Raw genomic sequence first — 72089 nt, 5'->3', positions numbered from 1 at the left:
TCAAACGACGGAAGTCTACCACTGGACGCCATTCTCCATTTGCCTTTGGAACTATGTGCAGTGGATTGAGGTAAGGGGACGACATTTCCTTTATAATGCCCCAGTTCTTCCACTTATTCAATTCACTCTCCAAAGCTGTTCTTTTAGCAAAAGGAACCGGATAAATTGGAGCACGAATTGGTAAATCAGTATCCAACATTATCTTGTATGGTTCAACATTAGCGGGTCTAGGCTTATTCGAAAACTGCGTTCTATATTTTAATAGCAACTCACGTAAGAGCGCTTGCTGACGTGAGGAGAGTTTACTACAATTTTGTACTGTTGATACAATTTTCTCTTCAGTTACTATGTAGATTTCTTCGGAATTTGTGTTCATCAGCAAATTTTCTGCCGAAATGCACTCAACCCTTTTATCAACATGCTGATCGTTAGGCTTCAGTCGATACAAAGACTGTGTCACCTCTTGTTTTGCAGGAGATACCAATGTAACGTCTTCCTGTCTAAAATTCAGTATAGCTTTATATTGCCTAAGGAATGGTATACCTAAGATTATATCTGCATGTAATTGTTTTAACACAAACATTTCCAACGGAAAAGTCTCCGACTGTATTAAAAGGTGAAGGATTTTCCTACCAACAACTCGAAATTTTTGTTGTCCAGCAAATGGTAATAATTTTACCTGATCTATGGATTCCAATCTCGCACTTTGTACAATGGACTTGATACTGCACCATAATTCGTAACTCATTAGATTACATTGACTTCCACTGTCAATAATACATCGAATTGTTAAATTACAAATGGACCCAAAAATAACAGGTTGATCGGTAATAGGAAATGGTACACCACTATCATCCATGGTCCAAGTGGGTTCCTCTTCGTACCATTCCAATTGGAAAAACACTGCTAGCTGGTCATTGTCTTTTAAATTATCATATACAGGAAAAATATTTGTAATTTGTGACTGAACATTTTGTGAACCATATTCTGCGTTAAAACTTGCAACACAGCCCTCTGTATTTTCACTGCGAGTAAATCGGGCTACATTTACCCACGGCGTTCGTTTGACTGTGACTCCATCGCTGGTTGTATTAATTCTTTAACTTGTGTTTCTCTGGGATCAAATGAAACAGCGTTTTCATTCAATCGGCTACCTGAAATAGCATTACTGTTTAGAGAAGCGAATGATTGTTCACAGGGTTGACGACAATTACAACATAAATTTACTTCACTGATTAAACCTTGACTATTGTTCTGGGAATAAGGCAAACAAGCCACATTAGGATCTGAATTGGACCTAGTTTGTAGATAACCTTGCCTTGTATTAGAACGTCTATCATTTTGTGGTCTCGCACTGTCTCGTCGAAATTGGGTATTGTTGTAACTTCTGTTATTTGCATTTAAGTTTCTTCTAAAGAACTGTTGATTGCCATAATTATTTTGATTCCTTCTTCTGAATGTAAAGTCCTGACGCCGATCAGAATTGTCATTTACATTTTGCCCTCTATTATACGAGTTACCACCGGATGTAGAACCAGAATTAGAATCTCTAATGTTGCGAGAGAACTGTCCATTATTCCTTTGATTAGGATTTTGCTCGCTGTTTCTTGGTTGCGTGTTAACTGTCTGAACTTTGTACCTTTGTTTATCTCTGAAATCTGACGTATTTGAATCCTTAGTAAACCTGGATGTTCTCACTTCAAAATCACTAGGCAAATCACACTTCTTACCAGATCTGGTCTTTATCAAATCCAGTCTCTTCAGTAAATTAATAACGTCGTCAACCTTCGTTAAGCCAGCACCTAATATCGTCTGTGCCGTAATCGATGGAAACTGATTAATCAAAATGTCTATGACTTCTGCATCTTTAGGACGCTCTACTAAATTATAATATGTTGAATATGTACGAGTGGCAAACGCCTCCATGCTCATGCCGCTATTTTGATCATACTTTCTGTTCCTCAGTTCTGACAACTGAGCCTGCGTCAATGAGTATGAAGTGTACTGGTTGAGAAACTCATGTACAAAATGTTTATATGTCATAAAGGAATCTACGTGCGTATTGTACCATCCCTCGGCTGGCCCTTGAAAACAATTCCGAATACATTCCAATCTCTGAACGTTTGGAATCTGAAGCAAATCCAAATGTGAAGTTAAGGTTTTAATAAACTTCCTTGGGCTAGATTTCTCTGGATTTCCAGAAAATTTAGGCAACATATTCAAGTCATTCAACCGTAGATACTTTCGTGGTTGTTCCTTAGAAGTAGATGGTTTATTTGTATCAGAATCAATGATAGTAGCGTGCTTATGATGCTTCGTGTTGTAATTAGGTTTAAATCGTTTGCCAGAAGTTCCTTGCGAATTATATCTAGTTTTGTTTACTTCAGACATATCAGAGTCTATATTGCTAGATTCTGAAGCATTATTTTCTGGATCAACATAACTAACATGTGAAGTTTTATGAGGCTTCTTTAATCGAGAATTTCGCACATTAACTGGTGAAGTAGGAGCTGACAAATTAGATTTAGGATTTCCTGTAGATTTGCGTTTTCCTGACATATGTAATGGAAAAGATTCATCCTCTGAAGCACTGGAAGATGATAAGGATAAAGATACAGGATGCTCTGGATTACGTGAAATTTCAGTAATGTTGCCATTGTTCCCTGCAGCTTTATGGATTGTTGAAGTATTAGTCATCAGCAGTTTAGCTGTTACATCACTTAATCGTGCTTCACAGATCTCCTCAACACGTTGAATTAAACCTTCATTATTACTTTCCCTAATCTGGCTGATAACATTCCACTGCTCGTTTACCTGCAAACCCAATCCAGCAACACTATCTTCTAACTTACGAATGCTGTTGGTATTCGCTTCACCAGATATATTCAACTGTTGGAAATTTTCATCCAACACTTTAACTTGTTCCTTAATTTGATCATTTGCTGTTTTGCAAGCTTCAGCAACCTGCCCAATCTCCATCCGGAGTGAGTTGCCCAACTCCTTAACAGTGTTGTTCATATTTTCCATACACTTCACCGTTCTGTCTTCAAGTTCTGCAAACTGCTCTTTCTGAGATTTCTCATGCTCTGACAACTGCTCTTTCAACTGCTCTCTCTGAGATTTCTCATGCTCTGACAACTGCTCCTTCAACTGCTCTCTCTGAGATTTCTCCAGCTCTGACAACTGCTCTCTCTGAGATTTCTCAAGCTCTGACAACTGCTCTTTCTGAGATGACAACTGCTCTTTCTGAGATTTTTCAAGCTCTGACAACTGCTCTTTCTGAGATGACAACTGCTCTTTCTGAGATTTTTCAAGCTCAGACAACTTTTGCCTTACGCTGTCATTCGATTCCTTCAATTCCCGAAACATGACCAATAATTGAGCATTAAAATCTGAAGTACCCGTAGGTAATGGCACGATAGGAACATTCTTCGTTGTCATTGCACTACTTTGTATTCACGACAACAGAACGAAAATATGAAGTACACAAAGGAAGGAACACTAATAAGTCTACAAATTATAATTCTTCAGTGTAACCAAATTCCCGCACACTGGCCACCAATTTCTTGCAACGATACTTCACACTGAATATATTTTGTACGCGAAGGATGAGCAGACTAACACAATTTTAGAATTAAATTGCAAGTCCTCAGCGCTCAACTGGGTTTCATAATGTTATTATACTTACATTGCAAGAATTAAGCAACACAACTCAACTTCCAAAATATTATTTCACTTTATAACATTTGTTATAAACTCATTTTTCGATTTTTAACACAAGACATTTTTAATTCAATCTTCTTACATATATATAACAAAAACGAATCGGAATCAACAACTTAAAACAAATATCGACAATGATACAGCGTTCTTAATCTCAATAGTTCCCTGTTAATTTTATAAATTTGTACGCAATCGAAATAAAGTAAATATTGGTTATTTGTGAATGTAGAAGACAGTCACACATTGCAAATGCACACTGTAGCTATACAGGGTGATTGGTAATTCGACCTATTCCTGGAAAGGGGTAATACTAGAGCACATTTGCAACAAATTTGACCCTATGCACCGGGGGTCGGAAATCAATGGGTTTCGAGTTATTGCAGTTTGTAGATTTTATTGACATATTCCGACTTGCGACCAAAAAAACTACTAATTGTGAAAAAAATACTACGCACTGGACACTTAATCGACACGTTGCTAACAGCTGACGAATGAGTGACTACTGGGGTAAAAATTCATGCCCAAAATTTCCATACACACAGAAAGAAACAGTCATTGGTGCAGACGTCATGAAGAAATTTCGAAATTATCGTTTAAATCGAAGAGGATTAATCAAGAAATTGGTAACAGACTTAGCATAAACATTACGGAAAAAACTTCCTCGTTTCATAAGCTGTCCAAAAAGATACAAATGTTGTCAACTGGCACATGGGTTGGGAAAAAAATCTGAATAAAAAGCGGAGAAGGCCCGTTGTAGACCTCTTTGTAAAGTGAAAAGAAGTTGTCAGTTGTGAGAAATAAAGGAACAAAAATGAGTGAAATAATAATGTTATTTACCATTCTCATGATTCCAGGTTGTCAGAATTAACTGTTACAAAACTACAAATCCTGTTAAAATTGCCTCCCCCGGTTAAGTATGCAAGCATGCAGCCTGCGGCATACTTCAGACACAGTCACTCGCGTTCACACTCTGTCTCTTATGTATTGGGCGGCTGTCACAATTCTCTCTCTCAACTCTTCTTGGGAATCCACTGGTGTATTGTAGACTAACTCTTTCATGTGACACTAAATGTAAAAGTCGCATGCTATTGAGGAGGGAGATCCTGTCAGAATAATGGATTTTTGTCGATTTTTACTAAATACCGACACTGAAGACCCCCATCACCTGACAAGAATTCTGTGGACGGACGAATCCAAATTCAACCGCGATGGTATTACGAATTTTCATAATGCGCATTTTTGGGGCCCAAGAAAATGCTCACCAGAGAAAATTCTCACTAAATGTGTGGATGGGAATCATCCACAATCAAGTGATCGGGCCATTCTTTCTGCCACAAAAACTCAACGGCATTACCTTGCCACAAGATTGGGTATGATTTACCAGCATGATGGCTGCCCAGTCCACTATTTCCAGGATGTGGGACAGTGGCTGGACTACAATTATCCCATGCAATGGATTGGTCGAGGTGGCCCGAAACCCTGGCCGGCGAGGAGTCCGGATTTGACGCCATGCGACTTTTACATTTGGGGTCACATGAAAGAGTTAGTCTACGGTAGCGACAATTTTGAATTTGTCCACTGTCAGGTGAGTGTTTCCTTTCTCCTTCTTTGATTTTTATTTAGCCCTTTTGGCCCTCCTTGCTTTTATCCATTTTTTCCCACTATATATATATATATATATATATATATATATATATATATATATATATATATATATATATATATAAACGGGACACTAATATTTTATAATAACTCCACAAATATGGAGTTCATGTGGTGGATCAGATGGCCCGCAAATACTCCGTGAAAGGACCATCCAGATGCTGGCCAGTTAACACGTTCTATAACTTGTTGGATTTGGCAGGAATAAATGCATGGGTTGTGTACAATGCATTGAATGGGAAGAAATTGAATCGAAGAGACTTCCTTCTACAATTGGGAGAGGAGCGTGCTGAGAAATATGCAGCAACGAGGATGGCAAACTTCCGCAACACTATCCCTGATGAGATTCCAGAGAGATAAGAAAAGCGCACACAGTCAAGTAAAGAACAACTGCACAGGAAACAAGTTGTTTGTGAAGTGTCACACTTGTAAGAAAATCATTTGCAAAAAAGTGCACAGCCAAAAACTATTATGTGTGTTCATTATGTGACATCACCCTCTAAAGCTACACAATACTCTATGTTGTCCTTCTTTTTTTCATATGAAAGTACTCTGTGTGTGTTAAATTTCCAATAAAACATGTAATATACATAGATTATTTTTATATGCCACTATTTCCATCCCTCGATTGATAATCACGAAATGGGAGTAGTGTGTCTTAAGTGACCCAACCGTGATTTTAGGTAAATCTGCATTTTTTTGGGGGGGTGGTTGACCCCCAAAATGTGAAATTACTTTTGTACATTTATAACATTCCAGGTTCACACACACAGAAGTGGTAAAATAAAGAAATAGCAGTTGGGTCAAAAATGACCCAGCCACGGTTCTAGTATTAAATCAATGAGGACACTCACGAAGAATACCCATTCCCTGGGAGGGATTCAAATCTATTTTGAATTTCTATTTTGAACCTTACTGAAACTATAAAGTTTGTCTGTTTTCACAGTTGCAAGTTCTTAATACAAAACAATATGTTGAGAAAAATGTTTGAATGGTGGCAATACTATCGGGAAATATATGTCAATACTGACATAGTAGAGATACCAGTATTCTACCAATCTGATTTAAAGTTACAAATGTTCTATGAAAACGTTCCTTAATTAATGTAATAGGATGACTACAAGGTTTTTTTTGCTTCAAAAAAGAAACTGCATGTTTAGATATATCCTCTGTGAAAGCAAAAGATGTTAATTATGTTCATAAAAACCTAATAAGTTGGAAGAATTTTACAGTAAGATACAAATTAGTAACAATGTCAGACAGCAATGTTTTGTGAATGGTGACAGCGAGTCACTAAAATTGATTGGCGAATAAAGTACTTTTTTATCTTTTTGAAAAGACATACTCAATTTTTATATAATTGTGTAAGAAAATATACTGACCTTGTTGATTTTTGGAATTATTTCTTAGTGCCCTAATGTATAGTGATCTGTCTTCCAGGCAAACTGTGAATCCGAAGTGAAAGGCCCATTCCACCTGTTGTCGGAGGAGCTGTGGGGGAGCTCCCAGGGCCCCATGCCCCTCGTGGAGGTGGCCCTGAGAAAGCCACCTGCCAACTATGACCTCATCGACATCCACTACCAGCTGGTGCTTTGCCTCTTCATGCTGGTTAACTTCAACATGCGCTCAGTCCGCCCAATGACATACTTCGATGTTGCGGTAAGTGCCGGGTGAAAGAGTAGCTAACTACGTGCCATACTTTATCCAATGGCCAAAACTACAGTGGAGCTTCGATTTTACATTTTTCAGTGGATGAAACAAATAGAAAGTTGAAGAAATTTTTATAATATTTTGCATTATTGAGATGATCAAGATTGAATTTATAATACAGGAAAATCCGCAATCGGTGAATTCAAGATTGGACTTCCAATGTACAGGGTTATTCAAAGACAAGGAGCAGATTCCAAATGTTTATTATGGACGCACGGTAAACGATTCAAAATTACATCACCAGGGAGAGTAAGAATCAAAGTTCTATGCACTCACTTTCTTGTTGCAATTTTTGGGTTGTTTTTTTATTATATATTAGGAGTAATATATACATCACTAAAGTTTACTATCATTTTATGTATTGTGTATTATTAGGGACACAAATTTATGGTAAATAAAAACTGAGGAGAGCGGTAAATAAAATGTTAGATCAGCGGTATATACCAGCGGTGGGAAAAAAATTGGCACACTCTTTTTCATTATGAGAGGAAACAACATACAAAAGAGCTATAAATTGATAAACTACTTCATTTTTATATACTGTACACATACAAAAGTACTTAGCTGTCAAACTAAAAAGAAAACATCAACACAAAATCACTTCATTTCTACATTGCATATCTCAAGTGATTTATTCATGGTATGTATTTAAAGGATATCCTTGCTGTCCAACAAATAAAATAATACTACTGCACATACAGAAACACATGATGATAAACAAAATTCATTCATGACTGAACACAAATGACACCATTGTTTCCCTTGATGTGCGGGAACAGACTAATCTTATCGCTGCTACAGCTAGCAAGTTCAATGAAACTGGAAGTTGAGTAGACATTCGGGGGAAGAAAGAAATGCAGCTTGACAGGGAGCGAAGTTTTCGAACTGAGATTATGTGCATGGGAAATCCCAATTTGCAGCGTCTTCCTGATGTGATCGAAGATAAAACGATCTTCAGCTGCAAGTGGTAGGAAACTTTAGGCAAAACGTTTCGTTACAAATCGACAGTTTGCGCGCAGAACCTCGATTGCCGGTTTTTGCGTGTTTTCTACTTAATTTGATGATATTTCACGGTTATTTCGCAAAATAGTGTTCATTTCGTGGAAAAGCACACATTTCGCATTACTTCGCGAATAAAACTCATGCATATTGGGGGTGTAGTTAAATTCAGAATGTTCAAAATTGCATCTTTTTTTTTTACATTTCGCACATCGCAAAAATTCAATGTCCCTATGTATTATTTATGCAAGAATTGTTATGATTTTTCATATAAAAAATTAACCTTTATTAACTATTAGTCAACATGTGGCAAGTATTCCATAAAAGCTCACCCTTGATAGTCCTATCAGTTTATATGTGTTCAGTTTTCCTTCTCACTTTTTATGTGTGAAGTGAGTATTCTTTTGACTTGATTAAGTGGGATTCTAACTGTGGTGTTAGCTAAAATTAAGGGACCTTCTTACACACATGTTTAAACTTTAGCCAACAAGCCTCACAGAAGAAATATTACCTTTGAAGACAGAGCATTGTCAAGCATACACTTTTCAAACTTGCCACAAAGTACAAAAAACATAACTTGAGAACTAACTGCCCTAGAGAGATGGGATTGGTTTTGTTTTCTTTGTTAATGACAGGGCTTTCTGTGAAGATAAAATTTATACTTGTACCTCCCAATAAATAGTGTGAAAGAAGAATGACACAATAGACGGAAGTGAATTTAAAAAATGTAGTATGTAACAGTGGTACAATCGTGCAAAGTTTCGTTGAAATCACACTGACACTTTTTGAGTGGCAGTGTTACCAGCTTCAGGACAATGTCCGGAATTTCGCTTCTAGTGTCAGCTGTGGACGCTAAATGGACCAAATTTGGAGGCGTGCACAACAGAAGAGGATATGTTATGCACATGCCGCAACTTTGAAAAAGAAAATGGAAATTACTGTGTTTGGAAATTTTGCGTAATTATGAAAAATTTCAAACTTTGGGTCTTTGCCACCGCTTCTCCCCCTTGACCCTTATTGTCAGGTGTTACATAAAATGTTGCTTTTTACTCATTCTTATGTTTAGAATTTAAATTTTTCAAAAAGATGCAGTAGTTTAGAAGTTTTAGCCATTTTTATAAATCTATCCCATAATAATATGGGGGTAACAAAGGGAAAATAAGGACTTTCTCAAACTTCTCTTGTTAATAGTAGTAATAATGAATGTATTGTTTTGTAATTTCAGGGTGGCTACTCGCCGGGAATTCCTTGAATTTTGTGAAATATTGACTCCGGGAATTATGCGTGAATTCTACTTGAATTTTTCTCCATAGACGTGAAAAATTACAACTTTTTTTAATCCAAATCCTGTTCACATTTCATGCAAATAAAAATTATTTTCATAATTTTTTTTTACTCGCAATTAGTTGTTTTAGTCTTATCAAGTTTATGACCATAGCTAGGGGGCAGCAGGAGTCGGCCCCCAGCAGGTTTGTGGCTGCCCATCAATTTCATCATATCACTCATCCCCATCTTCGCAAATTAGCCAAACGTGGCACAGGAAGCGAAGTAAGATAAAACAAATCAATAATAATATTAATGTTATAATAATAACATTATTACTAACACTATTATTATTAGTAGTATTAGTGCGTTTATCCTGACACTTTCTCCTCGTCCGCTCAGACAAAAAATAGTGGTTGCGCCTCGGATTGTAAACAGAAAGTCAGCACCTTAAATTAAATATTTAAATTATATTACGTATACCGTTTAATTGGTTGTTGGAATCACATAGACCCTTTATTACTATTAAGATATTTGTGTGTGGGTGTTGGGAGGCAGTAATACGTAAGGTTGAAATAAGAGAAAACATCTGCTGTACCCTTGAATTTTTGGAAAGTTTGCCTTGAAAACCGGGAATTATAGTTGAATTTTATCATGGTCCTAGAGTGGCCACCCTGAATTTGAGTATGTCATACCTTCATATGTATACTAAAGATAACAAAAGACAGAACTGAAATATTATGTGAAGTTTTCAAGAAATGGCACGTTAATGGCTGCTGCACACTGCTGGTGTTAATATAGACCATTCATGCTCAATGGATATTCATGACGTGGTTCCAAAATCGACCATCCGGATGCTAAAGGTTAAGAAGTACAAGAATTGCCATAATGTGTTTAGTATGGGAAATTTTGGATCTTGGGCTGGCCCAGAAAAGCTGGGAAAGTCTGGGAATTTTGTTTTTATGAAATGCTAGACACTCTGGGGATGCCTGTATGTGACATGATTTTTTTCTGCTTCCAGGGCCAAGCAGCCTTATTTCAAGACATTTCGTCAAATCCCACCCTCCCGGGTCACAAACCGGACATTCAGATGACCAACACTCGGACACAGTTCCTGTGTAGGGTCATCTCGGCCGCCATGCAGACCATCCGCGAGATAGACGTCGAAGCAGACAAGAGGACAGAGGAGGTAAAGTACTCAATGGCTTTTTGCTTTATAAGACATTGAGGTCATGGTCAACCAGGTAATTCTGTAGAGCAAAGGGTAATTGGGTATTGTTAAAGTAATTCTTCAGGATATCTCTATGTCGAACACTACACCAGCATCATTTTCATTTGTATGCTTCTTTCACAGATTGACAAAACGAAGCTCCTGTACAGAGTGGTGTATTACCCATGTTACCACACTTACCACAGTAAACCAACCAATCACTGATCATTCTCCAATGCAAGACTCCGATGACTGGCTTTCCTCCCCAGTTGTACGTGGGGAGGGCAAAGTAGCCGAAAAGAAAGTGAAGAACACGTACATATGCCCTATGTTCTTACTTTCCATTTTTGATATGTGCACTAATAATAGAGTTGCCTATGGAACCTGACTTTTGAGACACCCTGTATTTTTAAGAACTGGGAATGTAATTATCAGTTTCATGTATGTTAATTCAAACCATATATTCTTTATACGTTCATACATCCCATTGGCATCCCATTTTGAAATTGTGTACAGTTGTTGAGTAATAGTGTGTATACATGGCATATACTTTTTTGAAAAAAAAAGAAAGATAGGAAAAAAATTAAAAGACCTGTTTTTGAGAAAATGCCTACCCGAATTTTGATTACATCACCTTCACAAATTCCCCTCTTCCTCTGACAAGAGTCATTTAATATCTCATGTGAAATATCTCTTCAAGACCTTTCCAATGACATCTGAATCACTTCTATAGGTGCCCTGATCGCCGAAATATAGCAATTTAAAATTAACAAGATGGTGAAAAAGTTGGTTGAAATCATACAATTTGCTCCCCTGTATAGGTTCCTAAGTCATGAGGTCCTTTCAGTATGCTAAAATTTCAAATGAAAGTATGTGAGGTTGAAGGGTGCCTGTTCATTCGTTGATTTCACATGGAATGTCTCTTATTAATATAAACGTGCAACTGTTTTGAAAAGTAAATTTCAAAACCCAGTGTTTGTTTCCTAACTTCTTTTTGTAGCCCCTTTTTTAAATGTAGTAAATCGATTATCGTGCAGTTGACGCTGACTAAATTGCTATGCTTCTCTCGTTGCAGTTGGTCATGGCTCCAAAGGTGGACGCATCCAGCGCGATCGAGTGGATGAGCAAGTGCCTGAGGCTGGCCTCTGTCTGGATGGTGAGCTCCGACAACCTGAAAAGGCATCAGATATGCGAGCTGTATTCCGGCAGCCATGACAGGCTGGCAGAAGAGGTGAGTTGGTTAACAGCGGTCACTTCCTTGCACTGTTGTGTCACAAACAGTGGCAATGATGAACTGAATGACAGGCTTTAGACTCAGTGGGACCTTTGGCCGATGTCAGGGCAGCTGTTTTCCTTTTTTCCTCACTTTTAAAAAAAAACTATGGTCCAAAATCTGAAAAATTATATGTGCTTAGAATTTCTTCTAGAGCATTCATGTGATTCTTCGTGTGGCTTGCTTTCACTGTTGATAACACACACTCAATAGTTTCATGGCTATGTAAGTCTATTGAATTACTGATAATATCTAGACACCAGTGAAAGCAAACCACATGAAGAATCACGTGAATGCTCTAGAAGGAATTCTAAGCACATGTAATTTTTTTAGATTTTGGAACATCATAGTGGGTTTTTGAAAGCGGAGAAAAATTTGAAAACAGTTGCCCTCGTCTCGGCCAAAGTCTGGGAAATCAACTTAGGAGTGAAAAGGTCATGAAAAAATCAGGGAATTTTATATAAAACCTGAAAATGTCAGGGAAATTTAATGAATTTTGCCTGCCAAGAGTGGAAACTAAAAACATGTTTATTTTTTTCCTCCATAAAAATGTCCTTTTATTTTACTTTATGTCGTGCATATTCAATTCAACAATGTTCAAAGAACTTCATTTGTTTGTGTAACATATAAATTTGAAGATGTAACACATATTTATTAGTATGTTAAATTATAAAATGATCTACGAAATTAGTTAAAATTATTTGGAAAACCTTGAAAAATTCAGGAAATGCAAAATGAGTTGGGAACCTTATCTAAGCAGATGGCTAGCCTGTGGTTCAAAGTCAAAATTGTTGTTCTGTTAAATTTATACGATATGCTCATTCACTTGTTTATTTCATCAAATCATCATTCATCCTCTATAGACATAGAAAAGGAACGCAACATAACGAACAAACCCTTAGCAATAAAGTACATATAGAAAATTTTGCCAATCACCAGTGCACCTGTCTCTGCTTGACTGCTTTTGATTTTCTTCCCACAGGTTATCCCTGCGGTCCACGACTTGGGGCTGCTGGCCTCGCAGCTTGTCCTGATTGCAGGCCAGAGGGTCCAGCAGGCGATCATGAGCTCACCGGATCTCACCGGGAAACTGTCCAATCTCAGCCCAGCCCTCTCCAAATGGCTTAATAGTTTGGTAAGATGTTGCATTAACTGTGAGAAATGCCTTTAGATCACTTTTAGATAGGACTAGTATGTTTTGTATGTATTAATCATATCTCAATTAAATGAATCATCATCATCATCCTTCGCTGTTTCCTGCCACTGGCTGGGTCAATATAGAAGTCAAGCCTGTCCATTTTTTCCTGGTCTTCCACCACTCCTCTCTTTCCACGGTGTTCCAATCTTGTCCTCTTCCCCTAACACTCTCCGCCATCTGCTCGTTCTACCGACATGTTGGTCTCTCCCCTTGGCCCTTTTCCCACTCCTTGTGCATTCTGCATCCATGCTCTTCATGTGTCCGAACAATCTCATCTGTGCCCGATCTATCCTGTCCTGAAGCTTCACCACTGTCTGTTGGATCTTATCATTCCTTATTCTATCCCTTCTAGTCTTTCTCAATATACTCCTTAAAAATTTCATCTCCACTGCCTTCAACTTTCTTTTGTCTCTCTCTGTCATTATCCAAGCTCCGTATGTAATTTTTGGCACACAGTATGTGTTATATATTACCTTCTTGCATTTCATAGGGACATTCCTGTTCCATATTAATCATCGAATGCTTTGATATAGTCCACCACCCATTTGTCCTCTTCTGTTTACCTCCTCATCTATTCTTCCCCTTCACCCCTATCTTTCATCATTCTTATCTTTCTTCGCCCCAGTCTTAAGTAGGAAAAGGAATTAGAGGGAAGAGAACGAGAATCGCACCCATCCGGCGCCGTGCATATAGGTAGAGAGGAGGAGAAAGCGATTGGCATCGACGCCTTGCAATCATGGAGGATTCACCTTTCTTTCTTCTTTCCGACGGCTATCGTGGATGGTTTTTGGAATGGGAAAGAAGAGGCCCCGAGAAAGAGAGAGAGAGAGAGACAGACATACACACACACACCCACGCACGCACGCACGCACGCACGCACGCACGCACGCACGCACGCACGCACGCACTCACTCACTCACTCACTCACTCACTCACTCACTCACTCACTCACTCACTCACTCACTCACTCACGCACGCACGCACGCACGCACGCACGCACGCACTCACTCACTCACTCACTCACTCACTCACTCACTCACTCACGCACTCACTCACTCACTCACTCACTCACGCACTCACGCACTCACGCACTCACTCACTCACTCACTCACTCACTCACTCACTCACTCACTCACTCACGCACGCACGCACGCACTCACTCACTCACTCACTCACTCACTCACTCACTCACTCACTCACTCACGCACTCACGCACTCACTCACTCACTCACTCACTCACTCACTCACTCACTCACGCACGCACGCACGCACTCACTCACTCACTCACTCACTCACTCACTCACTCACTCACTCACTCACTCACTCACTCACGCACGCACGCACGCACGCACGCACGCACGCACGCACGCACGCACGCACGCACGCACGCACGCACGCACGCACGCACGCACGCACTCACTCACTCACTCACTCACTCACTCACTCACTCACTCACTCACTCACTCACTCACGCACTCACTCACTCACTCACTCACTCACTCACTCACTCACTCACTCACTCACTCACTCACTCACTCACTCACTCACTCACTCACTCACTCACTCACGCACGCACGCACGCACGCACGCACGCACGCACTCACTCACTCACTCTCATATCCCATTCCAATATTCTCCTGACCGTACAAGCATTTTTTTAATGCCTTTCCTGGCTGGCCGGGAACACAACAAAAATAAACTGAGATGCCAATCTACAGCTTGCTAGAAAGAGAAGGAAGGAGAAAAGAGAAAGGGTGTGGCCTCCCCTTGCCCCCCTTCCACCCAATTATGCTTCCTAGATATTTGAAGCTCTCCACTACCCTCAACTCTTCCGTGTCCATTTTTCTTGTTGTTATCAGCACCTCACTCTTTTCTGGAATGAATTTAATTCCTGCTCTTCTAATTTCCTCATTCCAACTATCAAGCTGTCTCTGTACTACTTCTTCCCTGTGTCCCCATGTTACTAAATCATCAGCGAACAACAGGGCCTTCATCTCTTCTTTCCCACCTCTTTGTTAATTGCATCCATTGTAATTATGAAGAGCAGTGGGGAAAGAGCACTGCTCTGTTTTAGTCCATTACTTATACTGATGAGTAGATGAATATAGTTCTGTATTTTTTTTTCCAATGAAGAGTTCGTTTTCTTCATTTTAACACACTACAGAGTCCTGAGAATTTGTGGTGGATGGGACGGAAACAACCTAGAATTACAAAGAAAACCCTGATACAGAATAACCTATGGAAATGAGAAGAGATAAAAGAAGAAAAAAAGACATTAAACAAAAAAGAAATGATTATTCAAACTAAAAATAAATGTCTGATTAACAAGTGACCTTATCCAATATATATATAGCCCCAATCCCACCACTCACTCACTCACTGACATAAATGTTCTCCATGAAGGAAGCCCCGGAGGTGAAAAATGCCCGATTACGACCCCCCATGAAATCGTCCCAAAAGGCCGAGAAAATTAAGAAATCGCTCAATCGGCCCTTCCTTAAGGGTGAAAATGCCCTTTTTTCACGTCCTTAGCAACCGTTGCCACGGGCATTTTTAGCAGCACACATTGTTTCCTTCAATTCTTAATTGTCGAGATACATTATATTTCTCACAGATCAATAGCACACAGATGAATCAACTCCTGGCTTTGAAAAGGTGGCTCAAACAAGGGTGACATCTACATAATAAGGAGTTTCAGCCCAGATACAATTATGTATATATTGTTATACTCAATGCGTAAATATCTAAATCGTGCTTGTTTTAACTAAATGTTTAGTTGGTATAATGACATTCAATTCCTTAGAGCTTGCCGTGCCTGTTGTTCATCATGGAAACGGACTTGCTAGGGAACTTAAAGAAAGTTTATTTCACCCAGAAAACTACTGTAAGTGAATACGAAATACGAAAAGTCTAGCATAAGTGAATTATGCTAGACTTTTCGTATTTTAAAATACAAGCGTTAGAATATACGGGCAAGGTAGGAATTTTAGGGGAAAGACGAAAAATTCTCTAATTACGTTTAAAAATGTGAAAATGACAAAAGACGTAAATATTGTTTTCTCAATTTAATGGCGCTCTTGAATTCGTTTATACAAGAAACCTAACTAACTATCTTGAAACGGTTATTGCTTACTTACTTTATTATTAAGAAAATAGACAATTTAATATTTTATATATTTGTACCATATTAGAGCCCGTACACACACAGAGTTACGTTCACAACTTTCCAAATAAGCGAAACGTATATATTGGTAAACTCAATGCGAACATATTTACATCGTGGTTGTTTTAATTAAATGTTTAGAGGTATAATAACAAACATTTATTTAGAGAGTTTGCCGTGGTTGTTGTTCACCGTGGAAACGGACGTTGCTAGGGACCTTACAAAAATTTATTTTCACCCCGAGAACTACTGTAAGGGAATTATGCTAGACTTTTCGAATTTCAAAATACGAGCGTCAGAATTTATTACAGAGGCAAGGTAGGAATTTGAGGAGAATGACAGAAGACAATTATTATCCAATTATGTTTAAAAATGTGAAAATGACAAAAGACGTAAATATTGCATTTCCAATTTAGTGTCGCTATTGAATTTGTTTATGCAACACATCCAACTAATTATCTTGAAACTGTTATTACTTACTCAGTTTATTATTAGGAAAATAGACAATAATATTTTGAACATTTTTACCTTAGTAGAGCCTATACAGACCTAACGTTACTTTCTAAACTTTTCAAATTAGCGAACTTATACACTTGTTTGGCTTCATCCAATAAAACATGCAGACATTTTACCCCATCTATAACATGATTACGCCCACAACGTGGCCAAAGATCACGCATGCGAGCGTACAAGACGTGGCCAAAGGCCACGTCGAAAGTACGCGAGTATGTATATACAAAGGCTGTCGCAGAGAAGGTGAGACTAATTCTTGTATAGGAAAACAGCTACCTCCATTGGCTAGCAAATGTACTAGGGTGAAAATTTGGTTCATTAGCTGCCGATTGAGACCAAAATGAGTGCAATAGGTCAAAAAGTCGTGACTGCGTAGCAGTTAAAAGACAAGCATGTACATGGACCCCTCCGAGAATCATTAAAATGAAACAAAAAATTACAAACCACAAAATTTTTATTCAGAATCAGCCATATCGAGCAGACGTACATCTTTTGCAAAATAGGTACCATTGACAGCTAAGCAAGCGTCCATACGCTCCTGCCACTTTGTGAATGTCTTTGAAAATTCGTCGTCAGGTAGCGAACTGAAGAAAACTTGCGCTGCGGTGATCACTTCTTTGTTCGTCATGAAATGACGACCACGTAAAGCGGCCTTTAAAAGTGGAAATAGCCAAAAGTCCGGGATGTTATCTGGATGCGGGAAAATTTATATTTTTCTCTTTGTCGCGTAATCCTGAAAAGCCCGCATGGTATGTGGGCGTGTGTTATCGTGGTGCAATCTGAAGGAGTTCTTCAAATGCGGCCTCTTTTTTGCTACGTGCTGGCGCAGAGTCTCAATGACTCCTTGGTAACACTGTGGCTCTACTCAGTCTGTCTTGATCAGCATATGCCTGTTGAAACAGTGCATATGTTTGGCAGGACTTTTCCCTAAACGCCAACAAAATTTTATGGCATGTCGCTGTTCATCTTGAATACTCATCGCGAAAAGCAATGTTATACACAAAAACCTGGAGGGGTAAACGAAACACGTTCCATATAAATCAACACAGCTGTTCACTAACGTGGTTTCACAACATGTGACAACTTGGTACGGAAACAGAACGAGTCATCCTACACGACGCGACTAGTGCCGAAACCATGCACAGTGTTGCCAAGCCAGGAAAAAATCTGTCTCACCTTCTCTGCGACAGCCTTTGTACATATTGACTAAAAATTGGAAAAATTGTGTTTATCTATTGCAAACGCGTAATTTCCCACATCTGGGTTGGCTTTTTCTCTCTTCAGGATCACAATTCCTTGCGATGCCACAGTTGCAGACTCCCAGACACAGCTCAACTGATAGCGCAGGTGATAAATTATCTACCGGAGGACCATCACGAGTACAAGTTAGCCTTGCTGCTGGTCGAAGCAATACATTCCTTGATGAACAACAACACATGACAAGGTGTGAAAGAGATGAAACCATATTTTCTGCACTGAGTGTAGACTGTACATTGGAGAAACACATAAATTAAGTCTTCTTAGGAACAATGTTTGCCCTAGCAGTTGGTAAGTTTATTTGTCTCAATGAAATCACTTAATTATGATTGCAATTATGATTATATATTTGTTCTTCATTAAAAACATGACCATTGAATAATTACAGGTTAAAATGTGTAATATATTTCGTGTTAGCGTATTAAATCAAATATAACTGGATATGTGATACGTTGGCTTTGTAAATGGATATGTTGGGATGCATAGGAAATGGTGGTTTCAGCATGATGATGCAGGGTCCCATATTACTAGTCATTTTTCTAACATGTTGTTCTCAGGTGGTACGTATTGAAGTGGAATTTATTGATATATACTACTTTATGTATCCCTCTTACATGTGGCATTGACATTGTGGTTAGTTATCACCTTGTAATCAAGGTGTCCTGGATTTGATTCCCGGAGTCACAACTCATTTACTCTTTCACCAGTCCTAATTAACTTATCTGCGCATAAAGTGGACTTAAACTATGACGAAGACATCTTCCGTCTTGCAGCAATCCAGGAAAGTAAATCAGGTTAGTCAATAACCAGATGAACAAATAACAAATTGTGACACCATAATGTACAAAAGTTCTGGTTTTATATTTAAAATTTTATTCATTATTGGTGGCATAACAAACTCAAATGCTCGAACCTTGTTGCTGAACGAGTGCTATTATGGTGTTAGCAGAGCAATACAATTTTCTACTGTGAAAGAATCTGTCTTAGTGTCGGAAATTATCAGTTTGAATTTAATTTGTCTTTGCAGTTTGCACATTGTGTGGGTCTGCAAAATATGCAATTTTAATTTTAATTTTGTGTGTGTGTTTTGTGATTAAAGATGGCTATTTTAATATTTTCATTATCTCATTTGCGAACTTTTGAATATTTAAAAATATAACTTTATTAGATCCAATTCAATATGTATATATGTATTACCTAGGAATGGACTGGTATGAAAATTGTGCCTGTGCAGATCAAATATCAATACAAAACTTGCCAGTACCGGTAACCAATATTCCACCAATCTGATATTAAAATGCATTAATGATTAATTAACATCCATAACTAGTCTGCAGTAGTTTTTACCTTTAAAGAACTGCATATTAAAACTTTTACTTTAGAAAACTAGAGCATAAGACTCGTACATTTATATTAAAAAAAGTGGTAACTAAATAACATTTTTTTACAAATTTACAGGCTGTTTATAGATACATTCGATTACTAAAGTTATCGGTAATTTTATAATACACTGATGCATGTTGAGCACCAATCAATGTACTCCATACCTAATATTAACAATTATAATTATTCTGGACAACCAGTAGCAGCTATTGGGTGCAGGAATTAGGGGACAAGGACAGTTGACGTTTTCTTGGTAGACAAAGCTTAGCATTAAGAGGCCATAGAGGAGGGGCAACTGTCCCCCCATGCCCCCCTTTAAATTGTTTCACTGTTGAAGCATCAGTCTTGCATCAAGGGATTTATATCTTGGATGCTGATGTAAATAAGTCTATATTTTAATTGTAGATCTCTACATACGTAGGTTGTGTGGGTTTTATGCATATGCTGCGAACTCCTAAAATATGATTATTATTTTTTTTAGTATTTATTTTTAAACTTTCTCATGCACAAGTGTTTTTTTAAACATGCTTTATTTTATTGGTTTCTCTGGCAAAGGTTTATTTTTCTTTACACAGTGTTTCAAGTATTTAAAACACATTTTGTATTTTTATTAATAAGAAAAAATCACTTTACCACTTGCTAGGGCAAGCATGTCTAATATTTACTTAGAATTGTTTAGATATGTTGTTTAGTTCACCTGACTGTCATTCCATGTGAACCCTTGGGTGTATATGTATTCCAGACCCCCCAAAAAATGTGTTCCTAAACAATCGTGTCAAAAAAACATGGAATTTGTAATTTATTTTTTATGTTGTGTATGTAGCGACTGTAGTTGGCTAGAGCTTGTAAGGGACAATGCCAAACTATGTACTGTGATGTGTACAGTTGTTGAGGATACAGTGTAAATTGTGAATACAAGGTAAAAGTGTGTAAAAAGGCAGGTTTATGAGGACTGGCATTGTTGTGCTGAAGGAACAACATTCCGTAACATTCCAAATATTGTGGTGCTAACTATAAACATTTATTTGCTGGATTTTACAGAATTATGGTAATTTTTGTATCATCTTTTTCCTAAATACAGTTCTAATGTTCTGTTCCCTCCATGACAATGCTTGTGCTCATACAGTGTACATTTTGTAGACCATGTGATAGTTCTTAGAATATCTATGCACTTCAATTATCACAACAAGCTATGTTGCAGTGTACTTCTGTTTTATATCTTTCATAATCTGTAATGTAAACAAAACAAAAGATGTTGTGAATTGATGGGTTACGTGCGTCACGGTCACAAGTGGCAGGAAAGTAATTCTAGATAAAAAATAAAAATACAGGCATGTGCTGGCATGCGTTGTATTTCAGAGAGAATAAATCTTTAAGGTTTGACCAGTAGGATTTTTTTTTTTTTACAAGATGTCATGGAATTGTAAGAAATAGTTTTTAAAGTGTATTTATGCATATTTATTACATTAGTACCTAGAATAAAATTTCTGTTAATAACGTGATTTAAAGTGGCACTGGAATGGTACATCTTCCCCAGGATCTCCCTGATAGCATAGTGGTTATAGCTGTCTGCTTGTAGACAAAGGGTTCCAGATTGAGGTCTCAGTAGTGAAGGCAGTTTGGATGCTACTTTAAACTGTAGGTCCAGTCCCGAGGGCCATTGTGAGTGTGTATGACCAGATTAGGAATCTGAGTTTCGTCTGATGCACATAGTGGTTTGGATCCCGCTTTAAACTGTAGGTTCAGTCTCGATTAGCCTGTCTGTGCATAAATCTTCAACTTGACAACAACACGCAGGTGGTTTATTTGTTGCTTGCTACGTTCGTTGCTATTTTTATATGTGTCTAGGAGTGATTTTTTAGGTCAAAAGAGGGGATGCAGGGTTGTCTTGTAAACCTCAATTGGTAATTTTTGCGATCAAAAGTGAGATTGCTTGCCATGTTAACTGTTACTTGTATTTATAGGCATCTTGGAATGCAATTTTTCCCCTCAATACTTCCACATGACCACAGACATATTTGTCTTAGAATATTTTGAAAAACGTGTAGAAGAAATGGTACACGTGTATTGTCATGTCCCCACTGTCTTGGAAATCCTAGGAAAGTTGGGGAATTTTTAAAATATCTCGAAACATTCTGAGTCTGAGTTGAACGGACGTGTTTTCGCGCAGCTCCTGAGTGCAGTGAAGTGTAACGGAATGGGAAACAGTGTTGTGCAGTGGCGCCTGGCTATAGGCGCGTTAAGCGGGAGGTGGAGGCCCCAATCGGGGCAAGCGACAGGGCAGCTCCCCGCTAAAGAAGTGCGTTTGCTTTTTGTGGCCATGATTACTCTGGTGCTATTAGTGTTGAGTGGCTTGGAAGAGAATCCTGGCCCCTGCACCATCGAGGACGTCATGGCAAAACTTGACTCCATGGACGAAAAACTTAACTCAGTGACCAAAGATACGGCCATGTTGAAGGGTGAAATATCCAAACTCACAAAGGAACTGAATGACACGAGACAAGAAAATGACAGGCTTAAGCAACAAGTGCTAATGAACGAGGACGCTATAGATAGATTGGAAAGTCAATCAAGAAGAAATAACCTCGTTTTCTACAACATAAGGGAGGAACGTGAGGAGACATGGTGCAGAACAGAAGACTTGGTAAGGGAGTTTTTATCAACGGAAATGGGAATCGATACTGATGATTTCGACATTGACAGAGCGCATCGTCTCGGCAGGCCAAACGGACGGACCCGGCCAATAATTGTAAAATTGGCATTTTATAAAAGGAGGGAGGAAATTTTATTGAACAGTTATAGAGCCAAGAATACACCAGTCTATATCCAAGAAGACTACACGCGCCGAACGCGGATGGTACGTTCAGAACTCAAGCCGTACCTTATAGAAGCAAAGGCTCGCGGTCAACATGCTAAATTGCAATATAACAAGCTACTCATAAATGGAAAACCATTTACTTTGGAAGAACTGAAATCCCCTAACAACGTCTCGTCAAAGCCAGTTCCAGCAAGTTCCAGAAACGCAGAAGTAAATTTGGCAACAACTTCGGACAAAGGACCCCGATCGTCTCCAGGAAAGAAGGAAGTCGTCGACCTCGGCGGAAACAGCAGGACTCCCCCCACCCCTTCACACAGTGGACAATCGCCAGCGTCTGGAACTGCATCTGATAGAACGTGGACGTCCAAAACCCCCAGGCCATGAGTTTCGGAAGGTGCGTGCAGTTTCTATGGAGGGATGAAGACGAAGGCCGAGTCTCGGAAGCAAGTTGGAAATCCCCACCCCCTCCCAAATCCCACCCCTCCCCCAAGTGACGTGGTAGCAGTGACAGCAACGGAGGAAGAACGTCAGCCCGGGGGCAACTCCCACAAATATAAACACGTAAGTTCTCAGGCTAAAATATTTAGCATAGTGTACCAAAATGTTCGCGGGTTGCGTACCAAAATGCAAGTGTTCTCTCGGAACATATTATCTAACAATTACAGCATCGTAGCAATTACAGAGACTTGGCTTAATGAAAACCATCTAAGCACGGAACTTTTTGATGATCGCTATAACGTGTTCCGATCTGACAGGAACCCGACTGACTCTGGGAAAAATCTGGGCGGGGGTGCTCTTCTGGCAATTCATAACAAATACGCAGCGACGCTCGTAGGCAAATTTAACGACGACCCTAACGTCGACTCATTGCTTGTGAAAATTGTAATTCATGGACTGCCTACCTTATACATCTGTATTGTTTACTTTACTCCATGCTGTAATGACATGTCTTACAACTTATTTTATAATTTTCTTGAAAGGCATTGTAGACCCGCACATAACATTCTCCTCATAGGGGATTTCAATATCCCTTGCATAACAAGCAACGAATACAACCTCGTTAACGCCACTCCTGTATGTCGCGACTTATACAATCAAATGTGCTTTTTTCAATTACGCAGCGTAAATAACATTCAAAATAGTAACGGCAAAACTCTCGATCTTGTGCTAAGTAACGTTTTTGGCATGCAGTTGACACGAGAAACTCAGCCACTCGTGCCTGAGGATAAGCATCATCCTTGTCTCGTAATCGAAATAAAGCACAGAAAAAGGACACAGAGTAACCATCCACCAAACAACCTCTCGTACAATTTCAAAAAAGCTGACTTTAACAAACTATACAACAAACTATCGGTCGTTAACTGGGATACACTAAAACTCTGTGATAACGTAAACGAAATGACAGATATGTTTTACAACATAATATACGAAGCATTTGACGCGTGCATCCCCTTGAGACGCCTAACCCCTCCTAAATATCCATGCTGGTTTACCGCCAATATAATTAAAAAAATAAAAGCAAAGGCTCACCACCACCAAAAATGGAAGCAAAACGTAGGTAACCCAGTTCACCATGCCAACAAATTTAAAGAACTCAGAAAAGCAATCAAAAAAGAAATATCAGCCGCCCATAATAATTACTTGTTCGACATCGAAAGCAATATTCAAAGTGACCCGTCACTTTTCTGGTCGTACATAAATCGCAACAGGCAAAACAAACAGTTTCCAGTTTCTTCAAACAATGAACCCATATTAAACCTGAATACCGTCGTTGATGAATTTGCGACATACTTTCAATCTGTGTACGCAAACAATACGGCAAAGTATAACCTCGAGATCATGGCGGAGCACACCGAGTGCAAAACGCTAGATTCACTCAACATTCAGATGATCAGTATGTCTGAAATTGAAGCAGCTGTAAAAAAATTAAAGCCAAAGAAGTCGGCAGGGCCAGACAAAATCCCACCCTACATCTTCAAAGGATGTGTAGACATTTTAAAAATTCCACTCTTTATTATCTTCAATGCGATATTATCTTCCACGCAGTTTCCCGAACGGTGGAAAGTTACTGCTGTATGTCCAGTACCGAAATCCTCGGAGAACAGAAACATACAAAACCATCGTCCTATAGCTCTTTTATCTGCCCCTGCTAAAATATTTGAGCAAATCTTATATTGCCACATATATAACCATGTAAGAGAAACTTTTTCTGAATACCAGCATGGCTTTCTGCCCAACTGCTCAATAGAAACAAACCTTGGCGAGAAACTGCATTATATAAGCACGGTGCTAGATGATGGGGGGCAGGTGGATGTAATATACACTGATTTTTCCAAAGCCTTTGACACTGTAAATCATGATGTACTACTAAGTAAATTGGGCACTTTCAACTTTTCCCTTCCCCTCAGGAAACTTATGGCGTCATATTTAATGAATAGAAAACAATATATTTCGTATAAAGGCCACACATCCAGCGAATTTCTAGTACGTTCCGGAGTACCTCAAGGGTCGAACATAGGACCTCTTCTCTTTCTTCTATTAATTAACGATTTACCAGAGCATTTGATTAATTCTAGAAAACTGTTATTTGCAGACGACCTGAAATTCTTTCAAAGAATAAAAAATATTGAAGACTGTGTCTGTCTACAACAAGACATAAATAGGTTGAGTGCGTGGTGCTTGTGCAACGGTCTTTCTCTTAATGCAGCAAAATGCTATTCTGTTACTTACTCTAAACAAAAAACGATCTTAAATTTTCAATATAAACTTAATAATACCAATCTAAAAAAATCTGAAACAGCAAAGGACCTAGGAATATATTTTGACTCTAAGCTAACTTTCACTCACCATATTAACAAAGTAATTGGCAACGCTTACAAACTTATCGGGTTCATTATTAGAATGGGCAGAGACTTTCGAGACACCCAAACACTTAAGGTATTATATTACTCATTAGTGCGTTCAAAACTTGAATTCGGGTCTGTTGTATGGAACACTGACTGTATAGTACAGACTACAAAAATAGAGCGAGTACAATCAAAGATGTTACGTTATATGAAGTATAAACTTGAAGGTACTTATCCCAAATTTGATTCGTACAGTAATCTAATAGAGGAGCTCCGAATGCACAGGCTTGACGATCGAAGGACAGTGCGTGACCTGCTGCTGCTCTGGAAAATATATAATGGAAAACTTCGCTCTCCTCTTTGGATCTCACAATTTAAATTACGCGTTCCTAACAATAAGACGCGACCCAATCATCAAACCTTTTTTGTGAATAGAGCGCGAACAAACATTGTCAAAAAATCCCCTATCTGGAGAATGAGTATTCTCTACAATGCCTTGGAAAAGCGTAACAAAAATATTGATTTGTTCTCTATGCCATATATACAATTTAAAAACTGTGTAATGAAAACAATATCAAATAACAGTCAGTGAAGCATGTATAAAAACCTGTATCTCTGAACTCTCTAACTGGGCGCCAGCCTGTTGAGTTCATTATTGAAAATAAATAAATAAATAAATAAATAAATAAAATAAATAAAAATATTTGATAGCTAATGTCTTTTGTGCTTGCCATGATTTTCAAATTATTATAAATTACAATTTTTCTTGAACCAACAAGAAATTTTGCGCAAAATGGTTTTATTTTAGCTAATTTTGAGCAATGTTGAATAAACTTTAATCTCTTGAATAGCAAATGCACCTCAGTGCTTTAAACTCGGTTATTAGCAGTACCGTATAATGGACTTAAATTTATTTTAAAATTAGCTGGAAAAGTCCTGAAATTTATTTCTAAAATATGAGTGGAAATCATGAATTTGGTTTTTAAGTCATGAAAGAATTACAATTGGATGGCAACACATAGGTTACTGTTTACAGGAACCATAGTCAGTTTTACCACTAAACTACATTAGTTGGTTGATAATCACTTTGATTCTGTAATTAATTCTGTTTTCTGACTCGTTTTGTGGAACATCAGTCGTTACATTAGTCCGTAAGCTATGTTACGGCATAACTCCTCTTACCCACGGACACTTGTGAGGCAATATTTCCATAACATTATTCCAGTGCAGGATATCTTCTGTTCTTTCTGTACTCCCTGTTGTTTTCCACTGTGGTGCTGGTGAAAATGCCATTTCACCATCATCTTGTCTTTCAAATGAACAGGTAAGAATGCATAAATATTCATGTGTTCATGAATATGCTACATTGAAGATGCTTGCTTGAGCATACAGAATATGTTCCCACTGGTAAGTTTTGTAAACATTTTAAAATATGTTTGGTATATTTCTCTTCTGCTTTGTATGGATAATTTATTGAGTTTAGTAACTTCGTGATTATTTTTAAGAATTTCAATATTTTGAGCCCTTGTGGCAGTACAGTGAGATGCATAAGTATTACCTATCAAATTATCCATCTAATCAAGGGGTCCTGGGTTCAATACCCAATGGAGGCACCTAGTGGTTCGGATCCCACTTTAAACTGTAGGTCCAGTGCCGATTAGCCTTACTGTGCATAAAGTGGACTTAAAACACCAACTCAAGAAAAAACTCAAATTATGGTCTTTGTTTTATGTGGTGAGAGATTCAAGAATTGAAACAAGCAGCTTACAACATACGCACCGGCATACTTAAAGAGAAAAATTAATTAAAATAGTCATGGACAATTTGATGAGCAATACTTCTGCATCCCACTGTACACCCTAGTAAGGAAATGAGTGTTTTTTTTTGTTTTTTTACGCAAATATCCTGTGTTATCACAACATAAATTAAAGTTGTAAATTTGTATATAAACAGTAGTTGCACAATCATTAGTTTGTAATCATGGTGAATTCCATGTATGAAACGAGAGATTACTCCTATTAAATGAAAGATTGTTAATTTTTACTGATTGCGTTTACTTTCAATAATTTAACAACTTGGGCTGAGCTGATACCGATGAACTGTCAATGTAATTGTATGAGCTTATTTCATTGCATAGCTAGCAGTTCATTATGCAGATGTTGCTTCCAGTTTGCTGGCAGATGTGCTCTCACAGAGTGGCACGGGTGACTTGACTGTGAAATGCATTGTAGCTTTATTCACATGAACTTTACTGTAGTAAAAAAAATATTAAAGTGCTCCCCTGTGCTTTGAACCAAGCCATGAAGGTGTATAGGGGGTGTGGAGTTATGGCCCCACACTTTTTCTTGATCACGGCGAAAGTGGGGGTGATGTGCCCAGAGTTTCCTCCAGGTACCCACTTTATACAATGCTGAGTGGTGATGGAGCCGCTTGAACAGGTGGAAAAAATCCCGGTTCTCCCCCACCTGGGATCGAACACGGGGTCTCTCTCATCGTAGTTTTACCTTAGTGAAAGTTTTAAGTCCAGTTTATGCACGGCTAGGTCAATCGGAATTTGGCACTGAATCACTATGTGCACCATTGAGGGATTGAATTAGTCTCTGATCTTGATTCACATAAAAAAGTTCTTTTCCTTTACCAAAAGTACCGAAATAAATATACTTTAAAACTTTTCTTCGCCAAAAATTACAGAGATAAAGTAAACTGTGTATTCCTTCCGCTTAAAACTTAAGACCACTACACCTTGCAAAAACGACACAGACATAGTTTAAAAGTTATAAAAACAAAATTAAATTAAATTAAATGTCAAGTTTTCTTGGCAAAAACGACACCAGAGTAATTATAACACCATTAAGCCTTGTTTCCATGATTATGAAAAACTAAATATGCTGGCCAAGGCAGTAATTTATTTTATTAAAAACATAAACTAAACGTAACGTTTCAACCTTCTAGCAAGGTCTTCATCAGACTCTGCATCAAGTACAAAAGAAACAAGATACACAAAAAGGGCATTATATATACACAAACATTACTCCCTCCAGACTATTAGAAAGTTGTTAGGAACTTTCTAGCAGGTGGCTTTCACTTGCCAACTGTACTTTCACCTAAAAGGCTAAACATAATTACTTTCATATAGAATGTGGTTGGACTTTTTCTCTCACGCTCTTTTTCCTTCATTTTTCTCCATTCTCCTCTCCTCTTTCTCTCTTGTCCTTTCCACTCTTTCTAACACCTTCTTCCATTCTTTGTTTAACTTCAGTCCCCCATTCCAGTTCATTGTGTCTTCTTCACCTTTCTTCTCTATTTCCTTGGCTTCCTTCCATTTTCTCACTAACATTCTCTTCTCCCTTCCTATCTGCTTAGCCTCATCCCACTCTATGTCATGTCCTGTTTCTCTCGTGTGCTTAAATATTGCATTTCTCTCTCTCTTAAGTCGTACATCATCCCCATGTTGTTTCAACCTGTCTTTCAGACTCTTTTTTGTTTCTCCTATGTACACACACTGACATTCTTTACATTTCACTTCGTAGATAATCCCTTCCTTTTCCTCTTCTCTGTTTTCCTTTTCTTGTTTACATTCTTCGCTATTCCTAAGATGCTTCTCCCTTCCTTCCCGTAAGTTTTAATGACCGATTTCCTAAGCACTTTGCATATCTTTTCTGTGGTCTTCCCCATACTCCTTATTCTAAAACTTCTCTCTTTTTCTTTCTCTTCCAATTCTCCCCTTCCTTTTTTCTTCCTTCTTCTGTTTGTGTATATATAATGCCCTGTTTTTGTATCTTGTTACTTTTGTACTTGATACGAGTCTGAAGAAGACCTTGCTAGAAGGTTGAAACATTACGTTTAGTTTATGTTTTTAATAAAATAAATTACTGCCTTGGTCAGCATATTTAGTTTTTCATAATCATGGAAACAAGGCTTAATGGTGTTATAACCAGAGTAATGTTCAACTTTAAATAGAAAACATCAGCAACGTTGAACTTTTCCGTACCAAACCACAGAGAAATAGCTATCTCTGTTCTTGATTACAAGGCAAGAACACTACCATTATGCCACGTTATCTTAAAACAATACTTCAATGCACTTTTACAAAACACAGAAACTGCCAGAAAGTCTAAAGAAGATATTTAGTTTATATGTTTATTGCATTGCCTTTGACATACGTTACCCAAAAATTTACAGAGTTATAAAATTTATTTGCACTCCAAAGTGATTTTAATTTGATACCTCTGATGGACTGTCACTCATCGCAGAAGGTGCATATGATGCTACGGAAGTCTTCCTGTCGATAGTTTGTGGTTTGGTCTTCACGTGGCGCTTTTTCCGCCTAAGTTTCATCTTTTCTTCAGTCTTCTCCCTGCAGCAGACATTAACTACAATCAGTACTAACTCTCTAGCCACCTTAAACCCGAAGGTTTATGGCTGCAGCAACACAAGTCTTCGATCTGTCCTTATCCTGCGCAAGATCAATCCAATCTTTTCCATCCTTACCGATTTCCTTTAAGTTTCTCTCAACGTTATCCCTTCATCTTCGTCTTTGCCTTCCTACAGGTCTCTTACCATCAGGTTTCCCAACAAGAATCCCTTAAACTCTTCTTTCCTCTCCTATTCGTGTCACATGGCCTTCCCACCTAAGTCTTCTTGATTTAATTATTCTAATAAGATTGGGACGTAAATACAAATTATGCAGTTCTAAATTACATAAACTTCTCCACTCACCTGTCTCATCTCTTTTAGGTCCAAATATAGGGTTTCTATAAATTAGTTATACAAAAGTAACCGTTAATTGTGAAGAAAGTGTATGTGTAACACAAATGGTTTATTCATCAATGAATACAGCATATCTTCAAGTTTATTGTCGCACGTTGTTAGTTTCAGACGCAGACACTGGAGGCGTGAGCATTTGTTTATCTTACACAAGTACCGACTTGGATTGGTCATGGTGTAACGATTGCATGGCCACCTCATCGACGTTGCTGGGAAGAGGGGGAACAAACACGTTGTTTAATGTAACCCCAGATAGAGAAATCCAAGGGCGAACGAGGTGGCCACGACATCGTATAGGCATATCGGTTTATTGGTACAATTACCGATTATTTTACAGATCCGATATATCGATAAATATCTTATAATTTAGTGCAAAATTCCGCCATTTTGATGTAATTTTTATGGATAATCTCGATGCCCTACTGTTTCAAAATGAATTGTCTAAATATTCAACTTCTTTTGCACTGTAGTCACCTCGAAACACATACTCCCTCTGTCCCATAATTATTGTCCAGTACACCTTTGTTTGTTGTCTCATAATAATTGCCTGATATTCAAACTGTGACATTGGTGTATACAGAAGAAGAACATGAAACAAGGGAATGAGTCATACAACTTTACTACTCAAGGATCAGTACAAATTGTGCTTTCCATCTGCCTCTTCGTCTGTCATTTCCGTACTACTATTTTGGCATACCGGACTATAATTATGGGACAGAGGGAGTATTTATTAAGAAGATCAATGAACATTTCAGGTTCTTCAAGAACTATATCTAATTTATATCGGATCGGTAGAATATCGGTTATCGGTATCGGTAAATTTTATATCAGTATTGGGCAAAATTTCATATCGGCCCATCCCTTCTGGATTTCAAATTATCCAATATCCATTTCAGATGCAATGGATAATCCAGATAGAACAGATTTGATGAAGGAATTGTAGAAAATCCATACAGTAAAATACATAAATGACGAATAAAATAATATGTGGATAACCCGTAAAATGGGAAAAAAAGGAAAGTCCTCCCCTGTGCTATGCACCATGCCATGAAGGCGTATAGGGGGTGTGGGGTTAGGGCCCCACACTTTCTTGATCACGGCCGAAGGTGGGGGTGATGTGATCAGCACCACATCCCTGGCTGCCTTTACCCCCCAGAGTTTCCTCCAGGTACCCACTTTATATGACGCTGGGTGGACACCGGAGCCACTTGAACAGGTGGAAAAAATCCCACTTTCTCCCTCACCAGGGATCGAACCTAGGTCTCTCGCATGGTAGTCAGACACCCTAACAACTAAGCTACTGCGGCTTTCCGCCCGTAAAATGGAGAATCAATAAATGCACACATTCGGATATCTGGACATTTTGGATAATCCGAATACCCAGATAATTTGGATAATGCAAATATTAGATATATGGATAATAATAATATCAGAATATCTGGATATTTTACATCCAGATAGAAAATTATCCGATATCCAGATACAATTTTATTTGGATGTGGCTGTCCTATTCCTGATGAAACAAGTTGTGAGTGATCATTATTTAACACTGCAGTGGTCGCATGGATCACTATAGATATACGCTCATTTATATTTGCATGCTACTGCCATTTGGCAACACTGTTGACCTTTTCTCCCAGTGTATCTTCCTGGAACTCTTGTTTGTTCAGCATTTATTTGAAAAATGTCCATTGTTGACGTGTTATAGAGCTTGCATTTCAATGGAATGACCTGCGTGGCTATTGACGGGAATGTTTTTGGACACACAATTTTTTCGTATATATATATAAGTTTGCGTTTCTAAAAATCTGTTCTAAATGTATGAAGTGGGTGTCTCCAGACCAGAAGAAACCCGTTTGTGGATCTAGTGCGGAAAGAGAACAATAAAATTAAGATTTAAGATACCCTGGATATATTTCCTTCCTCCTGTGATGTATTAAGTGAACTTAATACTTTAAAAAGGACATTCTTGCTGTAAAACCAGATAAATTTTGAAAAATTATGGGTAAAATGATAATATTCGATGGATCACAACAGTGACCCATGCGACCAAAGACAAGTATTTTTTCTGCACAACCACTGCAGTGTTAAATGACAGGGCTGAATTTTATGCTGCTACATTTGGTTCCTAATAGATCAGTCTACAAGGTGCTTGCTCTTATCTGCAAAAAAAAAAAAATATTGTAGGTCTTTTCACCATTGTCATCATCCATGAATTCAACAAAAACAGACAAAGTAAAAAACACAAAAAATAAACCCCATAAAGTATGGTATGGCTGGGGAGAATTTATCTACTCCCTGTGCCATTGTGCACATCATTCAGATACTCCGAACACCATGGCAAGAAAGCCAGAGCCCTGAAATGAGAATCCATACCTGTAAATGTATAATTGATAATTTACGATACTTACTGGACACGCATTTCACGCACTAGCGGGGGAGTTGGAGGCCTCTCAATAGGAAGAAGTTCTTGATAATTTAAATGGGAAAACACCGGGACCTAGAAAATATTATATACTTTTAACGTATTGCAAGCATTGAAGCAAGTTATTCTAATGTACACTAAGGTAAGACTTCATGCATTATCTTTTTGAGATTGCCAATTTTTGCAATTGTCACATATACATTCAAGTGTTATCAAATGACAGCTGCATGTGGAGTACAAAACAAGTGTTGCCATCTACATTTTCGAAAATGTAACAACAAATCACAATTTTCCCCAGATCTTACAATATGGAAATTAGTGAAAATGTGGATTAAGAGTTTCATTTCTTCTCTAATCATTCATTCTTTCTGTCAGAATACATGGGAACAATCCACGGAAGTCACTGAAAGTGGCAAGTTGCTTTGTGTTCTGACATGACATGTCCTGCGATATTTAATTTTCTAGCCATAGTGGTGACTGTGCAGAAATATATGGGCATCCCCTTTTTCGATCGAAACCTGGGGCAACGGCATGGCCGTTTTTGGTCTCTCAACAAACGGCACCAACCTCTTCTCACCCACCAGACCTGAACCTGAGGTTATATTTGGATTAGCGATGGTCATAAATATCTGAAATCTGGATTCAGAAATTTTACTCTCCGAATTTTGGGGGGAGGGGGTGGGGAAAGAAGTTTATAATAATTTTTCAGGGTGGTTATTCACCGGGAATTCCTTGAAATCTGGTAATTCTGCGTGAATTATTGTCTCGGGGGAATTACACGTGAATTCTGCTTGAATTTTTCTCCACAGACGTGAATTGAATTTTTGCATATGTATAAATGCCCTGAGGCAAATTTTCACAGTTTTGCTTTTACTTTTATCGACAAATGAAAAGAAATGTGTGTGGAAAATTAAACAGAATTCTCTCAATCTATGTACTTAGTCGCCCTACGTGACAGAAGAAAGTTTACTGAGAGATAAGGCATCTTTAAAGTTTCTTAGATAAATTTGAGTTTGAAATTCTTATAATTAACAATTTTTCATGGATTAGTATATCCCGTAACATTTGTGACTTGTGTTTGTAGATGTAGTTAGAGTCTGAGTGCGTAAAATTTTATAATCCTTTGCGCAACAGCCCTGAAGGACCTTGGCTTACCTACCGACTGCCGGTCTCCCTCCCACGCTTTCCTTCGTCACCTCTAAGCATAGAGATCTGCAACCAGTATTGGAATAGTCGGGGGGTCAGCCTGACGTATCCCCAGCCGTTATAGTAAGTTTCCAGGATCGGATTACGCTTACTCATTCGAAGCTCCCCAATTTCCTTACGATGGTGGGTTGCCACCGGCCCTATACGTAGACCGAATAAATTCCGACCAGAGCCGGATTTGAAACTACGCCGTCCCGCAGCAAACGATCTCAAGACGAGTGAACGCCTTAACCCGCTCGGCTACGGAGGAGGACTGAGTGCGTGAAATGGCAAATGTAAATTCCGCACCTTAAATGAAATATTTTATATATACAGTAGAGCGTCGATTATCCGAAGTAATTGGGGGACATGGGTGTTCGGAAAACTGGTTTGTTCGGATAATCGAACTGTACATGTTTATTTGCCAAAAAGAAGTACTGTACAGTAAATTTATTCATAAAAACAGGCATCCCTTTAAGTATTACAAAGTAACGTACAAAGGCAACTTTAGTAGGAATATATAGTATGTGGTACAGTTTATTAAACAAAAATATGTACATATTACATGCGCATTTTGCATGAACAATACACACAGTACACAAAATTAACGTTTAAAAAAATCCTTTATTTTGGTCAGCAGCGCCTTATGAAGGCCCCATTAGAAGCAATGTTCCGCCAGCGGTGGCTCAGTGCGGCGACTACTGTGGGAAACTTGGTTTGGGAGTGAGGGGGATGATGGACGGTAGGGTGGGAGAGTAACAGGTGCGAGCGAGTACACAGTTCGGTTAAGCGGTCGTTCGGTTGACCGACGTTCGGATAATTGACGCTCTACTGTATATATATAATATTAATTGAATTAGAATTTTTGGATACATTGGAATCACACAGACCCTTCATATTGTTAATGTGTTTCTGTGTGACTGGTGAGCAGTGGTAAGACATAAGGTTGAAATAGAGAAAACATCTGCTTGTACCCTTGAATTTTTGGAAAATTTGCCTTGATAACCAGGAATTATACTTGAATTTTATCATGGTCCACCCTGTTTTTCCAAAACTTTTCAGGTAGAATTTGTTAAAGTTCTTGACGTGCTTGCTCTTCCCTGAAAAATATTCTGCAGATATCTATAGCTTCATTAAAAAAATTGTTACATTGTTTATGGTCAGACTAGGTAGGATCTCATTTCCTAGCATGACTACTGTGTGAACTTGTAACTACATGAAGCGTCGGAGAGATTTTGCATAAAGTAGGCTGAAGAATTGTTTAAGAACAAGAATGCAATTCAATTAAGATTCGCAGCTCTTTATCCGAACAAAACTGACAAAATTCCCAGATTGCTGGCTTACCTTGGCACCGCTCATATCGATGTATGGCGCTCTCGGCATGTGGACGTATCGTGGAGGAAGCTGGAAGTTTTTCCCCAGGCGAGGAGACGCGAGTCGCTTCCCTGTGGTGCCGTGTGTGATTTCGTACTCCGACAGAGGCTGGATCACTTGCCCAGAGGCCCTCATGCGTTCTATCTCCTTCTGCAGGGCCATCTCCATCAGGTTATCACCTTTCGTCAGTACCTGGAACAACAAATGCAACCATACGTTCATTACAAGTTTGAGGATAATATTTACTGCGATCTTATTTTAAACTTGATGAAAACCCATCCACTAACACACACAGCATGCAATAAAAGGTAAAATTAGTGTTGAGTCTATATACGAGGCGTATTTTTTAAGTAAGTACCGTTTTGATATGTACAAAAACAAGTAAACTTTTTGTAACAATTTTATTGTTACATGAAAGACCACACTTTTATCTACTTTTCCATATAATTACCACCAATATTAAGGCACTTATCATATCGAACAACAAGCTTTTGTATTCCGTCGTCATAGAAGTTTGCCGCCTGAGTTGACAGCCACTGCAACACAGCCGTTTTGAGGCTATCGTCGTCATTTTTGGTACCCATCGTGAGCACAATTTTCGATAGTTGAAGCGTTCGGTAACAATTTCGTAGACAACACTTCTTGAAACTTCAGGGAACTCCTCTGATAACGAAGAAATCGTTAAGCATCTTGTTCTCTTTCACTTTTTCGTCGACTTTCTGCACCAAATCGACAGTGATCACTGAGGTTCGCCCACTCCGTTCCTCGTCATGAATATTCTTTCGGCCATCTTTGAATGCTCTTACCCATTTGCATACCATTCCATCACTCATAATGTTTTGTTTGTACACTTCACAAATCTGACGGTGAATTTCAACTGCTTTCACGCCTTTAGCACTAAGAAAACGAATAACAGCGCGTATTTCACAGTCGGCGGGATTCTCAATCGGCGGAGGCATTTTAAATACGCAAAAGCAAATGTATACACGATCGATTGTTGCCGCAATGGCGTCTGTGGCTTGCCAACAGATGTAGGTACACAGTGCGCATGCACGGGACACCGACCGCAGCGGTGGAAGTTCAAAACGGTACTTACTTTAAAAATACGCCTCATACTATGAACTCATTTTTTCTCAAAGTTAAATGATGGCATCACACTATGATTGTATGTCTTGAAGAACACATCACTAGATGGCAGTGTAATGAATGGTTATTGTACATAGAAGTCAATGGCACAACAACCCTTGTGAGCCAAGGTCTACCTACTGAGTGCTGTCTCACTCCCACATACCTCAGCAGAGGGAGATCATTCAACCAGTTACGGGGTGATGTGTGGTCAGCACAATGAACCCCCGGTCATTGTTGTAATTTTCCATGACCAGGTTAGACTACTTGTTCGTAGCTCCTCAGTTTCCTCTCAATGGTGGGTGGCTACCAGTCCCATAGACAGGCTGAAATCTCAGGACAAAATTTGTTCGCTTTCCTCAAGGAGACTTGAACCAGTGCACATTCCATAGCGTGATGGCTTAGGGAGATTTCACACCAAAGCGACAAGTGATACGTGAATAATCAATTGAAGCTTTCGAACAGAAGCGACAAGAAAAGCTGCAAGTGTCGCTTGTAACTTGCATGTCACTCTGACTGACCCATTTTCTCAATACCATGCATTGTGTCACCTTGTGCTCTTGTTCGCATATGTGCAGTGAATGCTTTGCTTTAGATTTAATGGGCTCGTGTCGCTTGCAGCTTCGGTGCTAGTTCTCCATGTAGCTTGTTGCTTACAACTTGTCGCTTTGGTGTGAATTCTCCCTTACATCACATGGCCACGGTGCAGGACACACTAATGATAGTTATTGTCAATCCTTACAACTCACCTTCATCGTGGTGAAAGATGCCTCTCGCTTGATGTCGGGGGGAATTCTATAGGCGAGCTTCTCTGGCTCGAGAGCCAATGAAATATTAGGCCATGGCTTCGACATTCCCACTGTTGCCAAGTACTGACCACCTAGCGTCCACAGCCTGACAGAACAGTCTGCACTGGAACTGGAAACATACATGTTACGAGAACAAACTAAGGAAGTGGCATTTCGGAAATAAAGAATGCATGAAACTGACAGCCTTAGTTGCAAAGGTTTCTCTCTTGAATTTTAGCCAGAATTGTCTCAAACAGTAAGGCTTTCTAGTGTATCGAAAGTAAAATGTTTTTGCTCATTTATGACTCTTTCCCTAGGGCCTCCCCCCATGGTGCAGTGGTTGCGTTGTCACCTTGTAACCAAGGGGTCCCGGGTTTGATACCCGGTGGAGGCACATAGTGGTTTGGATCCCACTTTAAACTGTAGGTCCAGTCCGATTAGCCTTACAGTGCTTAAAGTGGACTTAAAACACCAAATCAATGACTCATTCCTTCCATAGAGTCCTAACAATGGAGTCAGACAGGCCAAATTTCCACTCGCAGTGTAAATGCAAGTCTTTACAGTTGATGAACGAAAAGTTCCTAGATTTTGATCCCAGCCTGAGCATAGGTGTTATTTGTGAGTGTCCCTTCATCAGTTTCACTTAATCATCACTCATCCTCATCGCCACGTGGCAGAAAAGCAACATAAAACAACTAAAATACGAATTACTACCCACACTGATACATCCAAATTGAATAAATTTAGATTGGGCCAGAATATTTATAAATGTCAATACATAATTCTCCTATGTACATATTGCTTGCATTGCAGATTTTTTCTAGCTTACTGTAGTTAAAAGCATTCAAACGTGTATTTTGATTCTACGTAGTAACATCTCCTGTGTGCAGGGGGGTCGAACTGGTCGATTGACCCCCACCTAGAAATTTCCATCTACTTTTTTTCAATTTATGGCAATCTGTAAACGAAGCACTTTATTTCACCTCATTTTGCGTCATTGTTTAAAAATGGCCTTCAGATATCAAATTTGGTACGAATCTTTCATAATTTGCAACACTGAAACTCTATTAATTTGCAACTTTCACATGTTTTGAAGCTTCTTATACTACTGCGTTTGCTGCTGCTACTGCTACTAATGTTAGAAGTAACTATTATGTAATCTTGGTTGTAACAAGTACTATATTATTCATATAATAAACTTATTGGATGCTAAGATAAACTAAACTAAAACTGCCTACTAGTAGTAGTAGTAGTAATAATAATAATAGTAACATCCTTTAAAATACCGATAATGCAATAATTTTAAAAATGAACCCCTCTTTAACAATCTTCTGCATATGCCACCTGGTCTGTATCACAATATTTTTGAGGAGGGGTTGTCCTCGACATCTTTCATTTGACCCCCCCCCCCCAGGAAAATTTCTGGCGACGCCCATGCCTGTGTGTGCCAAATCATCATCATAATTTACAACTTTACACTAGGAGGCAACGTCGACATCTACAGAGAGAGAGAGAGAAATGAAAAAGAGAAAGTGAGAGAGAGACAGAAAGGAAAGGGAGAAGGAGAGAATTCTCTCTCTCCCTCTCTCTCTCAGAGAAAGAGAGAAAGAACACACACACTCTCTCTCTCTCTCTCTCTTTTCTTTTCTTCCCCTTCTTACCTCCTTGAGAGAGAGAGAAAGAAAGGGGAGGGAAGGGACTTCTCTCTCTCTCTCTCTCGAGAAAGGGAGGGGGAGAGAAAGAGAGGGAGCAAGAATCACCCCCTCCCCCAACTTGCGGAGAGGAAGAAAGGAAAGGGAAGAAAAAGTCTCTCTCTCTCGTTTCAAAGGCAACAGATCCTGTTGCAGTAGCACTGGCTACGATTTCACACAGATAAAACAGCGGTAGCAAAAATTCAGGCAAAGTCAGGACAGCTCGGTAGCTCAGTTGGTAGAACATTGGCATGGTATGCCAAAGATTTGGGTTCGAATCCTGGTTGCATCTCCATTTTTTTCCTGAAGATTCTACGTAGCACATCTGTGTGTGCCAAATCTTCATTTTTGATGCAACATATTGGGGAAACACCACTCCCTGTTGTAACTGTAACGTAGATCAAACTATAAACAAATGTCTGATGAAGAGAGCATGTGTTCTCTTAAAATGTTATTCCTAAAAACATGTTTAATGATTGCAAGGACCATAAACTAGAGGAAGAATTTCAATACATATTTTTTTTGTCGGAACTTTATGATATCAGTCTACCATGATTTTGCTTTACATGTAATTCCACGTGAGATAATTCCAGGATACTAAGGGTGTCGCATGGCTTTATTGCAGACCATTTCAGATAGCTGAACTCCAGAAAATATCTACGATTATTAAATTTCAGTGCACGTTGTAGAAGCTTGTAGAAGCAACGTCAAATCAGTATTGCCCTATGGAGTAGAATCCTGGAAAGTCTCAAACAGATTACAAGTTTTCATCAACAGATGTCTCAGGAGAATATTAAATGTACATTAGGCAGAAGTAATCACAAATCAAGAACTTTGGACATGAGCATCAGAAGACCAGATTAAATACCAAATTAAAAGAAGAAAATGGAGGCCCAAAAGCTCAGGGAGATGTACTATTGAAGAAGAAGAAAGACAACAGGGGAAAAGTTGGAGAAAAGTGAAGAAGACCGCGTGCAATACAGTGAGGTGGAGAAGCTTCGTGGATGCCCTTTGTTCCAGTAGGAACTAAAGGAATTAAGTCAAGTAAGTCAAACACGTTGTCTGATAACAATCTTAACATTAGATATAAGTGCTTCTTCAATTTCTAAAATTGACTGACTGAGCACTTAAGAAGAACAAGTCACAGGTATAAATTTAATTTTTCTTTTATGTATGTATTGCTTGCATCGCAGAATTATATCTCTTGCAGTTTATGGTTTGTACAAGCACAAAAACTCAATTTTTGGCATAATGTTTAGGGAGACACACGCTCCCTGAGACATTGGGCACGTTCCGAAAGTCCCACGAGTTTAATGCATTAAACGAGTTATGGCCTATCGTGAAGTTTGTTGTGGCGTTCCTTAAGTCGATTTTCGTGTGATGCGTGAAGTTCATTCTCTTACAAAAGGCATGGGCCGGGAGGCTGGTTTGTTCAGTGAGAGTCTGCTGCTTGCAGACAACGCATGTACATGTTGTAAAAAATGCATTATAATTTTAATAGAGCAATATGAAGCAACATACGCAAGATGCAATATAATCAGTTAACTGTTCTTACAGTGTGATTAAAATGAGTAACAACACCCACAGTCGAGTTTATTTCTGTCGGAAGAATATGCCTTCCACTGCACGCCATGTGGAAACTTTCTATAAACAAAATGCTACTTTTGCGTAGAGTCTTCCCTCAGTCTGTAAAATAGCTGGTTTCACCAGGTACACGAGCCCAGTTATTGTTGAATTTGTTTGTCTTGTTAAGACTTAAGGAATGCACCTAGTTATTCTTAGTTTGATTAGTGTTAGTTATACCAATGTAGTAAATTTAACAGAAATAAAAAGAAGCAGTTATGCAATGAATCTTACCAATAATGTTCTATTGCTTAAACATAACGACTTAACAAGTCTTTTTTTATATTATTATTATTTTAAATGAAGATGTTATCAAATATAATTATGGATCTCAAATATCATCAAGTAATTCAAAATCATCGTCCTTTCTACAAAGATTCTTTATCTCTTCTGTAGGATTGATTTTCTTGTGAAAAAGAGAACTCCATAGTGATCTATTTGGGAGGATGTGTACTCCGGAAATGTTATGACAAAAATTGTGTTTTTCTGCTTGTAAGAACTGCAAGAGAAATAAAGATATAAATTTATTATAGGAACAATCATGTACATACCTAGCATAAATCTTGTACTGATCTATATATTCTATGTGGCTGATGTAGTCAAGATGACCCCTGTGCGATGAAAGAAGTATTGGCAATGGTTGCTTTCTCACTGTCCTCTTCGCCTTTCCCAGAAACCTCTCCTTCAATAAAAAGGGAAATATTAAGCGATAGTATGGAAGCACGACTTTCGGAGGGTCCGGTAAGGCATAGTTCGTCAGAAGCCATACTTTCAAGTAGCCACAGGTGTCGCCTGAAAGGAAGAATGGGAGTTATCAATCTTAGGCTGCAGTTAGATCCTTTGCAACAAATATTAACCCCACTTTTTTTTTGGGGGGGGGGCTGTTTACTAGGAGCCATTTTACTACATTTTGTTATTCCAAGTAGATACCCAAGTGTTTTCACGATGCTGGGTCACTACTCACTCACCTTCTAGCCTTCTTAAACCTGAAGGTTTATGGCTGCAGCATCTGTCCGTATCCTGAGCAAGATCAATCCAATCTTTTTCCATCCTGACCGATGTACTTTAGGTCCATCTCAATGTTATCCCTCAATCTCTGTCTTGGCCTTCCTACAGGTCTCTTACCATCAGGTTTCCCGACAAGAATCCTGTAAAATCTTCTTTCCTCTCCCATTCGTACCACATGGCCTGCCCACCTAAGTCTTACAACACCTAAAATTGTGAACTCCCACCAGGAATCAAATCCAGGACCTTGTGCACCAAAGGCAAGAGCACCAACTATTAGGCTGCATGGGAGCTCATGCTTTGCTACATATTTTGAAGTTAAGGTTTAAAAAAAAGGGGGCAAAATTGGAGCAAGTAAAACAACAAAAAAGTCGAGTAAGAAATTAATGAACCACTTTGTATCGATCTAATGCACCTGCAGTCTAGCCAACAAAGGTGGTAACGTGAAAACTTGCATAGGTGCAAAAACAAAAATTCTAGTTGCATTTTGTGACTTGCAACTGCTAATTTGAAGCACTAAATTTATCCTAAGCCACATATGATCTGGAGAAGAATACCTTGAGATGGCAACAATGGCTAGCAGGGAAAAGAAACAGCAAAATTTACCAGTGATCAGATACTCATTTTCCAAATCTGTAGTCATCGTACGGATATAATCTCCAGGATTGTGGTTCGCCCTGAACTGAGAAATGAACCCTCCTCTGTTCCCGTGGGACCAAACCTGGATCATTCCGTTGGCAAGGGACACAACAACTGTGCCTACGTTGTCTGCCATTGGTCTCTTTGTGAGGAAGATCACGGAGTGTACCGCCGTGTGGCGATATCTCTCGTACTCTGGTGGCAAAGGCACGTGAAGTCTCTTGTGCAGACTTGGAGCGGATGGTTTCCTTTCGGTGTCTGTTTCCTTATATCTCTCCTCCCCTATCTCTTCTGGGCTGGGAGCGAAGTGAGTGGCCATCTGGGAATAGGCACTTGTCTGTAGAACGTGTGAAGATGCTTCGAAAGACCTGCAAATTAAATTTATGAATTCTTTATTGTTACAGTAACACTGAAACTGCAAGTTTTGCAGACTAAACGCACGGCCATGAAATTAGGCATGTGGCATACGTTCCTCATGTTGCCACATCGGAGCACAACCCCGTGTGTTCGGTGGCTTAAGAGACTGAAAGATCTCGTTGTAGAGTTGGTCTTTGTAATCCATGTGATACAAACTGACAGTATTTGCTCGAAAGGTCAGGGATGGCACAAAAGTGTCCCAGAGAGAGGTCGGTCTGACGCTCGAACTAGGCAACGCAGCTCGGTTGACGTTGCAACATGGTGCACGGGAACCAGCAACTTTTGTCCCACTCTCCCTTTGCTTTTCCCATATGTGGCACCAGTGCAATTCTGCCTATTTCCATGGTCGTGTGTTTAGTGAAAAAAATTGTACAAATTCATTCTCAATTTCAGAAAAAAATTTCTGATATTTCTACTTATGCATGTCACCTTACTAGTATCAAAGAATATGGAGGACAGAATCAAGAAAATATGCACGAAAGAATGTGAAAAAGAAGGCAAAATAAATAGCCTATGGAAACAGCTTGAAACGAATGGCTATGAGAAGGAGGATAGACTGGACATGAACAGAAGAAGGAAGAAAAGTGGCAGGGGAGAATTGGAAGAGGAAGAGAAAGAAGAAGAAAGGAGGTGTGGAATAAGGAGTGTGGGGAAGCCCACAGAAAAGATATGCAAAGTGCTTAGGAAATCGGGCATTAAAACTTACAGGAAGGGAAAGAGAAGCATCTTAATAATAGCGAAGAATGCAAACAAGAAAAAGGAAAACAGAGAAGAGGAAGAGAAAGGGATTATCTACGAAGTGAAATGTAAAGAATGTCAGAGTGTGTACATAGGAGAAACGAAAAAGAGGCTGAAAGACAGGTTGAAACAACATAGGGATGATGTACGACTGAAGAGAGAGAGAAATGCGATATTTAAACACACGAGAGAAACAGGACATGACATAGAGTGGGATGAGGCTAAGCAGATAGGAAGGGAGAAGAGAATGCTAGTGAGAAAATGGAAGGAAGCCAAGGAAATAGAGAAGAAAGGTGAAGAAGACACAATGAACTGGAATGGGGGACTGAAGATAAACAAAGAATGGAAGAAGATGTTAGAAAGAGTGGAAAGGACAAGAGAGAAAGAGGAGAGAAGAAGGAAGGAAAAAGAGCGTGAGATAAAAAGAGTCCAACCACATTCTAGATGGAAGTAATTATGTTTAGCCTTTTAGGTGAAAGTGCAGTTGACAAGGGAAAGCCACCTGCTAGAATGTTCCAGAACAACTTTCTAATAGTCTGGAGGGGAGTGATGTTTGTGTATATATATTGTCCTGTTTTTGTACCTTGTTACATTTGTACTTGGTGAAGAAGACGTTGCTAGAAGGTTGAAACGTTACGTTTAGTTTATGTTTTATAATAAAATAAATTACTGCCTTAGTCAGCATATTGAGTTTTTTCAGTATCAAGTGTTTTTTATTTTCCTTGGAAGGGAGTGGGGTTCCGATATGCTTGATAACTTACTTCATCATGGTGGTACAAACAAAACTGATGCAAGGTCACCGCAAGAGCTACTGAAAAATATGTTTTGCATCCATACATGATCATACATTAGAACCTCCCTGATGGCGTAGTGGTAACATTGTCGCCCTGTAATCAAGGGGTCCCAGGTTTGATACCTGGTGTAGGCACATTGCACAGTGGTTCGGATCCCACTTTAAATTGTAGGTCCAGTTCCGATTAGCCTATCTGTGCATAAGTGGGCTTAAAACAACAGTTTAAAAAAATATATCATATTCAATTAAGGAAGGAAATGATTTGATTTAATTTTTGTTATTTAGCATCGCTTTTCTGCCACTTTTGGCTAAGTGTGACGATGAGGATGAGGATGAGTGCTGATGTGATGAAATTGATGAAGGGACACTCACAGAGAACATCCATGCCCAGGCTAGGATTTGAACCTGGGACCCATGACGATGCAGCAAGTAAACTTATTTGATGAAGTAGAACACATTGTATTCTGCTATTGGGTTTTTACTCTGTGTAGATCATGCTTTTCCACATAAAGTCACCATTCATCCTCACTATGATTAAACTAGTGGGGTAGAAATGCAAGCAAGATGAAAAGATTGGAAAGGAGTCAATGGATAACAGGCGAGCCTTCTGAATAAAACCTCTACACTGCAGGATAGGAGAGGATAAACTGGATATTTACTGTATATCACTGCATAATCATCTCACCCTGTTTTTCGGTCCAAAAATTGGTTTACAACCTTCATCATGTAATCGTCACATTGGTGCATCAGATAACAAAACCAATCATAGTGGTGAAAAATCTTCTGACACAGCAGAAGATTAAATTCTGTAAGTCCACATATCGTAACACTCTTAACATAACATAACAACAACATAACCCATGGTGTAACAGCTTGTGAAGGCCAGTGCCTACCTACCGACAGCCCACCTCACTTCCACCAATCACTTATGGGTGACATGTGGTCAGCACATTGGTGTTATAGGTTATCCATGACCGGGTTACACTACTCATTTGTAGCTCCCCAGTTCCCTCAGGATGGTGGGTGTCCACCAGTCCTATACACAGGCTGAAATCTCGGGAAAAGAGTTGTTACGCTCTCCCCAGGAGACTCGAACCTGCACGGAGCCCAAAGTTTGCAACACTGTAGTAAACATTGATGCACAAACAACTGTGTTAATGTTTTTTCAGACTGGAAATATATTTACTAAACTGTCATGAAGAAATGATATGCATCAATTTGGACTATTCAATTTTAATGCGAGAGTATGTTCACAAGTATTCCATGCATCCTAATCTTGCACTAAAGACAGTTTAGTAATAAATGATTTTTAAGTGCCGGTAAAACCAGCACATTTTATTTTTTAAAAAAAAAAATCACAATAGACAATAGTTCCACCTGACTTTTTGCCAAAAAAAATGGCATAAATGTGGTGAAATATGGTATGGTGGCTTCCCAGACATTTGCAGGTCAATGGAACCCCTGACACCACTATATTCAGTTTTCTCTGAAAGCATTTAAAGCAGCAGAAAAAAAAACTAAACTTACATCCTAGCCTGCTTGGAGGTCTGCACAAGATATCGCTGGTATGGCTGGCCTGTTTCCACCTTCCACAGAATCACCTCTCCGCCGTAAGAGCACGTTGCCAGCGCTTCCGGAACCTTCACGGCAGCACACAGGAGGTCGTCCACGTGTCGCTTCTGCCACCTCTTCCCATCCTTTGCTTCTTCCGAGTCTGCAAACTCCGTGACGAGCCTATTCCACCCAACGACAAGAATCCGACTCCTTATCCATATAAGGTCGGTGACTTCACTGAAAATGAATGGGAGAGAGGTCCATGAAAGTAAGACACACAGTTCTGTTACTTCACAAGATTTTCAGAAGCAAAAACTATTTTGGTTATTTCCTGACACTTTTTATCTCCTAGGTCAATCACAATGATGAGAGTGAATGATGAACTAACGAAATGGGTGAAGTGATAAACACAATGATGCATGATACTTTATCCATGATTTTAATTAGGAACTTTTAGCCAACCTGACAGAGTGGGTAGCACAGCATGCTACAATGCCGATGGACCTGGGTTCAAATCCCAGCCAGGGCATGGGTGCTCTTTGTGAGTGTTCCTTCATCAATTTCATCATATCATCATCACTCATCCTTATCTTCACGATTAGCTAAAAGTAGCAGAAAAGCAAAATAAAATAAATCAAATGAATAAGGAACTTCATAGTGCATTACACTAACAGCTCTACTATGGAGGCAAACATAACAAAAAACTTTGTTTTTACGCTTTTACTAAATAGATATAGATAGAGTATTGATGTGAATTTTATCGATTCTTATCAAACATAAAACAACAAAGGTTCTTTGAAGAACATGAATGGCTTATTCACTTTGTTAATGTCTGAGAGCACAAGATTTAAATTTTTGCCTTAGAAGAGGGAACTGCATATTTTGGATTTCACTTTAAAAATTCATTAAATTGTGCTTATCTAAATTATAAAAGTCTGGCTCTTCTTCCAGACTTCACAATACAATGGCTCTTCTTCCAGACTTAACCAAACACTGACTCTTCATCCAGACTTTACCAAACACAAGTTCTTCATCCAGACTGCACCAAACACTGGCTCTTCATCCAGACTTTACCAAATGCTAGCTCTTTATCCAGACCTTACCAAACACTGGCTCTTCATACAGATCTCACAAAACACTGGCTCTTCATCCAGACTGCACCAAACACTGGCTCCTCATCCAGACTGCACCAAACACTGGCTCTTCATCCAGACCTTACCAAACACTGGCTCTTCTTTCAGACTTCACCAAACACTAGCTCTTCATCCAGACCTTACCAAACACTAGCTCTTAATCCAGACTTCGGGGTGTAAGGGGTGCTCCTTCCACGTAGTGCACCCAATAGTCAACCTCACTTCCACATAGTAAACCCTGGACTGCAGACTAACGAGGCTCTGGCGACTGGCCCCATGGCCAGTATAATTTTGTATGTGTTGTCCTGTGTTTTGTCCTTATTCGTGCTGAGTGCTCCTTTACAGCCTCAGCTTTTAACGAAAGTCAGAAGATTTTAATATTTTATGATTTTAGTTAAGCAACGTTAGAGTTGTTATGTGTAACGATAAGGGGCTGGACCCCGTATAATGTGATGGGTGCAAAATAGCCTTAGTGCTGACGCACCCAAAATTTTAAATTTTAATTCAAAAATTCAAAATTAATCCAGACTTCACCAATCACTGGCTCTTCATCGAGACTGCACCCAACACTGGCTCTTCATCGAGGCTGCACCAAACCCTGGCTCTTCTTTCAGACTTCACAAAAAACTGATTCTTCATTCAGACCTCACCAAATACTGGTTCTTCAGCCAGACTGCACCAAACACTGGATCTTCTTGCAGACTTGATCATCAATTAGCTCTTCCTATAGACTTTTATGGTATGGAGATTGTTGAGTGAAATTTGGAGATCTGCGAGAATAAACTACTGTCTTGGCATAAAATCAATCTATATGTTTTATTTAACGTTAAAGTACTATGTTTCTGTTGTGTAGAGTTTTAAGTCCAGGGTAATAGGGACTGAACCTATGGTTTAAGGTAGAAACTGAACCACTGTCTGCATCAACCAGTACACCTTGATTAAAAGGCAACGATGATACCACTGCATCATCGGGGAGGTCCTCAGAGTACTATGCAACAACCATAGGCTACAAGAGAAATTATTGTGAGTACTACGAGTTTGTGTAAAATTACATATATATAACTATCAGAAGCTCTCACCAGTTTGCTTCTATATTCATCCTTCGCATAATTGTGCCAGTGTTTAGGTTCCACATCTTAATGCTGCCATCCGTTGCACCAGTCAAAAGCAGTTGAAACGACGAGTCGTAAGTGGCTGCAGTTATCATAACTGGTTTCTTTTCACCCAGTAAAATGCGAGTATGTGCATCTTTGTACCCCAAGATCCGTCGGCCACTTCTCAGATCCCAGATGAATATGCACGAATCCTGTCCCAAAGTAACCAACTGAAAACAAGAATAAAACATCACCTATTTATTTGCATTTTTCCTAATTCTTTAAAATTCCCGGTGCATACCAGGGAGTATCTCCTATACCCTCTGATGATTCTACGAAGACCTCTGCAAAATTCAGACATATCTCCCGGTATTTTGTAGCTTATGGCAAGTAAATCTGTACAACATGGGACAGGTTCTTTTGAATTTTGTACCCCTTGCTCTCTTCTGTCTGCCCAAGATCTTGCTAACCACTTTAAAGCATTTTGGGGTTCAACCACTTGTAAATACACCCTTTTCCCACGTGCAGGTGGGTACCCCCTCCCCCCTTGCACCTGTGGCATGGTGGTAACATTGTCGCCTCGTAATCAAAGGATCCTGGTTTGGATTCCACTTTAACCCGGCAGGATGTGCACTCTCCGCTAGGACATAAGGATGCAAGCTGGATAAAAAATAGCCAGAAGAAAAATTACTTAAGTCCAAATTTTAATTGTTTTAAAGCATGTAAATAGTAATACCGTCATTCGTTAACCTAATTTTATTAAATTAGAACATTTGCATTGAATCACACATTTGAAAAAAAAAAAAAAAAAGAGAAAAAGTACATGTTGAATGAAATACAAAACTGAAACTTATTAGTGCATGTTGGGTGAAATTTACCCAGGCAGTGTTTCTACAGCCCTAAGAGCGGAAACAACGAAATAACTAACAGGTCCTGACACTCGGAAGGGTTCACAGGATAGGTACTGAGCCTCAGACAATTATCGGAAGTTATCAGAAAGTACATTTCAAAATTGATTGGGTAATTGGGTCCTTACAGGTTACACTGCAGGGTCAGCCCCAATTAGCCTATCTGTGCACAAAGTGTACTAAAAACCACAAATCAACTCAACCATGTGCTATTACAGGGTGGGTACTCACTGGTAATTCCTTGAATTCTGGGAATTATACTTGATTTTTTTGCTGCGTGAATCCTCTGTAGACGTGAAAAATTGCAACTTTTATTAATCCAAATCCAATTGAGTTTATTCATATTTATAAATGCTCCGAGGCAGGAATTTCACACTTTAGCTTCTATTTTTATCAAGAAAGTGAAAGAAAGCTACATGGAAAATAACAGAATTCTCTCGATTCGTTTAGTTTGTTAGTGTCCTTTGCAGAAGAATCTATCTGACAGACGGAAGTGTATTGAAATATAAGATATATTGAATTTGATTATAGATAAAATTGAGTTCGAAATTCTTATATAATTAACAATTTTTCGTAGATTAGATTATCCCGTAAAATTTGTGACTTGTGTTTGTAGATGTATTTCGAGTCTGAATATGTGAAATGGCAAATGTAAACTTTGCACATTAAATTAAATATATATACCGTTTAATTGAATCAGAATTTTTGATTGATTGATTCACTTTGATTGATTTTGTTTTGTTACTTCGCTTTTGTGACACTTTTGGCTATTAGCGAATATGAGGATGATTGATGAAATTGATGAAGGAACACTGACAAACACCCACGCCCAGGCCGTGATTCGAACCTGGGACCCCAAATCAGAATTTTTGGTACTTTGGAATCACGCAGACCATTTTATATTGTTAATATACAGCATTTGTGTGGGGGGAGGGGGTGGTGAGAGGCGGTAATACGCAACGTTGAAATAGTCTTCTTGTAGCCTTGAATTTTTGTAAAGTTTGCCTTGAAAACCTGGATTTATACTTGAATTTTATCATTGTCCTAGAGTAGCCATCCTGAATTAGGTGGAGAATATTGTTACATTAGTGTTTCCCTAATAAAAGTTGATCAAAGTGAAATTTTAAAAAATACACAAAAATATAACATTGGGGGTGAACTGATTTTAATTACATATAGTGATAAAGGGACAATGTAAAAGTTTGGTGATATTGCATTAATCTAAAAGTGTGATCATTCATTCACATCTCTAATGTGTGCCGTGCCTGTGAAATGTTTCAGCTAAGAAGAAAGAAAAAAGTTGTTACTCATTATTAGAAACTGATTTTTTTAAACAAAAGTACACCTATTATACTTTTATAGCACGATGGCAGAATTCTGAAGTCAATTACAAAATGCATTTAATTATAGAAATATCACATGAATAGACTTTATCATCCGATATGCCTACTTACATAGTTGAAGAGAGGGTTGTAGAGAGTTTTGCAAACAGCCTTCGAGTGGGTGGTACCATCTGAGAGCTCCTCGTCTGACATCTCGCCATACTTTAGGATTGCGATCCGGCTGCTGGCCACAATCAGATCCTGTGTCACGGGATTGTACACTTCGCATAACGGAGCCTTACCACCAATTTCAGACGTCAACTGGACATACGTCTGTCACAGAAAATTATTATTATATTGTAAAATAATTAATTATTGTAAACCAAAATGAAATAAAACACCAGAAAAACAAGGGAACAGGCTACATACCCCTGAATGTGTGCAGGTGAAGGTTGGGCATCTTTTGGGGGTTCCCCCTTTTTTCTTTGTCACAGAAAATACAAAACAATAACAAATGGTAGAAAATGATTGTACTTGTTTCTTTGCAGACATGAATATTCTTTGGTGGTACAATTTTATTATTGTTGTCATTAGGACTGAGAAAATGTTCATGTACCAGTGAAGGTAAAAGGTAAAGTTCGCCGTGCATATAGCACCTTGCCATCAAGGCACATTTTAGGGGATGTGGGGCTAGGCCTCTACACATTCTCTGATGTGATCAGCTGATGTGATCAGCACCATGCTCCGGTCACTTTTACCCCCCAGGTACCCATTGATTTGAGCTGGTTGAGCTCCAGAGCTGCTTTATTTGGGGATAAGGCTGGAAAAGTTCCAACCTTAGATCACCCACCCTATGAATCGAACCTTGGTCTCCTGCGCGGCAGTCAGATGCCCCACCAACTAGACCACTGCAGCTCTAGTACCAGTATCAGCTGATGCTAGTGTTATTAGTATCTGAAATTTTTTAGTTGAATTTTTCTAGCACCAGGTAATTTCATGGTAAAGGTAAAGGTACCTCTGTGTGAGTGCACACATGCCATGAAGGCATATGGGGTTATGTGAGGGCGTAGAGCTCCACATATTCTTGATCTCGGCCATGGTTGGGATGATGTAATCAGCATCACACCTGGCCACCTTTATCCCCAGTGTTGTCCCCAGGTATCAATTTATACAAGGCTGGGTGGACCTCAGAGCCACGCGAAGACTGGAAAGATTAATTCATGGAGTCCACAAAAATAACACGCAGCATTTTCGTGGAATCTAATTATTCAAGATTCCAAGTGTCCATTTATTTTAAAGCAGTATTCTGTGAAAAAATTAATTTCATGATTAAGTGACAGCTAGTGTAAAGTAAGACTCCAGTAAATGGATGCATCTATACTTTGTTCCTGTTATCTCTTGAACGAGCGAACGAAAACAAGTCTGCATAAGTAGTGACTCGAGGGGGCTCGACCAATGAATGCATGAGAGTAGAAGCGAATGCAGCTACCAGCCGTGCTCCACGAACTCGCTTTCTCCCCTTCTCTTCTGTTATGCATGGCCTCATTCCACGGATTTCAGAAAGAGTATAATTGCAGTACAATACTTACATATTACTATTAATGAATATTTGGAACGAGCAATTGTTAATTGTTACAATTTTCAAGCCTAGATATTGGTGGGAAACAGCGTTGGTGTTTGCATCGGTTCAGCCCTAACTGTTATTATTATAAATGAAGTGGAGGGACACAAAAAAGCTTCAATTTTGATCGTATTCCAGCATTTATTCTCTCACCAATCAAAATCGATGACCAACCTGAAGGCACATATTCTCCTGCACTCCCCACACTCGGATGTTCCTGTCCTTTGAAACGGAGATCACTCTTTTCCCAAGCTGAAGGGTGACTATGTTGCGGATGGCTGTTTTGTGTCCAACAAATGTGTTGCTTGGACGTTGGGGTACGAAGGGATTCCACACACGGACTGCGCGATCTTGCCCACCAGTGGCTATTATTCTGCCTTCTGAAATGAAAAAAATAAAAAATAACATCAATATTTTTAACAATTACTTCACGCATTTATCAGGGTATATACCAATCTAGAAATCCTGGAATTGTCAGGAAAATTTCTTGTGTTTTTGGAAAAATTGAAATTTTTGTAGTAGTGCACTTAAAATAGGTTTCTGACAAAGAAGAATAGAGAAGGAAGAAATTTTTAATTCGTTGTGGGCACATTATATTGCGGAAAATGGGGTCTCATTTAGAACAGTACCACAATTAGTGTCTATTGGAAGGGGCATTAGGAGGGTGGGGCATTTGGTAGATAGTTATTAGTGTTAATAAATATACTCAGTTGTGTCATAATTATGTATTCTTTATGCTATAATTTTAATTTTTTTATTAAAAATAATTATAATTTTGTCATTAGTCAATATGTGGTATCGCATTAACCTTTAAACAGCCAATGGGTCATATATGACCCATGGTGCCGATTACAATATTCACGTGCTTTTAGGACCTTCATACTTGTATGTGAGGTTGTAAACGTTGACAGATGTTGAGATAAGACTTTGAAATATCATGTGGAAAAAACCCCCCTACCCGCCCTTTCTCTAATATGCAAATTAGCTATTTTTAGCCAAAATGTAGGATTGTACATATTGCATCATATTTCAGCCTGTATGAGAACTAGGGATTTATAACAAGTTTCACTTTGTTGCAAAAGTTCTATTCTTTGAAAACATTGCAAAAGTTTGCGCCCTTTTTCCAAAATAACGGGAGAAGAGAGGGCGAACGCCAGATTTTTTTTCATTGAAATTTGGGGACTTGGCCCCTCCCAACCCCGTTTTTCTCACTTGGGCTTTCTGAATTGTACACGGTCGCGTTTTTGCTTTCAGACAAAAGTTATCCGAAGTAGATTGCTCAAATAGTCTCAGAGATATAACGTTTTTCTGAAATAAGTGTAAAAATTTAAAAATCGCTTGCAAAGGCCGCGGCGAGAGAGGGGTTACTTTCGAAAACTGGCTCGGGAGTTTAAAGGTTAATGCCCCTAATGCTCGCTTGCTTCTCTCCTCCTACCCAACAGCTAATTACTTTTGAGTTTCCCTTCTCATCGTTACCTTTACATGTGACGTGCATATTCTAAATCTTGGTTAAAGTGGTATTCTATGTGTGAATTTTTCGTTACACACGTTCATGTACACAAACTGCCCTGATTATTTGGTCTGGAAAGTCAGGGAATTTTATTTTTACGAAATTGTAGACACATTGATTTATGCTTGCAAAGATCATTTTCAGGGACAGGTTTATGATTGCCACTAGCATTTATTTTTCCTGTTGCAAAATCTTTAATGTGTTGGAGGCCATTCATAGATTCTCAATCTTGGCCACACATAAATACAGTATTTACTACAAATCGAGTTGACATGCTGCAACTAAATTACAAAGTCTATTACAGACCCTGCAGTAAAATTTGCTCAATTTGCACTTTACTCCAGAGTCTTAAGTGAAAAAAAGTCAAATAAATTAACTTGAGACTTGAACTTTCAGAGACTGCTGACTGATATTTTAATAAAGTTGACTGATTTTTTGTTTTTTTTTCCAAATGTGAACATCATCACACAGAGCCTTGATATGTACTTATTCTTAATCCTGCAGCCATGTTATTTTCTGTTAACATACATAGACACATGGGATACACCTGTCCCCTGATCCTTTATGTCTTTGAATTATTCTGCGCATCTGCACTTTCTCAATGACGTAATACAGGGTGGTGCACGAAAAGCCAACCTGGCTACCATGTGTATATATGGACAGACAGATAAGCAAATGCAAAGGTCTGCACTTACTATTTAATGTTGACTGTATACTGTTTACAGAAGGTGCTGAATATGATCTCCTTGTGCATCAATGTACTTTTGTGCATGCCTTAACATGTTCTCATACACACGACATAACTCTGCGGCGTCAATGCTCCGAATTTCATTACAAATATTGTCCTTCAAGTCTTCTAATATTTTTGCATACATTTTTCCCTTCAAACTGCCCCACAGTTGTTAGGTCCAGCGATTGCGGCGGCCACAATCCTTTGCTGACAGTCCTTTCTTCTGTACAATTCCTCAAAGATCCCCATATACACACGTGCGCCTCCACTATTGCAGGCGGACTGGTTTTTCATGCGCCACCCAGTATTATAAAGTTAACATAAGTTGCATGCTTACGGGGACAGTTTTCCCAACATGCCTAAATATGTAACAACGAAGCAGTGTCGTATTCACTTTCATCACTAGCTCATACCTACATGTCTTCCCCTTCCTCACTAACCCAGTTTAGTATAATATCTGATCTGAATCTGCTGTGCGCTCTGTCTTTCTATGCTTTGATAATACTTAGGCACGTGGGGTAGAGCTGTCCCCCAAAGATGTGATGTTAACTTCATAATTTTACGTGACTTAAAAGTGCAACAGAACAACACAACTAAGCCTAGAACAAAGAAAAAGGAAGAACAATCAGCTACAGAAAAGCACCCATGTGCAGTATACTCCACAGTGTTGCAATCTCACAATGAATATCAATGGGAGACCTGCCTAACAGAGAGTTAAAAATGTATTTTTTTTTAGTGAACCAATTGTCCTTACCTTCGCTGAAATGAAAACACGATATTCCTCGGTTCACATTGAACTCGTAGCGAGTCTTTGTTCCGGTGACATCGCACAGGCACATGGAATTAACATTGGAATTGCTGCAGGACACAAACGAACTTAAACTTGGCCAATAATCCACTTTCCTCACCCAATCAGAATGTAATCCACGGAACGCTATGATGGTCATGTTCTCAACTTCTCCCTGTGCACAGAAAGTTCTATTTCAGTATAACTCCTACCATGTGGCATCTACAGAGGGTAGTAAAGTTTAAAAAGTAAAGTTATCCCCTGCACCACAGAGACACATAGTGAGTGGGGGAGGAGGTAAGATAACACTTTCTCAATCTTGGCCCTGGTGGAGGTGATGTGATCAGCACCAAACTCCAGCTGCCTTTACTGTCTGTTTGCCCCCAGGTACCCTATTATAAGAGGCTGGATGAATCCCAGAGGTTAAGTTAGCTGACTGATTTTGTTTCTTTTGCTCACTTTTCTGGCCCTTTTGGCTAATCATGACGATGAGATAGCGGTCATATGATATGATGCACTTGATGAAGGGACACTTGCAAAGAACACCCATACTCCAAAACTGAAGGTACGGTGCTGTATTGAAAGTCGAAGGAAAGTTAGGAAATGTGCCTTTTACTTTCAGTTTCTGAATTGCAAGAGAAGATAATAACACAAAATTATGACTCTTGAGTGCAGGTTACTAAGATTAAACTAAAGTTAGGTAATTCAGCTCGAAACCCACATTGTATACATGAATAATTTTGTTTACTTCCAGATGAATTCATTAACCTACCATTTTTCATTTAGCAGTAGGCGAGGATTCAAACTCAAGACCCCTGGTACCATAGTGTGCTGTGCTAATCACTACACCATGGAAGTTGACTCGGAGGTGATTTGAGACATTGTGGGAAAAATTACCACGTGAAGGCTGTGTGATAACTGGGACTTGTATGCTAATCTTAAAGTTCTTTGAAATTACTTTAAATTTACAGAAAATGTAATAAAACTTTAAAGTCAGCTGACATATTATCTTTTAAAGTGTTTCTTTTTACATAGGAATGAATACCTGCTGTACAACAGTCATATTTAATATTCTAACTTTTCCATGTCTTTCTTAGTCATATAAATTTCTACAATTTTTACAGGATTTTGCACGTCAAGATTTTACAACTTATTGTAAGTTTCAGATGTCTCAGGGGTTAAGGAAATTCCTCCCCTCCCCTTCATCCACCCATGACACTCTCTCATTTATATATATGTAAAAAGGAACTGCAGGTCTAACTGCGTATGCCACAACTGTCATCTGAAAGCATATCTCATTGATTTTCTTCACAGTCTCAATTAAAATGAAGTATACAATTTCGGATTGTGATAGAAATAGAACTACAACTACAAGAAAGAATCAATAAATTATATTTCTACAATACATATCAACTGTGGAAGTTTTATGTAACATGGTCAGTAGACCTCCACATGTGCTTTGTTGGTTGCAAAATTCCTGCAAAGGCTGCCACCGGTTGTACACTTTACAACAATTCCTCTCTCTTTAAACATAACATAACACTGTACATTGCTCTATCACGTAGGTGACTGTCTGTTGTATAGTCTTTTGAAATTTCGCTGCACTACAGGTAGAGATTTTGTCTCTGCAAACCACAAGATGCACACACACACTGCTTTTTATTGTGGAGACACCCTATCTGTTAACAATACAACTAGCGCTTCCACTTGCCAGACTCTTGAACTAGTTCAATGTTGCCAGTCTACGAAGAAACTTCCACAGTTATCAACTATTTCTCGTGACAAATTATTTCCTATATATTGCCATTTTATTTTTATTACAGTCCAAAGTTGTATACTTCATTTGTGGATGCCCTGCATAAACAAAAACACTGTTTTCAAACTCTCTGTTACAATTCTGCGTTCATCACATCTTTGTGTGAAATTACGTAATGCAAAATATAACTGTTGTCCTTATCAAAACTTTAGAGCAAAAGTATGCATGCTTACAACTACATGAATGACATTCTCATCAGCCAATTAATTTACCTTTAAGACATCTTTGTAGTGGATTTTCTGGACATCTAAATTGGAAAACTTGTTAAAAATGAGCTTTTTTCTCCCCTTCAAGAACATGACAAGTACGTTTCCCCCGACATCACCCATTATGATGTGGGAATCCTCCTCAGGCTGAAGCCCACTGTGGGAGGACATGCAAATGACCGGGAACTCCATGCTGTAGATCTGAAGATAAAAGGGGGGTTAATCTTCAATGTTCAGCAAAGATGAAACTCAGAGAATATTGTACTGATTACATAGGTCTAAGATGCCATTTTTTAAATCACTCAATAGAAATGTTTTTAAATTCAGAATGACGCTGAATTGTAATTATTTGCACTGGCAATCAAGGTAAGGAAAGGTGAAGTTCCCCGTGTATATAGCACCATGCCATGAAGGCACATTTAGGGGATGTGGGGCCAGGGCCCCACACATTATTGATCTCGGACATTTTTTTGGAAGTGATGTGATCAGCACCATGCTCCCACCAAATCTACACCCCCCACTCCCCAGGTACATATTGATTTGAGGCTGGGTGAGCCTAGGAGCCACTTTTATGTGGGGACAAGGTCTGAAAAAGCCCTACCTTAGATCACCCACCCCGGGATTCGAATCAGGGTCTCCTGCAGTCCTATCGACAAGACCACCATGGCTCATTTTTAACTGATAAAGTAACATTAAAAATTTACACTAGCAACAAAAAAATTGAAGGTGGTGACTGTAATGCATTTTTGACTTACAAATTTACTAACAATAATTAGAGTATATGAATTATAACTTTAGATCATAAACAATGACTATATTACTGACTATTCAAGAAAAATCAGATTGTTAAAATGATCATCAATTTCTCCAACAGATTCATGCTTATTTGACACAAGATACTATCTTGCTGAAAAAGTATTTTGTTCCAAGAGGTGATGTTTCACTCAGACTTGTAGTACGAAATGAAAGATGGTTAGAAATTTGTTCAGAGAACATTTTTCGGAAGAAAATTAGGACCAGTTAGAGAAGGAGTGGTGGGCTGCTTTTCAAATCAGTTTTCATTAAATTAAAAAGACTGGAGTGAACAAGATATATACGCAGAGGATGGGACCACACTGCAAACCAAACAAAATAGCTTGCTGTACACTATGAGGGAGAACCAGGGTGTGAAATCATTGAAGACTGGTAAGGGGGGAGGGGAGATGTAAATTTACACACACATACGCACACACAAATATATATCTTTACCTGCAACTTCTGTGGTGGCTTCTACCTGAGGGAAACATCAACAGCCCTCAACTTCCGAATCAACAACCAACACTGATCCACCCAAAACCTGAACTTCACTGTTGATTGTTTGATTTGGTTTATTTTACTTCGCTTTTCTGCCACTTTTGGCTAATTGTGATTTGATTTTGATTTGATTTGTTTTTATTTTACTTCGCATTTGTGCCTCTTGGCTAATTTGCGAAGATGGGGATGAGTGATGAAATGATGAAATTGATGAATGGACATTCACAAACAACCATGCCCGAGCAGGATTCGAACCCGGGACCCTTGGCATCGCAGCACGATGTGCTAACCACTCAGCCACAGGGTCCGGCGGCTAATTGTGAAGATGGGGATGAGTGATGATGTGATTAAATTGATGAATGGACACTCACAAACACCCATTCCCAGTCTGGGATTCGAACCCGGGAACCCTGGCCTCGTAGCGTGACATGCTGACCACTCCACCAAGGGGGCCAGTGGAATTCGCTGTTGCCTTGCATACCAACCACCAGAACTCCTTACCTCAATCCACAAACACCGCAGCGTGTAAACGATGGAAGAGGCCCTATACATCAGCCATGAGTGCAAACATACCCCCAGCCTGAACCCCAGTAACATTCCCCATCCCTCATTTCCATTATTAGCATTCCCCCCCTACCAACATTCCCAACAACTTTCAGTGTAAGATATTTAATAATTAATAAAATTACATGTAAAAGGTGTTCCATATAGGATGCCGAATTTGAATCGAGTGCTATTGTTTTGTTTCGAGGTTGGCAGACCTGTTCTTACCAATGTTGGTATCTGTTGTCATGCCGATTAATGTAGCCTCAATTGTTTTGACTCATTTGTTGTGGTAACGATAGACCCTTGCATGGCGACCAGGAATATCCGGGAAGGTTATGTGATCTTACACCCTGTGATTTTTTCTTATGGAGGTTTGTGAAATCACAGATGTACGCCAACAAACTACAAACCCTTTTGGAACTGAAGGTGGAAATCATACGGGTGATTGGAGCATTGGGACAGACATCTGCGAGAGGGTTATCAATAATTTTGTGGAGCGTATACTCAGTAGGGGTGGACATATGCCTGACATTGTCTTTCATACGTAAATGGGAGATGTTACTGCTTACATATATGTGAAATGTAAGTATTTTCATGATATTTTCCCTATTTTTATTTAATTTTCTAATTTGGCATCCTATACGGAACACCTATGTATTGATTGATATCAACAAAAAGATTGTGTATGAGTATCTTTTGTCTTCCATATCAGATAATTGAAAGATGTGAAGTGAGGGCTAGCTTGAGCTCCGAGTGTAGAAAACCACTACATAATATCAGAAACCAGCAATGGCGATGAAGGGCTCATGGGCCACTATGGCCTCTTAGTGTTAAGCCTTGTCTACCAAGAGAAAGTCCTTGCATTGCCCAGTTTTGACATCTAATAACTGTTATTGCCAGAAACCTGTCTGAGTTCTGGTCGATCTGAAGTTTTTACTCTGAAATTCTGCGCTTGCAACTGAAGTAAGAGCAGCATATGAAACAAAATCAGACTGTACTTAACCACCATTCTCAGCTGGAATTTATTCGCCGTCGTGTCGAAGAACCTCAGGTCTCTCTCCGTAGCACTGGTTGCGATGATGTTGATGTCTGGAAGGGCCACGAAGTCAGTTATGTGCGTTGGCTGCATCCGTGGTCTTGCCTCGGCTGAAAATGCAAATGTCATAATAGCAGAAATGAAAATTCCATGTCAAATGAAACATGTGTACGAGCATGCTTTGAGATTCAAAATTTTGCCTCCCATAGTGATAATTTTGAAAAAAAAAAAAAAAATAGTTAATGTACAGGTACTGAAAACAACTGAAAGTGTATGAGAGAAAGTTGAAAACCACTTCCATGCTTTGAAAAGGTTTGATTGGTTTCATTTGTTTTACTTCGTTGCCACTTCTTGCGAATGTTGAAGATAAGGATAAGTGGTGATCGATTGAAATATTTTTTTCGGTGGGTCAGCACTTAGGTTATTTGCACCCATCCCATTATATGTATTCCAGCCCTTTATTGGAATAATAATCAACATTTGTCTCTGAGGACTAAAATCTCCTCACCTAGGCTACAAGCTGATGCTGTAAAGGGACACTCAACACACACAAGGACAAACACAGCCGTACAGAGGACCATACTGGCCGTAGGTCCAGATGCCAGAGCCTCGTTGGCCTGCAACCCCCAGATGAGTGATGAAATTGATGAAGGAACACTCACAAAGAATGCCCAGGCTGGGATTCGAACCCTGGACTTCTGATGTAATGGCATGCTGTGGTAACTACTCCACCATGGAAGTCAGCATGCTTTGAAAAGGAGACAGCCAATGTAAGCAATGTAAAGTATGCATTTCAGCCGTGTTTTAGATGAGAAATGTAGATGAGCTGGAAAGTCATGGACACTTCTGTTTTGTAACAATCCTACTGACTTTCAATGGAATCATTACAGCCCAGCAGGCAGTATCCGTGATTGTACACGGCATGTAAAAGATACGGAACTTGCTACCCACGTTACAGAAGGAAAGTGCATGTAAAACATCAAAGAGAGTACATTTTCCATGAAGTAGCAGCACATGTATGCAATGTCCCTACAAAATGGAACACATCAGTGGCTTTCTGCTTTTGTTTTACTTGCATGCCTGAATTATTGTTGCAGTCAACCATGTCAAATTTTCTGAAACACACATGTAATAACCCGTGATGCAACAGGCCATTGAGGGCCCATGCCTACCTACCAACTGCCGGCATCACTCCCACCTGGTCCTACTCACTCACTCACTCACCCGAGGTGGTAGATTATCCAACCAGTTACGGGGTGACGTGTGGTCAGCACGACAAACTCCTAGTCATCGTCGTAGGTTTCCATGACCAGATAACGCTACTCATTCATTGCTCCCCAATTTCCTCACGATGGTGGATGGCCAATGATCCCATACATGGGCTGAAATCTCAACAGAAAAGTTGTTACGCTTCCCCGAGGAGACTCGAACCTGCACCGTCTCATAGCTGGAGCCCAAAGCACAATGCCTTAGACTACACGGTCACGGTGCAGGATGGAAAACATATGCCTATCGACTGTGTGATTGCCCAGGGTGCACGGTGCTCAGTTCCGCTGTAGCTTGTGGACGAAGTGAACCGTACATCTTTGCTCCGTCGGAAAAATGTTAAGTGTGAAAGTGGAACAGCATGTCAATTTGAAGTTTCTTATGAAACTTGGAAAATCTGCCACAGAAACTTATGGTTTGTTGAAGGAAGTATACGGAGATGAATGTCTATCAAGCATGCAAGTGTTTAAGTGGTTTCAAAGGTTTAAGGAGGGACGAGAAATGATTACGGACGACTTGCATCCTGGATGGCCTTGCACGTTAAAAACGGAATCAAACATTACAAATGTCGGTGAATTGATTCGAAAAGATCATCCTTGAGTATTCGAGCTATTGCAAAATAACCAACATTATGGTGCTGACGACCCTTTGTGAGCGAGTAAGACGACGACGACCTGATTTGTGGAAAAGCAAGTCATGGATTCTTCATCAGGGCAATGCTTCTGTCCACACGGCATTGTCAGTCAAGGCTTTTTTGGTCAAGCATGGGATACCAGTGTTAGAACATCCACCCTATTCGTCAGATATCACTCAGTGCGACTTTTTTTTCTTTATTCCCAAAGGTCAAATCAGCACTGAAAGGAACCAGATTTACGACCATAGAATATGTGAAAACAAAAGCGACAGAGATCATGAACATGGTTTCAGAAAATAATTTCCAGCACTGCTTCCAGAAATGGAAGATTCGTGTGGAGCGGTGTGTCAATAGTGCAGGGGAGTACTTTGAAGGGGATAATGTTCGTATTGTACAAAATAACCAATAAAAGATTTTGTAGCAACAGTCCGGTTTTTTCTAGCCACACCTCGTATGTAGCACTTGATTTTCCATATTTTTCGATGGATGTCCCAAATCCTCAGATGTTTTCACATGCAGGTTAATTGTCCTGATTTTTTTCAGAATTCCGAGGCCAGTGTGAACCCGACAACATCATACCTACCTGTGGTAACCTTGTAGCTCTTGTCCCAGTCCATGCTGAGGTCCCAACAGTTGATTATCCCATCCTTGCTCAAGGTCATGTACCTCCCTTCTGTCCAGCTCATGGGCAGTTCCTGCAAAATGCAAAAGGATATTACACCTAAGATAGTGAAAGAAAGAAAAAGTACACAAACTAAACTAAAAAAGGCAAAATTGTGTAAATATAAGCAGTAAATCTCAAAATAAGCATCATAAAAATGCATTATGAGCTGCAAAATAACATGTAATGAACTTAAAGCATTGAAGCCTGTGCTTTAGTTAACGTCTCCTGAATTTGTTGATGAAAACAAGCGTCTCTTACCGGTCTGAGGAAAGGGCAGAAGAGTATCTTAATGACAGGGTGCCTGTGGTAGCTGCGGATCATTATCGGCCTCTTGGTGAAGGGCTCCACGAACTGCTCCTGGCCGGTGTCCACCTCCTTCCCCTGGAACTCCAGAAGCAGGTGGGAGATGAACTCATCCCAGTCAATCTTCCCGTCTCGCTTTGCATCCACCTGGTCACAAGGGAGAACAAAAACGGTGACAAGGACTTCAATATGACTTTTTGTGGTTTTAAGGGGGGGCAGCAAGCTTGACAAGCTTCTTTACACACATGACAGTGGAGACTTTCATCCGAACAGGTTTCATTCAGGAGATACACTTCGACGAGAGTCCAATCATGGTCACCGTCAACCTGTGTCAGAGAATCACAACATGATACGGTAGGTTAGACAATAGAAATCCAATAGCAGCGTGCAGAAATATAAGTCTTCAGGTTAGAGGAGGCATATTCTCTGCCTGCAGCATCTCCTGAAAGGAACCCATTCGGATGAACGCCTCCACTGCCACGATTTGTGTCTGAACACATGGCACACAGACTGATTGCGAGACTTCCAGCTGCCTAAGCATAGAAGACTTCTAAGCATGTTCACCAGTGTTCCGACAGGGTTGCCAACTGACAATGATAGATACAATATGCACCACCCTTTATATATATATATGCAAAGCATCCTCTCCCCCCTCCCTCCCTTTTGTTTCATCCAGATCTTGAGTAAACATCCCCCTCTTTCACTTCAAGTAAGATAGGCAAAGAGAAAGGGAGCGAGAGAGTTCCCCCATTGGCCACAGATGTCTAAGGGAGCGTTCAGACCCAAGTAACTAGTGACAGGAGCCCCTCAAGTCTATAAAAAACATTCATTTGGTCTGAAAGCTCCTTTAAACAAAGGAACTTCTGGTATGCAGACTGAAAACTGTCCACATGCCCAGCAAAAGAGAGAGGCCTGTCTGCTTTATAAAAACCCCTGGCAGAGGAAATTAATAATGTCGTTACTACAGTTTAATAACTATGGCTCGGAAGTTGAGGAAAAATCCTTTTCTTTACTCGAGTCTGAAGACGAGGCCCAACATAATATATGTTCATTTTGGGTCATTGTAGGCCAGAAAATGGTGGGTTTTATTTGCCTTTTTCGGCGTTTTTTAGCTTATTGGTCCTTTTTTAAGGTCTTAACGACTTTTTTTTTGCAACTTCACCCTCTTTCGACTACGATTTTACTGCCCATTCTCAATTCGAATCATCATCAATTCATCACCTCTTAAACATCCTTTCTGTAGTAAAGAAAAAAGAAATAAATAAATATATTTGAACCATCCCTGAAATGAGAGAAAAACATTTTTGGACTACTGAAGCAGGTACGGTACAAGGTCCTTTAACCATAACTTGTCTGGAAGGTCGCACCTTCTCTTGTTTTGGAGCTTTCAGTTTTTTTGCACTGTGTGTTCCATACCACCAGAATTCTGTATTTTTTTATTAATTAAATATGTAATTAAAACTGAAGTTATTAATTAATTTGGTTCACATGTATATGTCCTTTTTTAAATATTTTTAGGTCTTTTTTTGGCAATTTATAGGTCTTCAACTTTCAAGTGCTATTAATAACAAACCTTAGTGAACAGAACATCCAGTTCTTCAAGGGTGCACTCGTCCCCAAAGAAATCCTTCAGAAGTTTATTGAAGGTAGCTTTGTCAATTTTCTTCTCAGGCGTCTCCTGTAAACATAGGTTGTAAATGAACTAGTTTTCTGCATGTGCACTACATACCAGGTGTCTCAACTACAGAGCTAGCACTGGTAAATTAGGTTACTAACTTACAAAGGCAGCGACTCCATGGGGTTTGGGGGGGCTCGAGACCCACCAATATTAACAACGTGGGGGCAGAGCCCCCAAATAATTTTGCTTAAGAGGATCTAATGTATTATTTTGCTTCTCTTGTAAAGTTTACTCTGAATTGCGCCACATGAACTTAACTTTAAATACACATTTAAAATTTTCTAGACCATCAACTTTGGGGGGCTGAGACTGCTAAACCATCAACTTTGGGGAGGCTATGACCAGAGACAGCAAAACACATGACTTTTTACTATATACTAAGTATGTAATTATGAGTATTGTTAAATTTTTTACTAAAATAGTTTCAAAAGACAATGTGCATGAACTAGGGTAGTGGATGGGACGTTTGGGCTACAAATGGCTCTCACATGACATTCAGAACTATGGTGTAAATCAAAAACCCTGAGACCTTCTGTAAACAAACGGTCTCACCGATTCGATGTATCACTCCGCGTCAGCTGATTCTCGACCGCAATCATCTGCTGTTACACTCATAGTTCGCCGCACTTATTCATTTTATATAAGAGCCTCTGAATGTGAGAACCCGCTCTCAAAACATCAGACGAATATGCAGCCGCATACAATGTTACTCTCCCGGTCATTCTCTCTTTCATAACCCTTAAAACTGCAGACACTGACACACCACTGCACTGGGATACGAACTTAACCACTTCATTTACTGGTTTCTCAGGGTACCACTGACAGAACGTTACATAAATATTGAGTAGAATCTGTTTCTCACCCCTTTTCAAAGGCTGTCCTTGCTGGTGTTCTGAAAACAAGCTCGGAGAACACGGAGACTTTCCCGCACGCATAGAACTCTGCATGTTATTTTTCTAAGAATAAGTCAGGCAATATTACTAAGTTGCACTACTTTCTTGCTGTTCACATGATTATTTTTAGAAAATAACCAATGTTATAAAATATCATTATGTACACAAATCTCTAAGCTCATTGAAAGTTACAATGCATATTACTACAAAATGTTCACACTTACCTTGCCTTGCCATGTCACCAAGTTATTTTACGAAGTGCACTATATTTGGCAGAACAAAAATCGTTATTAGGATGCTTGTCAAAGTTTCCAACCGCAATAAATTTACGAACTTTTTGCCTTGTTTTGATCATCATCATCAATATATTTATTTAACTTACAGCAATGCATATGGCTGTTTATGCCCATTATATATTTTATTTACATAAGATGCAATTTACATAAAATCTACAAACAAATTTCAAATATACTCCTATCTATATCATCCTTAGAAATATACATTACCGTGTTATATCATTTTGTCTAAAAAAATGCAAGTAAAATATATTCAATTCGCATGCAAGAAAGAAGCCAAATTTATGGGAAATGATTACTGGTGCAAAGAGTTAACCATAAAGGTGAAGCAATAAGTAAAAAAAGAAAGAGCATTGGGTTTAAAGTGAGACGTCATTTGTGGCAGCGTATCCCATACTACAAATTGGCTGTTGTGTTACCTTACGTAATGAATCCTGTAACAAAGCTGTATTTTCGTGTGGATTATTTTACTTCTATGAGTTTGCAATGCTTTCTGCATACAGGTGGTTTTGTTTACAGAAGGTGTCAGGGTTTGTGATTTGAACCATAGATCATTCATATGTTAGGGAGATCTGTTTTGCGCTCCGTGGTAGCAGATATTAAAAGTCGGGAATATGTTGCAATTATGGTTGACAAAACTTGTGACATATCCATCCGTGGACAATTAATATTCTGCATTCAAACTGTGAATAAAAAGTTTGATATTTTTTAGGAATTCATGGTCTTTTATTAGGGGTGTGTGGGACAGGAAAAATTTTCAATTTCCCGACTCAGACGGGAAATGTTCGAAATATCCCGAAGCTCTGAAAATCTCAAATTCTACACGTCATTTTCACTTTAAGTGATTTCTGGATTAGAAACTACCAATTTACGATAAGTTCCAGAAACAGAAAACGTCGAGAAATAAGAACATTTTAAAATGAGCATTCGGTATTTCACGACTGCTCGGGATCCCGAAAAGTCGGGAAATCATTTACCGAAGTCAGGATCGGGACGGGAAATTTTTTCCCGATCCCGGTCCCGACTTTTCGGGATCCCGCACACCCCTAGGTTTTATGAGATTCCGAACACTGAGGCCAAAACTTATAAAAAGGAAGAGAGTGAGTCATTCATTAATTTATTTCAGTGATCAGAGCCTCCAATGATTTTGACAAGTCGGCGCCCCTGATTGGGGAGGAGAGGGCTGAATGGCGCAACAGCCCTGCCAAGATCAAGATCTGAGAACAGGGTTTTCATCAGTTCTGTTTGTTTTTAAGTCCATGTTAGGCTAAGGCTAATCGGGACTAGGCCTACAGTTTAAAGTGAGATCGAAACCATTATTTGCCTCCACTGGTTGAACTTGCGACCCCTTGGTTGCAAGGCGACGATGAACATTGTGATTAGGTTCCAATTGTAGCCCTTCTCTGTCTTTCTGTACTGCATCTCACTACTTCACACAGCTCGTTGATTCTCCTCACGATCCTGAAACCACTCCCACATTCAAGAAAAATTGTGTACGTTACAGACTTGAATTACAAATTTGACAAAAAGTAGTACATAATAAAAGTACATATAGAGTACTTAAAAAAAAAACATTTTTCCTTTTTACACTGTTTTCTCAAAAATTCGAGGTTTTGTCTGCTTAAGTCCACTTTATTCCAAGATTGGCTAATCGAGACAGAACCTATAGTTTAAAGTGAGGTTCAAGCCACTATATGCCTCCACTTGGTATCAAATCTGGACTCTATCATAAGTGGAGTTCATCCTAATGTTAAATTCCGAGGGAAGTGTTTGCATATTTCCGGGAGGATTGGAAGGTGACATTCCATCTTTGCAGGGCACTATCATAAAATAATGAAAGGAAAATGCTCACCTCAATTGCTTCGTGGATCATTTCCAACTGCTCCTCGGACAGGTGTTCATGAATAGCCGAAGTGACGGGTGTCTTTAGCAACTGGTGTCTGAAAATAAATCCTTCATTCATTACGGTTTCAGTGGCATAATCAGTTGGAATTTTTACCTGTGCATATCATACATTTCAATCTGTCTTCTCACCTCAATGACATAACTAGGCCTTGGATTTTAAGTTTTTAACCTATTTTTTCTTCACAGGTAAATAAGAAATAACAAGTGACGTCAGCTTTTCATTAAATAACACAGCAATTGATGAATTTTTATGGTGCCTAAAATAACCTGTTAGAACATATTTTATGTTTATGCACCTAAATTAAACCCTCTTTAGGTTTTCATATATTTTTTAAGGTTTTACATGATTTTTATATCATACACTTGATCATAAGATAAGATAAGATTTATTTCCATCCACTTGATCATATGAGTACAAATAGCACTATGATATGATATAGGTCAATTACATGTATAATTTTCAGTACAAAGGAATTAACATTTACTTAAGCATATTAAAAAGTATAAAGAGTATAAAATAAAATTACATGTATGATTTTGAGTACAAAGGAATTAACACATACTTATGCATATTAAAAAGTATAAGAGAGTATGGAATAACATAGAAAATAGAAGAAAAATCAAATTGCACTATGATGTGGGATAGGTCAATTACATTTATGTCTAATTTTGAATGCAAGGAATTAACATGTAGTAATACAATAGTAAAACAATAATATAGAGAAATGTAAAAACAATAATACTTGAACTACAGGATAGCTGTTCTTAAGGAATTCCTTGAATTCCAGGAATTTAGTATGAATCATTGGCTCTGGGAATTATATGTGAAATTTTCTATGTAGACATGAAAAATTGTGCAGCAAATTATATATAGAATTCATTCATAAAAACAAAAAAAAAACGTAAAGTGCTTCCCTGTGCATAGCACCACGCCATGAAGGTGTATAGGGGGTGTGGGGGTAATGCCCCACACTTTCTTGATCCAGTCGTGAGTGGGGGTGATGTGATCAGTATCATGCCCCTGACCGCTTTTGCCCCCCAGGGTTTCCCCCAGGTACCCATGTTATTTGACGCTGGGGCCGCTTCCATCGTTAGAAAAGTTCCCGGATTTGAACCGGCCGGGGATCAAACCCGGGACCTTTAGCATGGTAGTCAGATGCGTTACCGACTGAACCACCACGGCCACAACAAGTAACTTTTGCTAACAGCACAAGTATAGTATTACAATAATTTGTGAATAAATTTGAAAATGATGCATACAAATGAAAATTTGGTTAGAAAAGTAATATTTGATTGTTATGTATACCTATTAAAATTTCTTATGGTTCTTTGGAAATTTTGTTTTTACTGATTGTAACCAATGAGTATTTTCAGGAAATTTCAACACTTAAAGTTTTTTTGAGCCTGATTTAAGATTTTTGGAACCTGGGATCTAAAAGTCCGATGTCTAGGCATATCATGGACAGCATATTTCATATAACAGCCTGTTTGTGTTTCTTTTATTTTTACCTTTCTTTCTGCCACCTCTGGCTGATCGCAAGATTAGATTAAACTGATGAAGGGATGCTCGTAAAGAACACCCAAGCCCACGCTGGGACTCAAACCTGGGGACTTCTGTGCCAAGGTCGAATGTTGATTACTTAATACTCATAGTCAACAAGTTAAGTATGTAACTACAAGGTGTGGCTAGAAAGAAACCGGATTGATGTTGCTGTCGACAAACGGCAAGCACGTCAAGGTCAAGCGGTGCATGAGAGTATAACGTGACATCCTGCCTATCGACTGTGTGATTGCCCAGGGTGCACGGTGCACGGAAAAATGTTAAGTGTGAAAGTGGAACAGTGTATCAATGTGAAGTTTCTTATGAAACTCAGAAAATCCACCACACAAACCTATGTTTTGTTGAAGGAAGTGTACGGAGATGAGTGTTTATCACGCTCTCAATTGTTTGAGTGGTTTCAAAGGTTCAAAGAGGGACGAGAAGTGATCGCGGACGACTCGCATCCTGGACGGCCTTGCATGTCAAAAAGGGAATCAAACATTGCAAATGTCGGTAAATTGATTCGAATTGGGTATCCGAAGGTCAAACTGTCAACCAACATTATTTCATTACGGTGCTGACGAGCCTCCATGAGCGAGTAAGAAGATGACGACCTGATTTGTGGAAAAGCAAGTCATGGATTCTTCATCAGGACAATGCTCCTGTCCACACGGAATTGTCAGTAAGGCTTTTTTGGTCAAGTATGGAATCCCAATGTTAGAGCATCCATCCTATTTGCCGGATCTTGCTCCGTGCGACTTTTCTTATTCCCAAAGGTCAAATCAGCACTGAAAGGAACCAGATTTACGACCGTAGAATCTGTGAAAACAAAAGCGACGGAGGCCATGAACATGGTTTCAGAAAATGATTTCCAGCACTGCTTCCAGCAATGGAAGATTCGTATGGAGCGGTGTATCGATAGTGCAGGGGAGTACTTTGAAGGGGGTAATGTTTGTATTGTACAAAATGACCAATAAAAGATTTTGTAGCAACAGTCCAGTTGTTTTCTAGGCACACCTCGTATGTTTTATTTTTACTGCTGTGACTGTCCTATGGAAATCAAAGCACATATCTGTCTATTATTACTTTGTAAATTGCATAACATTTTACACTGTCCATATGGTCTAAGGCATCATGCTTTGGGCTTCGACTACGGGACAACTGCAGGTTTGAGTCTCCTGGGGGGGAAGCATAAAAACTTTTCTCCTGAGGTTTCAGCTTGTGTATGGGATGGGTGGCCTGGAAATTTACAGTAACAACTGGAGGTTCATCGTGCTGATGAACTGATTGGATGATCCAGCACCTTGAGTGAGTGAGTGAGTGAGTAGGATGAGGTGGGAGTGAGGCCAGCAGTTCGTAGGGAGGTAGGCCTGGGCCCTCAATGGGCTGTTGCACCACGTGTTATTATTACTTTCTATTTCATTCACTATCGCTGTGTCGAAGTTTGTTTCAAATCCACTTTATGCTCAGATAGGCTAATCAGTGATCTGGATCCAATCTATATGCCTCCACCAGAGATCGAACCCTTGGTTACCAGGCAACATCATTAACACTGTCCCATTAAGGAGACCCATCTATCGCTTAGTGTACATATATATACAATGATAGGAACATGTACAGTAGATACTTACATGGAGTGTGACAAATTCCGCGCCATAGTTTTTGCGATCCTCACTCAGCTATGGTCTTTGTCCCTCGACATCTGCACTGAAACATAAAAGAACAGAACATAAAGCATTCTGTTCGTTGTAAATAGTACCTAACTTTTCAACGTACCATTCGTCCATTACATACAAATAAATCTCCTGTGCATCAAAAATACTTGTAATAATAAAGCTATTGATCTGTGGTAAGCATCTACACAAGAGTTAGGAAACCTTTTCATACTCTATAATAGTAGTGTAATCATATGCATTTATTGATTTGGTTTATTTTACTTTGTTTTCTACTTTTTTTATTATCTTGAAGATGATGAGTTATGATATGATGAAATTTAAGAATGGATTCACACAAAGGACACCCATGCCCAGGTTGGGATTTGAATAGATTTGAAATAGAACGTAACTTTTCTAGTAAAATGTTCAAGTATGTAAATTCTTGACCACTGTTCCTCGGGATCAAAGTACAATTCTTTCTAGAAGAACAGAGAAAGATGGAAAGTGATTAGTGGCAGATTGGGAACCTTCTCTGGCTGGGGTGGAGGAGTTTTTCCTTTCCTGCCAACATTTTACTTGGACAGATATGTTCTTTTCTGCTTATTCATCACGATTAATTTTGCAACGATGCCATGAGGGAGTGGAAGGATGGTTACAAACACTTTCGATCTGAGTCATAGTGGAGGTGATGTGATCAGTAAGAATTGACCACACATACTCTTTCATTAGAGGCTGAGTAAGGCTCAGTGGCACTTATGTGGGAACGTCAACTGAAAAAATACACAAGATACTCCCACAAGACATTCATACAACCTTACAGCCTGGAGAACTTGAAATTCTGAGTGGAATTCCTAACTGTAAGAGTAGAAATATTATTTCAGGAAAACATGCGTAAGAGAAATACTGTTCTCAATTACCTAGCAGTTTCTGCACAGCTCTGAGGCCCACTCGGCCTCATATCAATGGGTACCTGTCGGCATCCCTGGGAGGTGAAGGGTGATCATCACAACATCCCAACTATGGCTGAGGCAAAGATCAAGAAAATGTGGAGCTCTACCTCCACATCACTCCATATGCCTCCATGGCATGTGTGCTCATGAACAGGGGTACCTTTACTATACCAGTTATCAGATAATGTCTAACATTGCTAGCAAACGAGCAGTCCACAAGAAGTCCCCCAATGCAGAAGGGAGGAAACACTCCTTCAGTAATATTATAGAGTCTTGATTCAACTCTCAGGTAAAGCGTAGGATTTTCTTTGTGTTCATTCATTTATTAGTTCAACATCCATCTGCCACAATCAACCTTGAGTTGGAAAATGCAGAAATGATGTAACATAATCCAAACTGAGCCTATTAATAACAAACCTTCTTAAAGGTGTCTAAAAATTATCAGTGTTCTCATGTTGCTTATAAAACATAGCTGAAAAGAAGTCTATGAATTGTGTTCCATAAACGGGATTCACTTAGGCTTGACAAGAGGGATGCCAGATAAGCAATGTCACAATGAACCAAGGCAAGTGGATAACAGGTGAGCCAATAGCAAATACTGAACAGACATTTGCTTAAGAGAAATATCACATGAAAGGAAGTGGTTTTTGTGTGGGTGGGGGGGGGCTAATTAGCAGCACAATCAAGAGTCAATTCTCATGAAATCTAGTACAGTGGAAACATAAGTATTACCAAGCAAATTGTCCATCGTCCTGCACTGTGGTCATGTGGTCTTAGGTGTCAAGCTTTGGGCTCAAGTCTCCTGGGGAGAAGCATAACAGTTTTTCTCATGAGATTTCGGCCAGTGTATGGAAACAATGGCTATCCATTGTAAGGAAGTTGGGGAGCTACAAATGAGTAGCATAACCCAGTCATGTAAACCTATGATGATGATGACTCGGGGTTCACTGTGCTGATCACTCGTCACCCTGTAACTGTTTGGATGGTCTCCCACCTCTGCTGAAGCCGGCAGTCGGTAGGCAGGTCCTGGCCTTCAAGGGCTGTCATGCCACAGAGTGGATTAAAAACACATGGAATAAGAGGTGGCAACTTCACATAAATCTTGAGGATGGGCAAGCTTGACAGCAATATTTTCTTATGTCTAATATGTATTACTTCTTG

At 39.1% G+C, this 72089-nt stretch overlaps 2 protein-coding genes across 3 annotated transcripts in view; one reads left to right on the top strand and one right to left on the bottom strand.

Moving 5' to 3' along the window:
- Positions 1 to 21516, top strand: part of Rab3-GAP (Rab3 GTPase activating protein) — a 113225-nt gene extending 91709 nt beyond the window's left edge. For both annotated transcript variants that reach the window (XM_083137601.1, XM_083137600.1), the window contains 5 exons: positions 6826 to 7044; positions 10379 to 10546; positions 11643 to 11798; positions 12823 to 12975; positions 17999 to 21516. In XM_083137601.1, coding sequence (XP_082993727.1) covers positions 6826 to 7044; positions 10379 to 10546; positions 11643 to 11798; positions 12823 to 12975; positions 17999 to 18154 — 852 coding nt within the window. In that variant the 3' untranslated portion in view covers positions 18155 to 21516. The remainder of the gene's footprint in view (positions 1 to 6825; positions 7045 to 10378; positions 10547 to 11642; positions 11799 to 12822; positions 12976 to 17998) is intronic.
- A 7656-nt stretch (positions 21517 to 29172) lies between these two features.
- WDY (WD repeat-containing protein WDY) lies at positions 29173 to 70078 on the bottom strand. Its single transcript, XM_083137485.1, has 18 exons — positions 69955 to 70078; positions 66731 to 66818; positions 63585 to 63689; positions 61967 to 62158; positions 61628 to 61739; positions 59112 to 59254; positions 56276 to 56470; positions 54215 to 54422; positions 51395 to 51600; positions 49732 to 49932; positions 47355 to 47599; positions 45116 to 45379; positions 41608 to 42008; positions 40548 to 40788; positions 36644 to 36812; positions 34740 to 34961; positions 32197 to 32285; positions 29173 to 29375 (listed from the first exon to the last, which is right to left on the bottom strand). Exons 1-18 carry the CDS (start codon positions 69978 to 69980, stop codon positions 29234 to 29236), a joined length of 3249 nt encoding a protein of 1082 aa, XP_082993611.1. The 5' UTR covers positions 69981 to 70078; the 3' UTR covers positions 29173 to 29233.
- Between the last annotated feature and the right edge of the window lie 2011 nt (positions 70079 to 72089).

This window comes from Lepisma saccharinum, chromosome 16 (assembly GCF_977018435.1).
Source record: "Lepisma saccharinum chromosome 16, izLepSacc3.1, whole genome shotgun sequence".
NCBI classification, from domain to species: Eukaryota; Metazoa; Arthropoda; class Insecta; order Zygentoma; family Lepismatidae; genus Lepisma; species Lepisma saccharinum.
The sequence above is the reverse complement of the archived record's forward strand: the minus strand, read 5'-3'. Positions and strand labels throughout refer to the sequence as shown.

Bases quoted from the DNA above. Each gene is read 5' to 3' on its own strand.
- WDY (XM_083137485.1), bottom strand. From the start codon at position 69,980: ATGGCGCGGAATTTGTCACACTCCAT. The intron at 62,159-63,584 runs GTTTGTTATTAA...CCTTGTGACCAG, and splicing joins TGGATGTTCTGTTCACTAAG to GTGGATGCAAAGCGAGACGG. The intron at 56,471-59,111 runs GTTAAGTACAGT...TTTTATCTTCAG, and splicing joins AATTCCAGCTGAGAATGGTG to ATCTACAGCATGGAGTTCCC.